The 71,391-nt window shown below is 48.5% G+C and overlaps 1 protein-coding gene, 1 long non-coding RNA gene and 1 pseudogene across 2 annotated transcripts; 1 reads left to right on the plus strand and 2 right to left on the minus strand.

Annotated features, from left to right (window-relative positions):
* Positions 1-22,572: 22,572 nt before the first annotated feature.
* Positions 22,573-52,028, minus strand: PXDC1 (PX domain containing 1). The gene is made up of 5 exons (XM_021672662.2): positions 51,773-52,028; positions 37,904-37,995; positions 36,958-37,075; positions 27,452-27,563; positions 22,573-23,686 (listed from the first exon to the last, which is right to left on the minus strand). Exons 1-5 carry the CDS (start codon positions 52,026-52,028, stop codon positions 23,569-23,571), a joined length of 696 nt encoding a protein of 231 aa, XP_021528337.2. The 3' UTR covers positions 22,573-23,568.
* A 2,614-nt stretch (positions 52,029-54,642) lies between these two features.
* Positions 54,643-55,374, plus strand: LOC135269276 (FUN14 domain-containing protein 1-like; annotated as a pseudogene).
* Positions 55,375-66,327: 10,953 nt separating this feature from the next.
* Positions 66,328-68,894, minus strand: LOC135269277 (uncharacterized). Its single transcript, XR_010337602.1, has 3 exons — positions 68,457-68,894; positions 67,129-67,250; positions 66,328-66,799 (listed from the first exon to the last, which is right to left on the minus strand). It is a non-coding gene; the product is annotated as an uncharacterized LOC135269277 (long non-coding RNA).
* Positions 68,895-71,391: the final 2,497 nt, after the last annotated feature.

Raw genomic sequence — 71,391 nt, forward strand, 5'->3', positions numbered from 1 at the left:
TGTACCCAGTGTTCCCAACACAAACATGAGAAACGTTTGAGGTGATGAATATTCCAATTACCCTGATTTAATCATTACACATTGTATGCACGTATCAAAAAAAAACGTTGCTGGGTGCAGTGGCTCATGGCTGTAATCCCAGCACTTTAGGAGGCTGAGGCAGGTGGATCACCTGAGGTCAGGAGTTTGAGACCAATATGGTGAAGCCCTGTCTCTACTAAAAGTACAAAAATTAGCTGGGCATGGCGGCAGGTGTCTGTGGTCCCAGCTACTCAGGAGGGCGAGGCAGGAGAATGGCTTGAACCCAGGAGGCAGAGGTTGCAGTGAGCCAAGATCGTGCCACTGACCTCCACCCTCCAGCCTGGGCAACAGAGCGAGACTCCATCTCAAAAAACAAACAAACCTTCATGTACCCCATAAATACATGCAACTATTATGCATCCATTTAAAAAACATTTTTTTAAGGGAGGCAGAGTTTGTGGTTATGAGGAAACTTCTGCTAATGCAAAAGCTAACCATGGGGCTTTAGCTGCTAGTTGGAGGACGCGCTGTGGCTGTGGGCTTCTCCTCCTGCAGCTGGCTGCCCAGGCAGAGGGGCGGTTTCTTCCTCCAGCAAGGGAACAAGGGTGAGGAGTTATAAAGAGAAGGGCATGCATTAATACAGGATGAATGAAAGAGCTGTGGGATTGAAAAGACTCATTTTAGGTGTTAAAACTGAACATGAAAATGTAGATGCATGATGAGGCTTCTGCAAATCCCACAATCTCCAATAGGCCAGACGAGGAGTGGGAGAGCAGAGAAGCAGGGCAGAAAGAAGCGGAGGGGGCACAGTTAGGAACACGCACGGCTACGTGATTCGAAAGAGCTCTTCAAGACTGGGGAAAGGAAAAGGGGCCAAAGGATACTTTGAGAAAGTACAATTCAACTCATCAGCAATTACTAAATTATAGATGATCAGGTAGAGTTTGTAAGGTAACTGTTTCTACTTTAGTGTTCAAATCTTTTAAAATGTTGCTCTAAATTGAATATTACATTTAAATATTTTTTAATTTGTTTCTTTATAGACATTTTTTAAATGTCCGTAGATAGCTGATTCTCCTTCTAACCTCAGCAAAATAGCGACCTCCCCTTATGATGGAGAGGGCCCAAAGAGAAAACAATCAAAGAATTCAAACAAGGACTCTCAAGTCACAGAAATGGCCTGTCTTTTTTCTCCGGAATAAAATAAGTAATTTTCTAAGCCCATGAAATGCAGACAGGCTTCTGATGATTGTGGAATGGAATCTTATGCAAAAAAAAAAAAAAGCCTTGCCCTGCAGCCAGCCAGTGTTCAGGCAGCACCAGCAGCACGCGCAGCACTGGGACAGCTGCCTTGGAGAATAGGCAGATGGCGAGTTTTGCTCACCAGAAATATCAAATAAGAACTTCTTGGAGAAAAGCTTTCAGTGCTAGTGAAGGCCTGCACACCCCAGGGAGCTTCCACCACAGAGCCAGCAGCCGAAGTCCTGGCATCCCCTCCAGGAGGGGAGAGGTAAACGGTGAGATGGAAGGGAATGAGGAGAGCAGGGAGGCAGTGGGATATCATGGGACGGGGAAGAGGGAGACAGGCAGGGGCTACCCCAGCCCCAGTGTGGAACTTTGGAGGAGAGTAACATCCAGAGAAGGTTCTGAGATGCTTACTCGGTGGGACACTATGGAAAACCCTGGGGTGATGACTTCATTTCTTTTTTTTTTTTTTCAGATGCAGTCTCACTCTGTCACCCAGGCTGGAGTGCAATGGTGCGATCTCAGTTCACTGCAACCTCCACCTCCCAGGTTCAAGTGATTCTCCTGCCTCAGCCTCCCAAGTAGCTGGGACTACAGGCACGTGCCATCACGCCTGGCTAATTTTTGTATTTTTGGTAGAGACAGGGTTTCACCGTGTTAGCCAGGATGGTCTCGAACTCCTGACTCAGTGATTCAAGTGCCTCAGCCTCCCAAAGTTCTGGGATTACAGGCGTAAGCCACCACACCTGGCCCTCATTTCTTAAAAAAACTATAGCATAGTTCTTCACTATCTTCTGGGCTTATGTTCTTTGAATTCCACTTCATGCAGAGACTGGACCTGAGGGACACTTGCAATTCATTGGGGTTACAAATAACAGCCTTTGAAGTTTCTTCCAAATCGAGTATGCTATGATCTTTGATTATTTCTAGACAACAAAGCCAGGGCCACAGAAGCAGATAAAGTGAAGAATCAGGACCTGTACCTGAACACTTAGAACTCCACATTCTGCTCTAGAAAGAGAGGGGAAGTACTGAGGGCTCTGAATTTGTCCAGTTACCCATTGCCATACAGGACATCAACATCCTCCCACTTCATGTTTTGCCATGAGCAGGGGATGATGGAAACATAAACCGGCCCTTTCAGGTGTTCATCAATTTCTTTTAGAGAGCTTGGATTCCTCCCCTCGAAGCCCTTCCTCTTTCCCTTCTCAGGTCTAGTGATGCTCAGTAGGACTAGGGCTTGTCTTCCTACTTCCTTATCTACTGGGCCCCAGCACTCTTTAACAAAAAAGCTTTTTAAGCACTTCTCAGACTGTTAAACATGAGAGAGACAAATCTTACCACATTTTGTATTTTTGGTCCTTTTCCCTCAACTTAGCAATGAGTTCACACCCCACTACTGCAGTTGAATGTTGAGTCATCCATTCCACTCATGCCCTTTTCCCAGACTTCAGAAGATTTGTGTTGCAGAGAAGCTTCCATGGAGCCGGAGCAGGCCTAGGTGATTCTACAAACCTTGCCAGCAATGCCTTCCCAGTAGTTACTGAGATGACGTGAGAGACATGCTGGAAACATTTAAGGCTACAGAGCGTGTAAAGCCTCCTACAATCTGTCCCAATATACCTTTCCAGTCTTTAATTTTCCCTACTGATAGAGCAGAAGCTCTGTCAAAGTATTACAAATGATACTGATTGCATGGGTTAGAGGAGGCAACCCATGTTGGTAAATTTTATTTATACACATTTTTAAAATGTCTATAGATAGCTGGCCCTCCTTCTAACCTCAGCAAAATAGGAACCTTCCCCAGGTGATGGAGAGAGGGCCCAAAAAGAAAACAAGCAACTCAAATGAGAACCCTCGATGAACAGAAATGGCCTTTTTTCTCTGGAATAAAATAAGTAATTTCATGGGCTCCTGAAATGCAGGCAGCTTTCGTGGTAGTAGACAAGCACCACCATTTTAAAGTTATCCTTGATCAAAAACCACCTAAAGCCAAAGGGCATCAGCCTAATGGCTAAGGTCAGCATGACCATAAACCACAAATGACATCTCCAACCAGAAACACTCCAACCTTAAGATGAGCCCCTCCCTGACCAGAGATACACCAGCCCTGAGATAACCTCCCCTCTGGCCAAAGAGATGTCAGCTCCAAGATAACCTCCCCTCTGACCAGAGATACTACAACCCACAATAAACTTCTCCACACAGAAACATTCCAAGCCTGTAATAAGCTCTCTCACCCTAAAATCAATAAATACTATTAGTCCGTAAGAGAGGGCGCTCCTGACCAAAATCGAACAGACAACTGTCTTTGACTGTTGAACTGCTTTTTGTGTTTCTTTTCTCTTTAAGTTTTAAACCCACTATTTGTATATTCTAATCAGATCTATCAATCAAAGGAAATTCTACTTGCCATGAATTGAGCTACATGGTAAGGTTACAGTGGAGCAAAAACAAAATCCCTTTCTTCTTGAAGCTTATAGTCTATTGGATAAATACATATTAAATATTTAACTCCAAAAGCAATATATTTCAGCCATGAAAAATGATATAAGAACTGTAATATAATTTAAAAAATATATAGTCTTTGTCCTCAGTTGGCAGAGAGCTTCAAAAAGCCTTGGAGTTTTCTGAATTATAGGGATGTCATTGTGATGCTAATGAAGTGACTCCCAGTGGACCCCCTACATAGCCTCAGGATGGGGGCTGGCCACCAGAAAGACTAACCATGTGATTATAGGGTTGCACTTTCAATTGCCCAATCTCCAGGGAATGGGGCCTCAAGACTGATTTCAACTATGTGGCCAATTATTCAACCGATCATGCTTACACAATGAAACACCAATAAAAACTCTGGACACCAAAGCTCATTGGAACTTTCTGGTTGGTGGAGATGTTATTGAATAAATGGGCTTGCTGCCTGACACATATAGAAGCCAATATGATGGCACTGACTTTTTGAGAAAAGAAAGGCTTTATTGCAAGACCAGTCAGCAAGGAGACAGGAGATGCAGTTCATATCTATCTCACTGATTTGGGTTCTGGGGCAAGTTTTAAGGGTTGTGGGGGGCAAGAGAAAGGATTTGGGAATGTTGGCTTGGCAGAGTCTTGGGAGGGCTTCCAGTGAACCATTTACAGTAAGGATTTTAGCCCCGGGTCTTCTGGGCCAATGGACCTCTCATTTTTGAGAGAGTTCCAGCATTCAAGTTCCAGTCATTTCCCAGCCTTTTGGTTCTCCAGGGAGGAATCCTTATTCCAGGTGTTGTTAAAGATTTCCTATTGCACATGCCTGGCCTACGTTACTTGAAGTTTTCACTCTGTTATGCCTACAAGGTGATTTTTCATCCTGTTATCAACAGAGTAAACCTCGTTTGGGCAGGTCCTGCAGTCACAAACACAGTAAATGTGCTGAGAGGAAGAAGCACCTGGACTCCCTGAGGAGAGGGTTTGGGTGCCCTGTGTCCTCCCCACCCCTTCTGATGCATCCTTATTTGGCTGTTCCCTTTTGTAATAAAACTATAAATATAAGCACAGGGCTTTCCTGATTTCTGTGAGTCACTGTAGGGAATTGTTGAGACTGAGTTGGGGATTGTGGGAACCCCCAAATTTGTAGCCAAGTCAGATAGAAGTGCAAGTAGCCTGGGAATCCCCAAAGTTTAGCTGTCATCTGAAATGGGTACAGTCTTATTGGGGCTGTGCCCTTTAATTTGGGGGCTCTGTGCTAACTGTAGATAGTATCAGATTTGAACTGAATTGCAGAACACCCAGCTGGTGTCAGAGCATTGGTGCCAGAATGCAAGCACATATAACAAGCGGATGTCCACATGGAGGAATCAGGGAAGGCTTGAGGAGTGGCATTTAAGCTGAGACCTACTAATGAGTTAGAGAGGATGATGAGTTAGAGGGAATACACCTCTCCTCCATCCCCTTCACACCTCTTCACACCTGGTCTTCCACTTGCAATTCCCCATGTCTCAGTCTACCTAACTTCTACCCATCCCTCCAGATCCAGCTAAAACTCACATTCCTATGCCTTCCCGGCCAAGGTTGACCCCAGGGTTCCCATCCTCACTTCTGCTGCCACGTCTTTTTTGTCTGCTTCACCCACTTTGTAACCCATTGGGTTGCTGTTCTTTTGCTGTATCCGTTTAATTCAAAAAGTAAGCAACTTGGATTCAAAGGCCATGACTTCCACACAGTAATAATAATGAAGTCATAATCACACACAGAGCAAGCAGCTACCATGCGGCTTAATTGCAGCAGGTCCTATCCTACACCCTTCTCACGGGTTGCCTCCTCTAACCCATGTGATAAATTCATGAGGTGGACATTATTATCCCCATTTCAGAGGTAAGGAAACTGAGGCCAGGAGAGGCTAAGTTACAGATTTCCATAGCTAGGGGAGAGAAAAGCCTAAATACTAGGGGGTTATTTGTATTTTTATGAGATGAGGGGCCCTGCAATTGTAAGCAGAGCTAACCCCTTTTTTCATCATTTTTGTAGCACTTTTCTGGATGATCAAAGTTGCATGAAGGCAATCCATGAAAATCTAAAACTTTTCTTTCCAAGTAACAGGTAACAAGAAAAGGAGCTATGAAATGTCAGTCCTTCTTCTTAGGGGTGAAGAAACCCTCTGAGCCCTTGTGCAGGTGTGAGTCAGCATGAACTGTGCCCAGGTGCAGGGGTGACGCACCTACACCCTGGCCACTCTTCATTCAACAACTATATGCATGAGGTGCTCTCTGGATGCTAGGGACAGGAGGCCCAGGCTGAATAAAACACAGCCTCTGCTGTTACAGAACTAACAGTCCTTAAAGAGAATGACAAGTAATGAGAGATTACAAATCCAGTGACAATCCCTTCAAAACAGCATGATGCCCATGCAGTGCCTTTGTGCAAATCAGGAAAAGGCACCTCCTCTGAGTGGGCCCAGAGCTAGACAAGCAGGACTCTCAGAGTGAAGAGGTGTGCCCCAACCCCTCAGTCCCCTTGGTCCCCACCTGCAGAGCACTGGTTTGGCAGAAGTGTGGGAGGCACCTGTGCCCCTAACCCAGATTGGCCAAGGTGGTCTGGGAAGGATGAGAGAGTGAGGAAGTTAAGAATGGAGCCCTGGAATCAGAATTGGACTCAGGCTCAAATCCTGCCATCCGCATGATCTGAAGCAAGTAAATTCACCACTGAGTTCAATTTCCTCATTTAAAAATGAAAAACTAGAAGAAGGTGATGATGATGTTGATGTTGCCCAACTCATGAGTTATTCTGAATATTAAATGAGAAAATGTGTGTAAAGTTCTTGGCACAGAGTATGCTCTTACTAAACATTAGTTCTTGTTGTTTTCAATAACCTGAGACCTGAAGGATCAATGACACAGGAAGCATGCTTGGGAAGAGAACGGGGCCCAAGTGTAAAGGGAGTCAGAGCTGCTAAGGTGGGTCCCCTTCCTGGCCCTGCCACCAGCCGCAGCTTGCCCTGACCAATTTCTACAAGTTCCTCTGCTGTACCCCAGGCCCTTCCAGTGTTACAGTAGGTAGCTAGCCAGGTATGAGCAAGGCAGGAGAGGGCTCCCCAACACACACCCTCCAGAAATGTCAGGCGACCATCAGGTGATGGTTTGGCAATTGCCATACTACCTCTCTAAAAATGAAAATTGGCAGACAGCACCAGGGAAAGGCAATTTCCTGATGGCTCACAGTTGTCACACTAAGGTGATAATTGGTTGCAGGCACCAGGGAGAGGCAATTTTCCAGTATATAAAAGCACTTGAAATTGGGAGTCAGGAGCTTCCAATAAAATCTCAGGAATCAGGCAAGTGAGCTTGGGATGCGCATTAAGAGACATGACCTTTGGGGGCATTCCAGCAGAAAGGGAAGAAAGTCTCAGATAAGCACGCATACAACTCTAGTCAACACACTGCGCATGCTCACCTCCCAAGCATCAGGAGGGTGCCACGCATGCAGGCAGCCCATATGGAAAAAACAAAAATGAAGAGAGGCCGGGTGCGGCGGCTCACGCCTGTAATCCCAGCATTTTGGGAGGCCGAGGCGGGCAGATCTCGAGGTCAAGAGATAGAGACCATCCTGGCCAACATGGTAAAACATGTCTCTACTAAAAATACAAAAATTAACCAGGTGTGGTGGTGAGTGCTTGTAGTCCCAGCTACTTGGGAGGCTGTGAATCACTTGAACCTGGGAGGCAGAGGTTGCAGTGAGCCTAGATCGTGCCACTGCATATTCCAGCCCGGCGAAAGAGCAATACTCCATATCAAAACACAAAAAAGAAAGAAAGAGACAAAGAAAGAAAAATGAAAAGAAAGCAAGATGCCAGAAGGGGAGATTACTGTCTAATGGTGTTTACTTTGGGCATCAGAACCTGTCCTTTAATCTTCAATCTCTAGTGGTGTTGACTCAGCCTTCGTCAATTAAACTTTATTGAATAAATGCAAGTCTCACTGGCTGGTGGGGATTGGCGTCTGCTATTTCTTTACCGCACTCCCCAGGAAGTCTGTAAGCAGCCACAAACACTCAGCCCACTCATTCACTGTATTCTGTGTGTGAGTGTAGTTTATTCATCTGTTGCTGAGTCAGGGTCTGCAGGACAGACCCCCGCATGTGGTGACCCCGACAGTGGCGCCCAATGTGGGGCATCCCCAACAGCTGGTTGAGTGGACCTGCAGCCCAGGGGCTCATTGGCCCTTCACATCAGCATCTTCTTGCTCCATCTTTGTCTCTCCTTCCACCTACATTGACAGGGAAACAGAAACCCAAGGAGCGTACGTCTTTTCAGATCAAGAAAATATGGGGTTGGAAGTACTTACGGAACTGCTGGTTAAAAACTCAGTTTCACTCTGATACAATAATCCATAAATTCCCAGTGAAGAAAAATCTGCTCTATTATAGTTTACGAGGCCACCTGGCCCCCACATCCCCAACCAGCCCTGTCACAGACTTCTGCTGGGATTCTGCCGTGGCCATGTTTTCCTTTTATGAAACACAGTGGGCTGACCAGTTTTCTGGGAGTAAATACATAGGCTATGTACCAACCCCACAGCTCACTTTAAAACACCTGAGAGACAATTCACCTTTCTGCAGACTTGCAGATTCATTGACTACATATTACATGATCAGGCCCTGTGCTAGATTCAGGAGAACAGCCATGAGCCCACATAGATACAGAACTGATATAATCACATGTAGATGTAACAGGTAAGCAGAAAAGGGACAAAGCAACAGATGTATAATTTCACATGTGGTCAACAGTATGATGGAAAATAAATAGCGCACTTTGAGAAAGACGAATGACGACACTTACCTGGTAGGGGAGATACCATGATCACGAGAAAGATGAATGAGGACCTACCTGACACTGTGCTGACAAGGAAGATGATATAGTTTGGATGTGTATATGTGTCCCCATCCAAATCTCTTTTTTTTTTTTTTTTTTTTTGAGATGAAGTCTCCCTCTGTTGCCCAGGCTGGAGTGCAGTGGCATTATCTAGGCTCAATGCAACCTCTGCCTCCCGGGTTCAAGCAGTTTTCCTGCCTCAGCCTTCTGAGTAGCTGGGATTACAGGTACACACCACTATGCCAAGCTAACTTTTACATTTGCAATAGAGATGGGGTTTCATCATGTTGGCCAGGCTGGTCTTGAACTCCTGACCTCAAGTGATCCACCCACCTTGGCCTCCCAAAGTGCTGGGATTACAGGCATGAGCCACTGCACCCAGCCTCCCATCCATATCTCATGTTGAAATGTAATCTCCAGTGTTGGAGGTGGGGCCTGGTGGGAGGTGACTGGATCATAGAGGCAGTTTCTCATGAATGGTTTGGCACCATCCCCTTGGTGCTGTCCAGCAGTGGAGGGTAAGTTCTTGTGAGATCTGATCATTTGAAAGTGCGTGGCGCTCCCCCCTCACTGCCTTGCTCCTGCTTTCACCATGTGACACACCTGCTGCCCTTTTGCCTTCCACCATTAGTAAAAGCTCCCGGAGACCTCCCCAGAAGCAGATGCTGTCATGCTTCCTGTACAGCCTGCAGAACTCTAGGCCACTTAAACCTCTCTTCCTTATAAATTACCAAGTCTCAAATATTTCTTTATAGTGATGCAAGAATGGACTAATACAGAAGACTTATCTGAAGACGTGAAGGATAAGGAATCAGGGAAGCCCCAGGATGGGGCGAGGGAAAGGGACAGTTTAGGTAGAGGAAATGTTTCATGCCAAGTCCCTGAGGCAGAACAGAGCTTGGTGAGTCTCCGAAGAACTAAGAGAAGGTCAGAGTTGCTGGAGAAAGAAGGAAGGAAGTGATGTTGGAAAACCTGGCAGCAGCCCAGTGAGGCTAGGAGAGGCTGGCCAGGTAGAGGAGTTTGGATTTCACTGCAGATGCAATGGGAAGTGATTACAGGATTTTCAGCAGGAGAATTACCTGATTCAGTTTTGGGTTTAGAAGATAACTGTAGCTACCGCTTGCAGAATGGAGATGGCAGTGACCAGAAGAGGAGGTGGCAGGTGGCAGTGGGGCTAGGAAAGTGCATGAACGTGAGATTGGATTTGGAGGTAGAATCCACAGGATATCCTGATGGCATGGATGGAGGGAGGGAGAGGAGAGAGTGTGAAGAAGGGCTCCCAAGGTTCCCGATGGAGAAAATTGGTGGATGAAGGTGCTGTTCACCAAGATGGATCATTAGGAGGAAGGAGGTTTAGAGAAGGAAAGAAAGGAAGAGATAAGCTACTTTGGACGTGCTAAGCCAGACAACATGGAATCAAGGAGAAGTCGTGTTAAGCCAGATGATGTGGGATCCAGGGTGGTGGTGATGGCAGTAAACGCTGCAGCCAGTAGATGAAGAGGCTAACGAGGATGAGACAGGAAACAGCAAAGGGAGGGAAAGTCTTTGAAGACTGAGGAGGAATGGATCAGGAGTTCCCTGTAGAGGGATTGTGGCAGAGAAATCCTAGCCCACCAAGAATGAGGAGCAGATGAAAGCAGATGAATGTAGGTCCATGGCTTGGTAGCAGGAGCTCCCACCAGAGGGCCTCTGTTTTTCCAATGGAGTATGAAGCAAGGTCATCCACCGAGAATAAATGTGGAAGGTTGAGATGTGGAAAACATGAAGAAAGTAAGAAATAATCATTTTTGGAGAGCGGAAAAGTCAGTCTACTAGAAAAACAGTAAGATTGTAGGCCAGTGCTGAGTATTCATTTGTGTTAATAATTATGAATTTATAAGGACTCTTGTCTTTCTTGTATTCTCCAGCAATATTTCAATGAATTAAGAGAACTGGATGAGTTTATTCATACAGAGTGCTTAGACCTGTGTCTGGTTCCTTACGATCACTTAACCTGTGTTAGTTGTTCTTATTACCCTAACAGCAACAGCAGCAGCAGTAATGGTAGTAGTCACACATTAGTTCAGGCAACAGAAGGCAGATGGTTGGAACCCAAGCTTGTTGATGAAAGAGCGGCAAGAAAGTTGAGACTGTTTCGCAAGAAAGCAGTGATAAGGATGGACCATGGAAGAGAATGTAAGAGGATTAATGGTAGAGAGAAATGAGTGAGATCAATGAATTGAAAGAATCCAGTAAGACAAAACATTTTGCACGTGGAAAACCTGATCTTAAAATTCATAAGGAATTTCAAGAGACCCTAAATAACCAAGGCAATTTTGGGGGGTAAAAATACTCAAAGGGAATGTCTTGGACTTTCTGATTGCCTACTACAAATCTCCATTAGGCAAAACAGTGAGGTACTGGCATAAAGACAGACATACAAACCAATGGACTAGAACAGAGTGCCCCAAAATAAACCCTCGCACACACAGCAAAATGATTGGCAACAAGGGTACCAGACCATTCAATGGGAAGAGGGCAGTCCTTTTACCAAACAATGCTGAGAAAACTGGATATTCTTACGCTGAAGAATAAAGTTGAACGCTTTCCTTACGTGATACACAAAAATTAACCCAAAATGGATCACAAACGTAAACATTAAAGCTAAAACTATAAAAATAAAAACTACAGGAAAACATAGGCGAAAAGCTTCACAACACTGGCTTTGGCAGTGATTTCTTGAGTATGACAACCAAAGTTCAAGTGGCAGAAGGAAAAATAGATCACCTGGACTTAAGCAAGATTAAAAACTGTTGTCTATCAAAGGACACAGTGGCCGGGCGCAGTGGCTCACGCCTGTAACCCTAGCACTTTGGGAGGCCGAGGCAGGCAAATCACCTGGTCAGGAGTTCGAGACCAGCCTGACAAATATGGTGAAGCCCTGACTCTACTAAAAATACAAAAATTAGCTGGGTGTGGTGGCAGTCGCCTGTAGTCCCAGCTGCTCGGGAGGCTGAGTCAGGAGAATCACTTGAACCCAGGAGGCAGAGGTTGTAGTGAGCCGAGATCGTGCCACTGCACTCTAGCCTGGGTGACAAAGTGAGACTCCATCACACACACACACAAAAGACACAGTGAAAAAGCATCCCATAGAAAGGAATAAAAAATTGCCAACCAAAAATATATGGAGTACTCCCACAATGCAACACAAAAAACCCAAACAACCCAATTCAAAAATGGGCAAAGGACTTGAAAAGACATTTCTCCTAATAAGACAGACAAACTGCCAATACGCACATGAAAAGAAGGGAAATGCAAATCAAAATGCAAGTCAAATCCGTAATAAGCTATCACTTTATACCCATTAGGGCGGCTATTATTTAAAAAGAAACAAACAAAATGGAAAATCACAGTGCTGGCGAGGATGTGGAGAAATTGGAACCCTTGCACATTACTAGTGGGAGTGGACAAGGATGCAGCTGCTGAGAGAAACAGTTTGGCAGTTCCTCAGAAGCTAAACAGAATTGCCATGTGAGCCAGCAATTCCACTTCTGGGTATACACCCAAAAGAACTGAAAGCCGGGGCTCAAATAGATACTTCGTTCGTAGCATCATTATTCACAACAGCTGAAAAGCGGAAACCCAAGTATTCATCAATGGAGGAGTAGACAAACAAAATGCAGGACATTCACACAATGGAATATGATTCAGTCTTAAAGAGGAAGGAAATGCCATCACAGGCCATGACACGAGGGAAACTTGAGGATGGTATGCTAAACAAGCCAGTCCCTGAAGAGACAAATACCGTGCGATTCCACTCACAGGAGGTACTCAGAGGAGTCAGACTCACAGAGACGGAAAATAGAAGGGGGATTACCAGGTGCTGGGGGAGGAGAATGGGGAGTTAGCATTTAAGGGGTGCAGAGTTTCAGGTTGGGAAGATGGAAAAGTTCCGGAAATGGATGGTAGAAATTGTTGCACAGTGTTGTAAATGTACGTAAATGCCACTGAACTATACACTTAAAAATGGTTTAAATGATTAATTTTATGTATATTTTACCACGATTATATGTACAAATGTATGCATGCCTCATACGTGTATACACACGCACAATACATGTGCACACATGCATCACACATGTGCACACATGCACCACACACGTGCATCATGCATGTACACATTGCATCATACATGTGCACACGTGTGCATTATGCATGTGTGCTCACATACACGTATCTGTGTATATACACTTTGTGTGTGTATGTGTGTACGTATATATGCACATGCATACATACACATACATACAAACACATACACATAGGCATTTGATTGCAGTTAGAATCAGTAAGACATTGAGCTACAAAGAGCAAGAGGTTGCAGCCAGAGTGGCAGGTTTGGTTTATTCTTTTACAGGTTGCATAGTTTCAGATCATTAGTCCAGCATGTGGCCGTGGGAGTGCATGCCTGAGGGCAGCAGAAGACAGTGTGGTTGGAGAGCTGGAGAGCAAGGGCTAAGGCTGCACTGTCAGCATGCCTGCAGGTGAGGGGGCACCATGAGGAACTATGAGGCCCTGGATGATGGAATGGAGCCTCAGAGATACTAGTGCTTGTGCAGGACAGAGCTTATGGCCTGCAACTGGTAATGCGCTAACCTTGGAGGACATGGAAAATTAGCAGCCTTCCCTGGAAGGGGTGAAAGGAAAGTGGGATCCCCAGAGAGAGGTGGGCTCTGCCAGGGTGAGGAGGTGACGTGGGGCAGCAGAAGCGCTCAGAGGCTCCAGAGAGGCTGCTCCCGCCATCCTGGGGGGACATCTCGAGGGAGTCCACATTTGTCGGGAGCCTGGGCTCCCAAATTTCATGCAGTCCCTGCTGGGATGAGAATTTTTGCCAAAGATCTGCTTCATGACCACTAGTGAACACATTTCACAGCAAGTGATCAAGAAGCAAACACAAAAGCAACCTTGGCAGAGCCATCATCAATTCAAGATCAACGTAGCCTGGCTCAGGAGCCCAGCCGCACCCCAGGGAGACAGGCCCTAGGAACACTTCTCTTCTGGTCCAGAAGGTGTTAGAGAAGTCACTCCTGAAACACACAGAGTGCAGCCTGGAAGTCAAGGGTAAGTCAGGACTGAAGAAACCCCTCTGCCCAGGCATGCATTAAATTAAATTCGGCAGAGCAGCAGGTCTTGTCTCTGCCAAACTAACTCTGTCCACACGGGCTCTTGTTTTACTGGTGAACCCACGTGCTGCACACCCTAATTCATCAGCTTGAATAAGTAATCCATCCATATGAATAATTAAGGCTCAGTGGAGACCTATCGCTGAGAAATCCTATAGTCATTTGGCTTATTCATGCGGTGTGAAGAAGAAACCAGTAATTTTTTGACAAAGGTAGGTAACAGTGGAAGACGCACATTCTTCTGGCCAATCCCACCAAGAACTGGTGGAGGCAGCAGCCATCTACCACCTACTCATTCGCTCAATAACACAATTTCACCTCTTTATCATTCACAGGCCAGTCCTGGGCCATGTGGGGCTTCTGGCTTCCTGGATCCCAATTGCTGCAAAATCATCTAAATTCCACTCTTCTTAAGAAAAGCAAAGTTCCAGAGGGCTTTAATAAGGAGGAGGTGGATATTCAAAGTCCTTGGACAAAAGAGAAGACCTACTATGAGCCACCCAATGAGGCACTTCGCACTCACTGTTCTTTTCAATGCACTTTTTTTGTTTTGTTTTGTTTTTTTAGACAGGGTCTCACACTGTCACCCAGACTGGAGTGCAGTGGTACAATGATAGCTCTTGGCATCCTTGACCTCCCAGGCTTGATCCTCCAGCCTCCTGAGTAGCGAGGACTATACATGTGTATCACTGTGCCTGGATACTTTTTAAAATGTTTTACAGAGATGGGGGTCCCACTATGTTGCCCAGGTTGGTCTCAAACTGCTGGCCTCAAGCCATCCCCTAGCCCTGGCATCCCAAAATACTGGGATTGCAGGCCTGAGCCACTGTGCCCAGCCTAACTCACTCTTCTTGAGCAATGCAGGGAAGTAGGTCGTAAACTGAAGTGAGACCACGCTTAGGCCAGGTTCCTCCTTGCCTCAGGCCCTTTGCACATGCTGTTCTTGCTCTGGCTGCCCTCCTCTATGTCACATCCCCTCACTTATCCTCCTTCTACATTTCAGCACTCAGTTAAGTCACTCACTCATGAAAGCCCCCGCAGATCCCCAGCCACGTCGGGTCTCTCCATGGTACATGCATTTACCCAGCCACAATCCCTGTTGTAACTAACCACTGCACTGCGTGTCATTCCAACTGGAATGTAAACCCCCTCAGGGTCAGGCCCCTCATCTGCCTTGTCTATAACCCCAGAGCCCATGCAGAGTAGCTGCCCTACACCTACTTGTGAGACCAGTGAGTGAATGCAGGCAGGATGGAGGATTTAAACCCATGTCTCTCAGACTTAAAGTCCAAATACTTTTAACCACACCAAATTCCAGTGGAAGGAAGACAGTGAAAGAAGATTCCAGGCCACATAACTCTTAACTCTCAAATCTGAGCTGGGAGTGCAGCGCATTCTCAGGAATGAACAGGCTGTGGATCCTGCCCACCCCTGCAACCAAGGGTGGATTTGAAGCTCAGACTCTCCGTGAGCTGATGCTGTCTGGAGGCCAACCAGAGGCTGAAACAGTCAGGGCCTCTTTCGACAATGGTGAAGAAAATCTTCCAGTGCCCCTCCAGGTAGTTGGTCTTTGACATACCTTCTCACTGCCCTCTTTTGCTGTAATTCCTTTTGTTTCTTCTCTTTTTCCTCCTTCCCTATCTGCGCCACCTTCTCCTCTTCCTTCTTGATACTATGTTTTTGTGGGATTGCTTACATGCTAGCGGATGTCTATTCAGGACTGAGAGAGCATGTTATGCGCCTCTGTATACACAGTGCCTTGTACAGTACTTGGGATACAGTAGGTGCTCAATAAAAGTCACTTCTCTTTCTCCTCCTCTTCCTGCCCTCTGTCAAGGGCTCTCCTTGGTTTCCCAGGCCTGCACGTGGGTGACAACATCACGTCACAGAAACACTCATGCCTCAGGGGTTGCACAGCCACTGTCACCTCTCCGCCCACACTCTCAGAAGACTAATTTCATGGATTTTATTATAGACTTTTCTCCCCAAAATAGCAGGCTCCTGGGCTGACTCAGTCAACTCAACTCCATTTATGAAATGAAAAATAGAAATTAGATGGGAACAAGGGTCAAGAAGACTATTTTCAATGAGTCAACATTTCACTTCAGTCATCTGACTGTCCCAGCGTGATTCTGAAAGCTCTGGCATGGATGTGGTCTGTTTCCACTGAAACACGTTAGCAGTTGAAATCAGCAGAGATCAAACCTGTCCTGCTGGGTTGTATGGAATGCCAGAGGGATACCTGGTCATTAAGCTCCCTTTGAGTGAAGGAAAACCGACTGCTTTGGAAAATAAAAATCTGCTTTTAAAGCCACGAAAGTGAGCCCCATTCCACATCCCACATAGTCCTGCACCCGGTATTCATGGCTCTGTCACCATCATGAGTGGTCTCTCACAGAAGGCAAGAGCTTCACTGTAAGGAAGTTCATACTCCAGAACTGAAACTGTTGTGATCGGTTGCTTCAAGGATCATTGCCACTTCTAGAACAGTCCCTTGCTTTATCAATAAAGGGACTAAAGTGATAACCCAAAATACTTAGGACAGAGAATTAAGATTAGGCCCTTGTGGACCGCCATGGATTGATCGCAGTAATGACCTTAATTTGCTCATGCTTCCCTGTATCCACAGCCTCGGGTAGTGTCTTACCACATGGACACTGGAAGTGACTCGCTTAAGCCAACGGGATAGTAGGAATGTGATGCAGAGGCTTGAAAAGCACTTGCATGAGAGCATTCGCGCTCTGACTACTCTTGAAGCATGAGTTGCCCTGTGAAAAAGCCTAGGCCATTGATGGAGGAGGCTGATTGATCACATGGAGCAGAAAGAAAAAAAAATACCCAGCTGAGTACTCCCACCCTAGCTGTTCCTCAGCAAGCCCAGCCAAGATCAGCCCAGCCCAGTCCCAAAGAGCAGAAGCACCCAGTTAATCCCAGCCCATATTGCAGGTCCAAAGAACCAGGAGCTGAATAAACAGCTGTTTAGCCACCCACTTTGGAGCTTGTCTCATACAGCAAAAGCTAACTGATACAAGGACTAATTTCCCTCACGTGGTAATGGGAAGAACCCCTGCAAATCAATCAGGATCTCTATTCTGCAAATATATCCTCATGGATAAGAAATTTTGCTTATTCAAGTGTATCCTTTGCTTCTTATTTTGCAATGGCAAAATACCTGAAATAATCTCACTTTCCATCAATCGAGGCTTAACTGTCTTCACATACGTTGCCGACGGGAACGCAAACTGGTATGACTCCTGTGGAAATTTGCAACATCGACCAAATTATGAATTAATCTAACCTTGGACCCAGAAAGCCACTTTGGAAGAATTGCCCTATAAATATACCCACACATGTATTGTGAAAAGGTCATTCACTGAAGAATTGTTTTTATAATCATCAATAAAACACTCGAAACAGCCCATATGTCTATTAACAGGGAACTGGTCAGGGTACATCCACAATGAACCATTGTACAGAAGCCAACCAAGAATGAGGAAGCTCTTTAAGAACAGATAGGTAAAGAGCCTCAGGATAGCTTAGGAAAAACAGCAAGGTATCCAGAAGTCTACATAGGATGCTAACTTTTGTATAAAAAAGTAAAGACTGAGAATATATATTTTCATGTATACTTACATTTGCATAAAAACTCTTGATGTGTAAATAAGAAATTAATAAAAGTGGTTCCCTGGGTTGGGATAGGGGTTCTGGGAAATGAGCAGATTATTGATAGGAGTGAGAAGGAGAATTTTTACTATACACCTTTTTATTCCAATCGTGTCTTTGCCGCCCTCGTCACTCCACTAAAATTGCTCTTGTGAAGGTCGACAGTGACTTCCACTGTGTTCAAATCCAGATCCTTTTCCCATGCTCATCGTATGTATAATAACTCTCTCTTATACACAGATCCTTGGCTGTTCCTTGAAACACTTTCTTCATTCGGCTTCCAGGACTCCACGTTCTCCTCACTTTTTTCATATTCCCTGGCCCGTCTCACTCTCCTTTTATTATTATTTTACTTACTGATTCATAGGGGTTCTTTGAATAAGAAAGAGGAGTAGGAGTTCTTTGCACGTGAAGGAAATTAGCCCTTGTATCAGTTAGTGTTTGCTGTGTAACACAAACTCACATGTGCCTCACTCTGCTTCCCTGGCATCTCTTAACGTTAGGGAGCTCCAGGGCTCAGTCCTCAGAACTATTTTCTATTTATTCTTGCTCTCATGGTGATCAAGCCCAGTCTCATGGCTTTACATAGTTCTTCTTTCATTATGATCCTCCCAAATCTCCACCTCCAGATCTGTTCTCCCTTCTCAGCCCTAGCATTTTGGGAGGCTGAGGCAGGAGGACTGCCTGAGGAGAAGCGTTTAATACCAGCATAGACAACATAGCAAGACCCTGTCTTTATTAAAATTTAAAAAAAAATAACCATGTATTGTGGCACACACCTGTAGTCCCAGCTACTTGAGAGGCTGAGGTAGGAGGTTCATTTGGGTCCAGGAGGTCGAGGCTTCAGTGAGCCATGATCACGTCACTGCACTCCAGCCTAGGTGACAGAGTGAGACCCTGACATTAAAAAAATACAATCATAATAAAAGACTGCTATTTGTACATTATGTTCCAAAACTGACACTTAATTGATTAGGATAAATGATAGGTGTGAATTCTTTTTGAATGGAAAGAATGGATCTTGAATCTTGGCTGTAAGACCTGTCTATATGTACCGAAGCGTCTAAGGAAGAATGTGTTGGAGGAAGGGCAGTCAGTCGCAGTAGCGCTGCAAAAGCAAACTTGTTCATCGCCCATCAAGCACCATCTGGTGGAGAGGAAATCTAGACCAGCCCAACCAACTTAGAGTGTCTAATCCAGCAGTCAGCCACAGTAGTTCCATCTCAGAGGGCACCGTTAGAGCATGGAAACATGAGTGCCCTGTCCTCTACCATCACACTCCTCCTGGAGAAATGTTTCCTTGGTGAGGTGGGACTCTTTAAGACTAGGAGGAGGGTCCTCCCTCCTAACCCACATCTGAACATTCCAGTCACAGCCGCCTATGGGCAAGGCCACTCTGACGTGAGAGATACTACGGCTTAGACTCCATGGGTGAATTCATTCCTGTTGTCTCTTCATTCAGCTCAGAGATTTCCAATAAACTCATTGCTCACGTCGAGTTTTCACTTGTCCACATGGGGGAAAAAAGCATGGTATAGTCACTTTTTAAAATTGCTTATTTATTGATTTTCTTTTTTTGGTGTGAAAATGCCCTCTGTGAAAACTCCAAAGTCTTGGTCCAATAGTATTTTCAGAGGCATTAATCTAATTAATTCCCTTCATTAAAGTTCCTGTACTGGCAGAGCAAGCTTTAGATCATTATTTGACTTTTGCTACTTGTGGGGAGTAAATACTCTGGCAGGACATGATTTCTAAGTATTCTGATTTGGGGGTCAGTTATTTCTATTGTAAATATATAAATGGGCAGCTATGTTGGTGTTAGGACATCTGCCTCAAACTGTTTAATATGAGTGCGCACAGGAGAGAAATTTGCTCTCAAGGTTACTATCTGTTAAGACCAAGAGAATCCCCTTGGCCTGCGGCAAATCCACCATCCTTGGGCACTTCCCCACCACCCCATTCTCACCTCCACCCCCAAAACAGACAGCAGCGAATAACAGAAAGTGTAATGCTTTGCCCAGAATTCTAATAAAATTACATTTATTTAAGATATGATGTGCTGCACATCAGCCAAGCCCTTTAGAAGCAAAACTTACCAAGTTTGAGTGGACCATCTATTTCCAAAGTGCTTCAGATAGATTAGATAGATAGACAGACAGACAAAGATACAGACATAGCTTCAAGCAACGTTGTTATTGACCATAAATGCTAAATTATGTAGACTCCAGAGGAATTCTTTCAGCTATTGTCTAAAAAGTGTATGCTTACATTTGTTTGGCATTTGCATGAAGAAATATTGGCAGGATACACCAGAAACTAATCAATTTTGGGAGGTAGAATAAGGACAGGAAGCAGAGTGATACTTTCTACAAAACCTTTCAAAGCTTTTAAATTTTTGGACCACAGGAATAGATCTCCCATTCAAATTTTAAAAAGCAACATTTCTATCTACATGGAGCCTTGTTCATGTTGGAAGATCTTTTGCATGAAGCATACAAGCATGCCGCGTTTGGTTTTCTCTGTGTTCCCACAAAAGATAAAATCAAATGCCTCCATCAACCAGGGACCCACAGGGATTGGTGTGTGTCATCACCATGGTTTCTGGTTTCTGTAATTGATGCTTTGACATCATGGGGCCATGCCGACCCTGGACTGCCCCTCCAGAATGATCCAGTTCCTAGAGATGATAAAGGACTCATCTGCTAGTTTGCTTGACACATGCAAACCAATCCATCCAGAGCCCACACCCAACCACCTCCCTTACTGGCTTCCAAACTCTGGGTCACCATCCACCTGCCCTAATCACCCCAAGACCAGGCACCAGACAACTAGGAACAGCCCCTATTTCCAGGAGGCTGCTGAAATTATCAAACTGGCCAATCTTTAAGCCTGCTTAGTCTGCCTCCCTATCTCCTCCCCACAGTAACCACAGTAAAGTCTCCTGCTACGTCTTCCCTTGATTCTTCTGCCTCTCGACCTATCCTGGTCCTTCCTCGCATGGTTCCCCAGGGCATATGTGCCCCCTCGACGTGGGATCTGCCTGTATAACAAACAATCTTTTCAAGGGCAGTCACTTATTCATCTGTTGGCCTTGCCATCCTGAACAATAATACAATCTGCATCTTAAGACCTTGGGCCTAGAGGAGAATACTGGTCTGCGGAAGGCACAGAGGACAGGGAATTTTAGTTGCAATAAAAAGAAAATTATAATTTTATAATTTATAACCTATAATTCCACAGAATGCTTCTTAAATGAAAGCCAAGAATGTCTTCTATCCCCAGCAGGAGAAACTGGTGAAGGTCAGGACACATTGCTCAGGGCAGTTTGGCTGCCAACACCCCCACGTGTACTTCTATTAATAAATGTTAGACCCATGAGAACTGTATGCTCACAAATGAGCCCACAGGCGGCTCTGTTACCGGGTAGCTTGTGCTCGTGTGCCTCCCCACAAGGAGGGAAGTGCTAAAGAGCATCGATTCTGCAGGAATCATCCTGCGGCGAGCCGAGGTGATGTTTACATTGTGCATTTGTCACTTTAAGCAGGCCTCGTACATGAAAATGAGCATTTATTACAAAACGGACAAAGAAGGGATGATTCCCCGGCCCATAAACCGCGTATGCCGAAAGCACTTTTCAAACAGGAAACTCGGTGACTTAAATGATTTAATTTGGCAACAGGAGTTTGTTTCGCTTGCGCACCACTTCACAGGAGCCTAAGGCAGTAAACGGAGTTTCTGACAGCAGCCTTCACGCAACTGTCAGTGACTGAGGGCAGTGTCCACGCCGCGGCTGCCACGGGTCTCTTGGTTGCCAGAGCAGCGCAAAGAGCATGAAAGTCAAATGAGGAGAAAAGCCAGTCCCTGGAGGATTGTGCGGGCAAGAGTGAAAACTCACGCATGAACCTGAACTGCTCTGGCATCGATTTTCTGAAATGACAGTTTAGAGGCTGAAAACTCACAATTCTTTCACTTGGTCAAGTTTCGAATCTATTTTTATTTTTTTGCCAACACTTTGAAATTGGGATATTTCACAAAGAAGAGTCAAATTTCTAGCTTTCATGGAAAAACTAGGAGGTCTAGCCATACCGGGCCCATGCTTCCAGGCAAAACCACCAGCTCAGCTGAGCAATGGTAGCTGCTCCCTGGCTGCGGGGCCTGAGCACTCCTGTTTGCCACAGTCCCCACCACTCCATACTGCTCCCAACAGGTCTGCTGAGTGCTACTGAGCACGTATCATTGCACTAAAGAAACACTTGTTTGTACTTAGGGTTCTTTCAAGTGTGGGAATATGAAAATTGGACTTAGAAGACTTAGGTTTTTCCAGAAAAAAAAAATGGAAGCCAGAGAATGAGCTGATGTGTTTAATAGGACAACAGATGTCCAGACATCCCAGCCCCACTTTCAAGACCTCACCGTACAAGGATTGGGAAGAGTAAAACTTCTTCAGTGAAGGCTGAGCCAGGGGATGGGGCTGGGGAGCCAAATTCAGGTCTTGGCAGAGGAACACAGCCTGAGCAAGGGGATGGCTGAGGAAGCTGCACTGCAGTGACTGCGTGGCTGGGGAGAAGCGCCTCTCAGACGGAGAATGAGACTAATCGGCGAATCAATCCTTGAAAGTCAGACGGGCAGTAAATGAACATGCTGATCAATTCTAACCTTAGCTACTAAGCAGGAAGCCCCATCCTTGCACAGAACTGAATTTGACTCGTCAAGAAAAAGGCAACTGGTCAACCCGAGTCTGCTGCCTACTAGTCTATTTGAAATCAAGATGCTTTAAACAACGCAGCTGGAAGGCAGAGGGAAATGAAAAACCCAAGGAAAGCCCGTGTGCTTTGCAGCTGGGTCATCAAAGAGATTTCCTGTGGCTGCCAAAAAGAAATATGGAAGAAGAGAAAAAACCCTAAGTCAACCCCCTTCTTCTTCCAAAATAAAACAAGCTGTGTGTTCATTTTCCAGCGTGCGCAGATCATTTCCCTAGGGTAAGATCATAACACACTTTCTAACTCACAGAATGTGACCGGAAGAGTGGGAGGGGCCAGGCCCGAGGAGTCGGGGTATTTGGTTTCCACCCCGTCCCAAGGCAGGGGACAAAAAGAACCACGCCTTTATACTTTATACACAAACATCTTGGACAGACCAAAGTAGAGCACAGATTTTATTTAATTAAAATAGATTAAAAACAGACTGTGTAAAAGAATTAGAATTCTCAATAATTTACTATTATTTACATTAGCAGATGTCGGTCGTTAGTAGAGAGTGCGAGCAGAGACGCTGGAAGAACGGGGATCCTCTCCTGTGGGCAAGGAGCCCGGCTTCCCTCCATTCCCGTCCTTTCAGGTTCACGATGGCAACTCTGTCAATGAGCGCACCGGGGTAGTGTGGCTGCAGCACCGGGACCCGCGCTGAAGGCCCTGAGACCTGGCAGGCCGGGAAGAAATTCCTTTCCTCTGGGAAGAACCATCAAGGCTCGCTCAGTTCAAGCTCACGGGGACGTCTGGTCAGAATGCCTTCCCCGCCCTGCAGCCAATACCCCACTGTGCTGGGCCTTCTGCGAACACTCCTAGGGTTGACCTAAACCCAGTTTCCAGATAAAAGGTAAAAAGCAACAACAAAAAGCCGCACATCCCAGTTCTCAGAGAAATCCTGGATTACTAAACATCCCCTGCCTGTGGCATCTGGAATGGGTGACTTGTCAAAATCTCCCTCAAGACGCTTTATGTGTTTGCCGTGGGAGGGAACAGTGGGAAGCCAGGGTGGCCGGGGGGACTAGGCCACTTGACCAAGCTGGATGCAGCTCCTAGGAAGCAGTCACAGTGAGAGCGAGCTCACAGGAGCTGTCCCGGCCCTGAAGTGCGCAGCCCTGCAAGCACCAAGCGGGGAGTGAAGACCCTCAGAACAAAGGCCTTGTGGCCTCCGGCCCGTGGGCTCGGATTGCTGGAGACTCTGCGGTCAGCCTGGACCACTAGGAGCCCCCGCTGCTCCACTCGCAGGACACCCCGGTCTCCTAGTGTCAGTGGGGCCTGGGTCGTCTAGGAGGTCCAGGGCTGGGGCAGCAGCTGTGGCCATGGGGGCCAGCACAGTGGACAGCACCAGAGCTGGCAGTGAAGGGCTGAGGCGGGGGAGGCCCGATGGAGAGCCTCAGTCCAAAATGTCTGTCTCGAAGGGGACCAGGTGGTAATACGACAGGTTGGTGACGTAAGCTGCCGGGTCGTCCCCATCCTCCAGCTCTGAGGGAAAGTCACTGCCGTTCTCAAATCTGAAATTAGAGAAAACAGACGTGAGGGCTGGCTCATTGCTGGATCACCACCAAACATCCACTGGGCCTGTGAGCACGGCTTTCAATGCCCACTAGGAAGTGTGCAAAAAACCAAGGCTACAAATTAACTGGTGAGCTGGCTCCTCCTCAGAGACTGCCAGAGCCTGTGGTTTCCACTGCCTTGGAGACTGCCATCTGTATTTGCTTAGACACTCCTTCGCGAGGCCTCCGTTCATGCCTTCATTCATGGAGTGCACATGTTCACCTCTTGTTCCATGCCCAGCAGGCTCTGGGATCAGCGGTGGACAAGGCAGGCCGGGTCTGTCCTCAGGGAAGAGGCACCTGCCTCGTGCTGAGCCCTGGGGACAGCATGGAGAGAATGGTCATGGGCTCACAGCCTGACCACAGCGGAGATGGCATATGTCCGCACAGGAGGCTGCAGGGGGAACAGGAGGCTGCGGAGGGGCTGGCGAGGCCTGTGGAGGTCACGTGGGGAGACACTTTCTAGCGGGGAGGCCTGTATGTGGGCGCGTGTTTCACTCGGGCTCCAGCGGATGAGAAACATCCAAATGTAGGGGGCTTACATGGGGTGTGGACTACTAAGGGAAGAATACAAACCCCAAACATAAGGGGACGTAAAAGCCCCCTAAACTGACTCCCCACGCGCTGGAACTGCTTCTACTCCCTCTCCAGTCCTGGCACGGCCTCTTAAGCTAGTAAAAGAGACTCCAAGTCCTAAAAAGGGCGTAACAAAGAGAAAAGCACGAGAAGAACATTCTCCCCAGGAACGGGGATGGAGCAGTGCTGCGTGTGCTGTTGCCATTTGCCTCAACCTACGAATCAGCCCAAACCAGGGAGGCCGCCCCACCCTCCTGGGAGCCACCTCAGGGTTGCCTCCTGCGCCGCTCCCAGTGCCTGGACGTGGCCCTGGCCTGTGGACAGCTGCAGGAACTCAGCCATATCTGGAAAGCTTTGCTGTGACCAGGAAGACTGTACAGTCTCGGGCCGGTGGCTGGACACAGAAGAAGGCAGGGCCAGCACATGTCCCCTATACCTAGTACGTTGTGCAAATTCCACTGACCTCAAAGGGGAAGACAGCTTTAAGGTGTTTGGATAGGAGAGGCTGAGGCCGCAGAGGTGGGCCTCCCCTCTGCCTCCACGGCCAGGCCTGGAGTGTGTGTGTTGGGGGAGGGGGGAGTCAGCCCCTGCCTCGGTTTCCCTGTGCTCACGATCCTGGCAGTGCAAGGCTGGGGCAGAGGCCGTAGCACAGAGAGCCCTAGCTGCGGGTGGGAGAGCTGTGTGAGCTCAGGGGGACAGAGCAGCTCTCTCACTTCATCCCAGGGAATGAAATCTCTTCCCCAAACCAGGGCTGAACGGAAACCCAGGGTTGGAAGGCTCAAGTCAGGTGAGGGATAGGTCCACAGCGCCTGCCCAAACAGTGTCCCACCACCTGCCTGTCCTCCCTGCCCAGATCACAAGACGATGCTGGGGACATGAGGACAGAGGGGGACTGGGATGCTCAGGGAAAATGAGTCACGGGACTGAAGCCCCCAGAGGTCCCCACAGAACTGCCCGGTGCCTTGGCCCTGGATGACCTCCCAGAAGTTGGGCAATCCCTTCACCAACTGAGACTGTCACCTACAGAGGCCCCGAAGTCCCCCCAGCCCCATCGCTATCAGATACATTCATTCCTTGAGTGCAGAGCACTGGTGCCCACGTACCCGCTGGGGCCAGATGGGGAGCAGCCTGCTAAGACTCTGCTATGGGGCCCTGCCATGGGCCTGGCAGCACTGGGCTCACAGGCTCAGGCCAGACAGTCAGCCTCAGGTGCCGGTGAGGACGGTCAGCCTTGGGTGCCGGCGAGGACAGCTGTGTGGGGAGGTGAGGCCTCCAGCTCTGCAAATGGCATCTCTCTGTGCCGTTGGTCGCTCTCAACCCCCACCCGCGACAGCCGGTGCAGTGTAGAAACAGATCGTCCCTGAGACACACTGCAGCTGGACCATCAACTCCACTGTGCTGCCCGAGATGGAGCGGCCAGAGAGAGGCCCAGGAGCTTGAGCCAGAACTCCCTCCAAATGCTCCCCTGAGCCCCACGGCAGGCGTTTCTCTGTTAGGCTTTCCTGGGATCATGGAGACTTTCCCGGCCCTCTCTCCCTGTGAGCCAGGCGTCCCGGCGCAGGTGGCCGCCTATTCAAGACCTGTCATTCCTGTCCACACACGGCCCGGGCAGCCGCAAGAGCCACGCCTCCTCCCAGCTTTCTTCCCTCTCTGTGTGTTTCTCCCCAGCTCCAGGCTGCTCACAGTTGAACCTGTCTCCTAAATCTGGCCTCATTCCAGGGTGCCGAGGGCCTCCTGGAGATAGAAAGGGGTGCCCTTGGAAACACTGCAGACTCAGGGCCTGCACAAATGGTGATGAGGAAGGGTCCCCATCTGCCTTCACCCCCACCCGTCCCTGGCCAGTCACTACCCCTGCCAAGCCAAAGGGCCTCTTTCTTTCATTCATGGTTAACTCCAGCCTCATACTTACACGGTGCCAGCCTGCAAGCATGGGGGACCCACAGGAAATGAGGGAGTTAGTTATGTACAGTGGGGTCAGGGCAAGGACGGCACAGCTCCTGCCACCAGCAGCTCATGACCCCTCCACTGGGAAAGATTCTCGAACCATCTACCTGAGAGTCACACTTAGAACTGAGAACGTGGGGTCTGTTAGCAGGTGCCAGTCCCACAAGCCTGACAGGGACCGCCCCTCCATGCTCAGTCACAGAGCAGGGGTCAGCAGAGGAGGCTCAGGCCACCAGCTGGAGCCCAGGCTCAGGCTGGGTTCACATCCCCGCAGCCCACAGGCCCGGATGTGGGGCTCAGCACACGTGGCTGGCCTAGTTCTAGTTTCAATCTGCTGCTGTGAGGGCTAGCAGATGGGTAGGGCTAGACCTGGGCCATCCCCAGCTTATGTCATTCTTGGGCCCACAGGGAGACTCTGCAGCCAGAGCTGCCTCTGTCGGGGTCTCAAGCGGGATGTTTTACACTCATCCTCTGTGGCCTTCAACATAACCCGGCAGAATGGTCCCGTGAAGGTAAGAGAAGCCAGGAGAGGTTAAGTAACTTTTTGAGCTCATACAGCCGAGAAGCAGCCTGGAGTTGGCTGTGTCAGCAAAGAGAGGCCAAGCTGTCTGGGGACCCTGGTGCCCCCATAATTCACCAAGAAGATGCCTGGAGGAGAGCCAAGGCTGAGGCTGCTGCGCCTCACAGTGCCCTCAGTGTTGGGCTCTCTAGAGCATGTGTTACAGTCAAATCAGAGACAGAAAGAGCGGAGAAGACGGTGTTGGCTTTGGCTGTCCAGCCTCAGTAATCAGACACAGCCTACACCCTCGGCACAGGGCTGCAGGCCAGGCTCCACCCCACGGCCAGCCGTGAGGCAAACATGTCCCCGTCCCAGGGAATCAGGACCGCTGTGTGTGAGGTATGTGGCCTTCCTGGCCCTGGAGACAACATCACACCCTTCAGGGCCCCACAAAAGCCAGGCCCCCAGCCCCAAAATGTCTCCTAAATGCCCCTCGTAGCCGGCAACTCCATCCTCCACAGATTCACTATCAACATCTCACCAGACTCTAGGGAAGGCAAACTTAAAATCAGTGTCCAAATGAACACAGGGACTGCTGGGTGGCTCTGGGTAGCCACTGCCTCCCATAAGAACGGTGAGCCCCATCCTGCAAGGCAAACGGCTTAGGACAGTCTATGAAACGATACTGAAACCAGCATACTTACAAATGCTCGGTCGGGTCCACACCCAGGTGCTGGTCTCTTCCGTTTGGTATACTGTGGTCAATTACTATTGTTTCGGTATTTGCTAAACAAAATCCATTGGACCTCATGATTTCTGAAAATCAAAGCAGCAAGGTGAGTCCTCCGGAGGGGTTGGTGCTTGAGGTTTTGGAGTTTGGGGCTAGACCCAATCCTCCTCCTTTCTCCACCTGTTCCCCACCTCTCTCTTCCACACCGTAAGAGAACGCTGTGCACCTGAGACCCATTCAGAGCCCCACTGCGCAAAGTCGGGGCCGAGGTCAACCCCCACGGGAGCCAGGCCTGCTGCGTGTCTCTCCCCAGACAAAGGTGCCCTGGCTGTCTGAGCACTCTCGCCATATGCCCTTCGCTGTGGGCTTAAAGCTGGAGCACAAAGCAGGAGTACCGGGCTCACATCTGTGAGTTTATGTGTGAGAGCGGATCTATGGCACAGTGATGCATGGCTCTGCCCAGGGTACTCCACCTTGCTGAGCTCTCCCCGTGGCTAAGACGGGAGTAACAATACCGACTGCCCTGGGTTGCTGTTCTGATTGAATGAGATCAGTGCGCATTTTAGTGTATTTTTATTTCAATCGCTTTTGGGGTACAGGTGGGTCTTGGTTACATGGATAAGCGCTGTAGTGGTGATTTCTGAGATTCTGGTGGATCCGTCACCCAAGCAGTGTACGCTCCCCCTGATGTGTAGTCTTAGCCTTTTATCCCTTCCCCCTCACCCTTCCCTGCAATTCCCCAAATCCCACATCATTCTTATGCCTTTGCATCCTCAAGCTTAGCTCCCACTGGTAAGTGAGAACACGTGATACTGGTTGTCCATTCCTGAGTTACTTCTCAGTGTATATTTTAAACCAAAGGGTGATTTTCACTGTTCTGCTTGATATAATTCTGCATGTAAATGAATTTTTTTTTTCCAAAAAAGCACAGATTTGGGTAATTTAGAAAAGCCAACAAAGAAAAATGACTTCCTATGTCCACACTGGCCTCATGCGTTAGCTAGAGAGGGTGGAAGTCTGCACTCGTCCTTGGCTGGAAAGGCTGGAATGGAGAATGAGAGCCAGGACGATGAGTTCCACGGCCTTGGGACTCAGTTTCCTCCACTGGAAAATTTCAAAGGTGTATTAATCTCTGAGGATCCTCCTCACTCTGAAATCCCATGAGCTCCTGGATCCCATCACACCATCTGGTCCATCTAAGCATAAAAAGCAAGGGTGGTGGACTCTCAGCTGTAGCGTTCATTTGTATTTTCTGAGGGACGGCGTTTCCGTCCCCTCGCTCAGCAGATGAGATCTGATAGCGATGGCCAGTTGTCGGCGCTGAAGTCCTCCAGCTGCTCACAAGGCTGCTCATCTCCCAGCCTCACTTCTACGACCAGGACCACCTTTGCCTGTTCTTTCGAATCAGAACCTCTATGCACCCCATCATAAAAGTCATGCCAAAAACAACTCCAAATTCCTGGTGCCTTCTCAAACCCAAGGGATTACCTTCTTCCCATTTGGGGCACAGCTCCAGCCCTCCCTCTCCCCTGGCACGCCACGCCCAACAGGAACACCGCTCACTGCCCCATCGGATGCCTTAGTTGCCTGTGCGACTGTTTTCCTTTATTATTTCTTACGCCTTACCACAATTCAGACTGGTTTATTCCGGTGTATGGATTTGCTTTTTTTGTAACTGAAATGGTCACTTTCTGTTTATTGTTAATCTTTCTAGGTATTTGGTTCTCAGTCCTGTGAACTTTCCATATGAAGAGAATTAGGGAAATTAACGCAAAAATGAGGAAAGAAAAACAGATTCTCCCTCGCCGCCCCCCATGATCAAAATGTCGATTCGTCAGTCAGATTCTTCAAGTCATCGCTAAAATTCGGCCTGTCTTTCTGGAGAAGGGGCTGCTGGCGTTTCGTAGGGCCATCAGTCCTCAGCTCTTCCCTGTCTCACCTGGTGGGGCTGCAGGTCCTGAGAAGGAGCTCTGCAAAGCAAAGAGGGGTCAGTGCCCCAACTCTGGGGTCAGCCACACTTCCAGGTACAAAAGGGGCAGAAAGATGCTTACCAAAGCCTCTCTGAACAGGCGGACTGTGAAAACTGCTAGATCTGAACAAGACAAACTAAGATTCTCTCGCCTCTCTATCCAAAATGGGTGGCAGCACAGAACCACTGCCTTTATTGTTTTCATTAACTCTGACCCAAATCTGTCTTTCTTGGGAAGCACATGAAACCTCAGAGCAACCTCCAGGCAGCCAGCTGACAGCTCCCTCCCCTTTCTCCAACCCCTTTGCAAAGGTTAATTTGGTTGGATGGTGGCCTACAAGTTAAAACAAATGTCACTGCTGCATATCACTTCTGAAGGAAATTCTGAAGGGTTATCTTGCATGCCTAATCTTTCTTAAATGTGAAATTTGGAGCTCTATAAAATGGAGTCTTTACCAGTCCCCCAAAAAATAGACTTGTAAGAAATAATTCCTTAACCTATGATAAGGAGCCGCATGCATATACATGTGGTTTAATTATTTGCAAGGCTGGCTGGGCCCTGGAAAACACTAAGGTATGTCTGATGCCTCCTGCATGGACCTTGCTGCCTCAGGCCTGGCCCAGAGAGGGGCCTCGCTTAGACCCTTGCCTTTCACTAAAGATGGTCCCTAAGAAGCTCCAGTTCCCTTCTAGATCCCACCTCTGCTCTCAGCCCAGGACCTCAAAAAACTTTGGGGCCAGCCAGGCTACACAGTTGGCAGGTGTGCAGCAGCCTCTGGAACATTCATTCCCAACTTGGGTTCAGAAAGGGACGGTTCACTGAAAAGCAAATTGTCTTAAAACCTAGAGAAATACGCACAGCTTTCATATGGCTGTGCTAGTTGAAAATGGAGCACAGATTCTGCAGCAGTTTATAGTTTTGTTTATTTGGCCACTTTAATAAAAAAGTCCTAGGAAAAGGTGTACAAATTAGTACAGGTCCACAGTTTTAAAAGAGAAGAAAAAGCACTTAGCTCTAGCAAGCCTCTAACTGTAGGGACCACTGATTTCGGGAGATGATCCTGCTAAGCCTGTAGCCTGTGCCCCGTTTCAACCACGGACAGCAGATATTTAAATGGGAGTTGCCCTCCTGGGTCAGTTTGCACAAGAGGATGGTGTAGACCATGAACTTGAACCTTCAAGCAAAAGGCTTCATTGAGATTCATGGCTACGGAACCAGGGAGCCTGACCTGTAACAAGGTCCACCGGTAACTTGCCATGTGCCTTCGGCCAGAGCCTTAGCAAGTATGGTGTGTCTGCAGTGTGGGATGCTGGCTCCTCAGGAGGCATGAGCAGGTTGGAGAGTATGGATTGTACAGCTGGGGACGCTCTGCTACTTATGCCTGGAGAGCAGGTTACCTCTCACTCAGTTTCTTCATCTGTACAATGGGAATAACGGTACCCATTCCCAAGTCCAGTGTGCAGACTGAGATGATGTATGTAAAGAATCCAGCAAATGCTGCAGGCTCAGTAAAGAGTCCTGAGTGATCCATCATGACTATTCAGTGCCCTTTCATTAACTGGCCAACTGGGCTACCCCTATATAGTAAAAGTAAGGTTGAGATTATACAGAAGCCACATTAATGAAAAACAATGTTCTATTTCCAGGCCCCTGAACCTGAACCGATCAGATTTTGTGGCTGAAATTGATGAGTTCAAGTGACTGTATCAAGGCTGAGATCTGCATTTCCTGACAGCTGTTAGGACCATTGTTGGTAATGCCCTTACATCTGTTATGATGTAAATAAAAAAGAAGGGAAGAAAATGTTGTCATTCAAGAAAAGTTACAGCATCTGGGCCTCTCTTCAAACATACAACGTGAATGTCTTAGAAGTCAGCTCGGTATCTATAGCAAGAATCTTCGACCAATGTAACCATTTTAATCGTATGCATGACTGATTCCATGAAATAATTCACTTTCAAGCTATTTTTTCACACTCATATTTTTCCACATGAAAAGAGCCCTGCTCTTCCATGAAAACTGACATTGGCACAATATGGTTAACTAAACAAAAGACCTCCTTCACTCGAATTTCAACAGTTTTTCCACCAATGTTCCTCTTTTCCGTGCTGGCCCTAATGCAGGACCCCCTGCTGCCATGAGCTCCTCTGTCTTGGTCTCCTATGACCTCTGATGGTTCCTCCATCTTCCTTGTCCCTCGTGACCATAACACTTTTAGAGAGCACTGAGCCATACTGGCAAATGTCCCTCCATTTGGGTTTGCTGGCAGTTTCAGAGTGCTTCGATCAAGGTGATGCATTTTTGGCAGGAATCCTACACCGTGAGGCTGCATGAGAGCTGGAGTGGCACATGGGGGTTGGGGGGGGTTGGAGTGCCTAGGTGAGGAGGCTTCTGCCAGCTGTCTCCACAGTGAAGCTACCACCTTTCCCTTTGTAATTATTCAGGGAGGATGCCTCAAGGCCATGCAAATCTTGTTTCTCCTCAAAGTTTCACCCCCAATCTTTGCCTCTATCAATCAATGGATCTTTTTTGCAACAATTACCAGTGTGCCTGTCTGCCTAACGGCAATTTTTCTGTCTTTTAAATGCAGCCACGTTTTCCTGCGCCCCACAAACGCTGCAACCCCTCACTTCGATAACTCTATTCCTTTTCTCAGCAGACACACGGTCTCAGCCGTGAAAGCATTCACACTCTAGCCTTCCTCCCTTTCGCCTCCTCTCTCCCGCTGTATTTCCAACGCACTCCAGCAGCAGAACAAAACCCAAAGCAGTGCCCTTTTATTATCTGGCTAACTGGGCTACCGCTACATAGTAAACATAAGGTTGAGATTGGCCAGAAGCCAGGTTAATGAAACATAAAATTGTGATTCATTTCCAGGCCTCTTAAACCTGAATGTTGAGATTTTGTGGCTGATACTGATGAGTTCAAGTCACCAGATCAAAACTGAGGTTTGCATTTCCTTCTACGTTGCACAGCTGCAGCCATGGAACAGAATGCTCCAGATTCCTGCTTTCTTACATTTGATAAGCATCGGGACAAAGAATGATGAAGGCTGCACTGGTTGGAGGCATTGCCAAGGGCTGCAGTCCATCCATCCTGACTGTCCTCGCCGTGGCCCCAGGATGTGGACACAGTTCCCGTGACTGCTAGCGCTGGGCGCCATCTAGTGGAGCCCCTGACAACTAAACTGTCCCAGAAAAGCCAAGGCACTCGGCACCTGCGGTCCCCCATACCCAGCCTGCATGAATGCAGAGAGGGTCAGTGCCCATCTCCCATGGCACCGCCTCCCTACACGTATGTCAGTGGCATAAGAAACGGAGGAGGAAGGTGGGTGTGGCGCTCGGCTATGAATCGATGGAATTAACCAGGTCAGGAGAGGACAGGCAGGTTTGCGTGAAGGATCCTGCAGGGCCACAGTACATGCAATGGCTGGCCAGTCCACTGCAGGAGGCCAAGGCTCTGGAGCGGAGGTGGCAAAATCAAGAGGCTAGCACGGGCCAGGCTCTGAATGCCCAGAATGGCCAAGGACTTGGCTTGATTGTGAGAGTGAACTTTTAAGACAATTAATGAGCCTCAGAGGTCAGAGTGTTGGGATTACTGGCTCAGTCCTCGGGTTCATGTCCTGGAGAAAGAGGAAGGCATGAGAGAAAGCCGTGTGTCTCAGGTGACGCCAGGGCTCTGCAGACCCCGAGCCTCAGCCTGGGGACCCACGGATCCAGAAACACATCAAATATGGGACCAAGATGGAGAATATGATGTGTCGATGTGTGAGCCCTTTTCTCAAAGGGATGTAGGGGCCATTGTCAATAGCAATTTCATGAAAAAGCATTCCTGATGGGAGGTACCTGGCATGGCGTGGGTGAGCACACCGCCTCGCCACCAGCCCACACAACCGCTCTAGCTTAGGAAATTCCCTTAGACACGGTGAGGGGCCAGCTAGATCGGGAGCAGAAATCAGAGGGGGTCTGGGGGGTTCAGAGGGAGAACATCTGACTCGGTGACTGACAGAGCAGAGGAAGCGGGGAGGTACCCAGAGCACTCGGGACCCTCAGCTCTGCAAGGCTTCGAGAGGCCGTACTGCCTGCCGCCTCCTGCAGTAAGACCTCCGGGCCCTCCCAGTCTTTGCAATGAGACTGTCAGCCACAGGCTGGTGCAGACTCCACGTTAGGCAGACCCAGATGGTAGAACGTGTTCTGTGCTGAGCCAAAGTCATCCACAGTTACTTCTACCCACAGGCCCTGTGCCAGCCCCTGCCTGGCCCCTTCCCATGGCAGCCCGCCAACATCGGAGGGTGGCATCCCTTCCTCACAGCTGCTCTTCCACATTTCCCCCTATTCTTCTGACCCCTGCCCACCAGACACCCTTCTCTGGATGGAATAATTCATCTTGCTGCATCCCAGGGACGGTTTTGACTTGCACAAGGAGGTCAGGACCTTTCCTAGACATGGACACTGCACACCCCATCATGCACGAAAGGCCACAGACAGCAGCGGCTGAAACCTGTCCTCAGCCCTTGCAAAAAGGCAAAAAGAACATATCCCAATTGCAACATGAGACTCTACGTTTCTCCCTGTTAAATTTCATCTCACTATGCTCACCCCTTAGTGTACACGTGGGCCATGTGTTCATAAAAATCACTGATGGAAACAGGAGGCCAGGGCGGGCTGGAGCACGTTCTGGGCACTGAGCCTCAGGAGCTTCTCCAACAGAGAGGCAGCTCGAGGCAGCTCTAATCTATCCCTCTCACTCTAATCTGTCACTCTGACTCAGGGGCCTCGAGGTCGGCTTGAAGCAGCGGCCCAGCCTCTCCCTCAAGGCAAGGCCCTAAGAGTTCTCAGCTGCTCCTTGCTCTCTCGGTTGCCCAAAACAGAGCAAAACAAAGCAAAACAGAGACACTGGTGCTAGGACTCTCCCCACTCAGACTAAAGAACGAGGCTTCCCCATGCTCCACACTACAAAATGCAAAACCCAGAGCAACAGACAATTAGGACTCCAGAGCCCTCTGTGAGCCCTGTGAGATGAGAATCTGTAGGCACTCAGCCAGGATGAAGGACCCAGCCATCTTCACTCCCCATAAAGGTTCTGGAGACCCAGTGCCAGCTAAGGAGGGGCTCCTGCACTCACTGCTCTTGTCTAAGGACACACAGGAAGCTATCTTATAGAGATATCAAAAGCAGCATACCACGCAAAGTGATCTACAGATTCAACGCCATCCCCATCAAAATATGAATGACATTCTTCACAGGAACAGAAAAAAAATCAATCCTAGGCTGGGCGCAGTGGCTAACGTCTACAATCCCAGCACTTTGGGAGGCCAAGACAGGTGGATCACTTGAGCTCAGGAGTTTAAGACCAGCTTGAGAAACATGGCAAAACCTCACCTCTACAAAAAATACAAAAATTAGCCTGGCATGGAGAGGTACACCTGTAGCCCCAGCTACTTGGGAGGCTGAGGCAGAAGGATTACTTGAGCTGTAACTGTGCCACTGCACTCCAGCCTGGGCAACAGAGGTTGACTCTGTCTCAAAACAAAACAAAACAAAACAAACAAAACAACAACAAAAATGAGAAAACAATCCTAAAATGTATATGGAACTACAAAAGATGCCAAATAACCAAACCAATCTTCAGCAAAGCTGGAGGCATCACACTACCCAACTTCAAAACATATGACAGAGCTACAGTAACCAAAACAGCATGGTACTGGCATTAAAAAACACACATAGACCAATAGAACATAATACAGAACACAGAAATAAATCCATATACTTACAGCCAACTGATTTTTGACAAAGGTGCCAACAACACACAATAGAAACCACCAAACTGTCCACCAACCAATGAACGAATAAAGGAAATGTGGTACATATGCACAATGGAATACTATTCAGCCATTAAAAAGAATGAAATGCTGTCATTTGCAGCAACATGACTAAGCCTGCAGGCATTATGTTAAGTGAAATAAGCCAGACACAGAAAGACAAATGTCACAAGATCTCACTCATACGTGGAGTCTGGAGAAGGGGAGATCACAGAAGCAGGAAGTAGAACAGCGGTTACCAGAGGCTGAGGAGGGGCCAGTGGCGGACAGAGAGAGGCTGGTCAGTGGGCAGAGAGTCACAGTGGGAGGAACAAGCTACTGCACAGCAGGGTGACTAGGGTTAACAACACTGCCTTGTGTATTCCAAAATAGTTAGAAGAGAGGATTTTGAATGTTCTCACCACAAAGGAAAGATGAATGTTTGAGATCACAAACATACTAAATATTTGATGTTTACACAATGTACACATGTATTGAAACATCACTCTTTACCCCTAAATAGGTACAATAATTATGTGTCAGTAAAAACAAAAAAGTAAAAAGCAAAACAAAGCAGCAGCCACAGACAGGGTCAGGAGTGCCACCAGCCTGCACACACACGATCCTATTAATATCTACAAACCCATCTTCCACCCAGGTTCCAGAACCTGCCCACCCCACCCAGTTCTCCCAAGCACACAATTCAGAATCCCACCTGTGCTGTGGCCCGTAATCAGCAAGGCCACGTTCACAGCCAACAGCATCCGTCACTCATCCCCATTGTCCTCTGGTCTCCCCAGTTCCTTCTGAGTCAGCCCTGGGCTCAGATCTCCCTCATCTGCTGTTCTTCCTTGACATCCTTCTGAGTCCTCCGCCCCTCCTTCTCTCTGCTTCCTCCTCCATTCAGAAACAGGCCCCTGCTCTCCTTCCTACAGATCACAGCGTCACGGAGGCGCTCTCCTTTGACCAAGCCGTGTCTCCTGAGATTCCCCTCCCTCTCTGTCCACCAGGCAGACCACGGCAAGATCGCATGCAACTGTCACCTCTTATGCCACAAGGCAACTGCCACTTGCTTGGGGAAACCCAGTCCTAGAGACTCCCAGGACAGAGCTCTTTTCCCTAGGAAATCCTCCTCAGCAGCCTTTGCCAAAATAGTGTGGCAAAAAACAAGTCTAGTGTTCTCATGACACCTGCAACCCAGATCTTAGTAAGTCACCACACTTGGACTGGCCAAGAAGCCCAGGCTTCTGCTTCCTTCCTTCCTGCGCCAGGAGACACAGTCCCACGTCCACACTAAGGAGACCTAAGCCTGTGCATCCCTTTTGTTATGGCTGCCCCTAAAAGTAATAACCAAGTTCAATGCCACGTGACATGGGCTGTCTCGCTTCAGCAGGCTGAACTGTGGATTCCAATAGTTCGCTTCAAACTATATCGTCAATGTGTTCATATGCCCCTGAGTTCCTATCTACATGCCAAACAAACCCCAGTGGACACAGCAGGAGTGAGAGCTGCAGAGGGAAATACGCCGCTCAGGGGAAATCAGGAAACGGCCCCTCTCCCTGTGTGTGCATTTCTCTTGGATTGCCTTTCTGGGAAAGTGTGGCCCAGCAGCACAGACAGCCAGCTGGGGAGGGTTTCTGTGAAGCCTCAGCCCCCACAGCCCCCACAGCAGTACCCCCCCCAACCCCATGCCTCCCCCGTGGCTCTTACCTGATATTTTGACTGGACTTTGAAAGCTGGGTTGAATTTTATGTACATTATCATTTTTTAACACCTGATCCAGAGGAGATCTTTCAAAGAAGGTGAGTACAACTTCCGATCTAGAATACTGGGGAGAAATACAGGGATTACTAAAAATGAACAGCCTCCACACACTGGCCCCGTCTATCAAGAGGTGGCCCACGTGATGCGAATGCCCCGTGAATGTCCGGATGCCCCACGGCTGACCACAGGGGCGAGGCTGCCCTCACTGCCCAGCCCTCAGGTGTTCACAACCCAGGCGGCAGGAATACAAGGCCTCAGCGACCTGGGCAGTGGAGGGAATCACGGCTCCGATCGATGTGCCAGTTTCGCTCACGCCTCCCTCCCTCTATGATAACCGTAGGCTGTGTCCACTCTCCCCATTTGCCAGGAAGAAACGGAAGCTGCCAGGAGCGAAGGAGGTCTGCCTGGCGCTCAAGTCCAGGTTCTTAACCGCCACTCATGACGAAGCCCACAGGCTGACGTGGAAAGGGAGCTGATGGTCAAATCCACGCAATGTGCCCCGCTGTGCTGACGCCAACGTTCCGCGCGGCTTCTACGTGTCTGTTCTAAAATCCCCTCCGCAAGACAGTGGATTCTGAGCCGAGGCAGAAAGCAAAGCCCTCTGCAGCCGAGAGGCCCCGTGCCCTTCCTGCTCACGTCTCCTTGTATCCCTCACTTTCACTCTGTCCCCAGGGAGGAAACACTGGGGCCATTGGAGCCCACAAAAGCCTTCTTTCCCTGATTATACCTGCACGCCTCCACCCCCATCCCTATCACCTGGTACTTCCAGGGAGGGAACAAACTGGCAAATGAGCCAGAGTGAGTCAACTCTCCGGGGGACGGACGCCTTTCATAGGTGGGAGGTGCCAGGCCTCCCACATCCCTGCCCAGCCCGGGGCATGACTGCACTCACTTTACAGGGCATGCTTATGATCGTCTTCAGCAGCTTCTCCACCTCATTGAGCCTGGTCTCTATGTCGTGGGCTTCCTTTATGGCAACCAGTCCTAGAATTGAGACAGAAATGCCCAAAGTCAGAAAAGCACACCAGGAAATGCGCTCCCAATTCAATCCACAACAGGCGCCCACAAACTGCCAGGGTGGTCCTCTGTAATGAATGAGACGTCAGGAACATTTGCTCAGCCTCACGCAGCTACAGCCCCATCCTGGAAGGCCTGCTCTAAGCTTCATTCGACGTTTCAGCTACCCAATGAACGATAAGTCTGTGATGGAGTTGGTACTGTCAATCTCAAAGGGGGATGACAGGCGTAAGATCCCTCCAAGTGGGGCAGCCTGGCAGACTCCATAATCACCCTGGTCATGGCCAGAGCTCAGCCCAGGGCGGCTCAGGCCCCATCAGCATGGTGGCTACAGCCAGGATGCTGGCCCAGGACCAGGCCACCCCCAATGACACAGGGAAGGACTCGCTCTGCTGGCCACAGCTGTTCAGATCGCAGACCCCTGGAAATGGAGCCCCTGTTTAGAACAGTCATTTACATGCCACATTCAGAAGGAAAAGAAGTCAGATGTCTGCCTGGAGAAAACCAAAGTGGACATGACTCATGCCACTTTCCAGGAATCTGAGCCTCTGTGCTTCTTACGGTCACCAAATGCCTGAGTGGCTCTTACAGTATTTTATTTTTATTTTATTTATTTATTTATTTATTTATTTTGAGACGGAGTTTCGCTCTTGTTACCCAGGCTGGAGTGCAATGGCGCGATCTCGGCTCACCGCAACCTCCGCCTCCTGGGTTCAGGCAATTCTCCTGCCTCGGCCTCCCGAGTAGCTGGGATTACAGGCACGTGCCACCATGCCCAGCTAATTTTTTGTATTTTTAGTAGAGACGGGGTTTCACCATGTTGACCAGGATGGTCTCGATCTCTTGACCTCGTGATCCACCCACCTCGGCCTCCCAAAGTGCTGGGATTACAGGCGTGAGCCACTGCGCCCTGCAGTATTTTATTTTTAAAACCCCACAGCTCAAGGCATGAAGACTCGGGTGCTTTTCTAGCTCCCCGTGAGAAATGCGGAGACAGCAGAAGTCTTCCCATCACAGCTGCTATCCCTCAGCTTCGCAGGGATGGGGAAGTAGGTTCCCAAGGATACTGGCCTCTCCCCTACACCGGTGTGACTGAGGCTGATGCAAACGTGCCTGTGAGCGGTGATGGAACCACAAAGCCTTAGGTTCTAGAACTATTAATGGCAAAAACTGTGATGACTGCCTTTAATTCTGCACCAACCTAGTATTACCAGTCACAGAGGCTAAGTTCTGGTCTGATTTTGTTTTACAGGGGAAAAGTCTGTTCAATTTTCAAGCAATTCATTGAATAGGTCTATAAAAAGAGATAAAACTGATTTCTGCTGGGCGTGGTGGCTCACACCTGTAATCCCAGCACTTTGGAAGGCCGAGGCTGGTGAATCACAAGGTCAAGAGATCGAGACCATCCTGGCTAACATGGTGAAACCCTGTTGCTACTAAAAATACAAAAAAAAAAAAAAAAAAATTAGCTGGGCATGGTGGCACACACCTGCAGCCCCAGCTACTCAGGAGGCTGAGGCAGGAGAATCGCTTGAACCCGGGAGGCGGAGGGTGCAATGAGCCGAGATCACTCCACTGCACTCCAGCCTGGGCGACGGAGTGAGACTCCACCTCATAAAAATAAAAATAAAAAATAAAAAATAAATTTCTTATACTTCCTGACTAAAGTTAAGAGGCCCCAGAGCACAGAGCCCATGGCAACTCCCGCCACGGCTCCCCAGACATAGATCAAAGGCACTCCTGGAAGCATGGGCTACCACAGGCGCATCCTTATAACTGGGGTCCACGGGGGTCAATGGAGGCCAGGAACCTGCTCCTCACTTCCTCAATCATGTGCCAGCTGCCCCTTGGCCTGGCTCAGCTGGTATCCTAGCAGGCATCCCTGCTTGGCAGTGTCTGACCTGCCCCCTCCACTGACCTCAGCCACACAGGCCCAGGCAGCCAGCTGTGCAGGGTATAAGGGTCCAAGAGGGGCAGGCTCTGTGGTCTGTGAGTCACCCACTAGTAAACCCCGGGGCCTCCATCCACGTGGCCTGTGCCTACACCCAAGCACAATGCCCTGGCCGTCACCAGAGGAAGGGACTGGACCACCCTCTGCCGTCTCCCCCAACCTCACCGCACCTCCCCGCATGCTGGGGCGAGCAGGGGAGAGAAGGAATAAAAACAGAAAACAACAAAAGTAAAGACTCTCTGGATGCCTCTTCCCCAAGCCCTGAATTCCTTGCATAGAATTTCAAATATTTACATACTGCAATTTACACAGAATTTCAAACATTTATATACTACAAGATGTATATATGCGCCACTCTTTCAACCAAACTGCTTTGATCCTCTGCTCGCTACAGGGAAGTCTACCAAGGAAAAGGAAGCCGATTCAAAATTCCGAAAAAGTTGTTTTTAAAGAAAAGACAACTATATAACTCATTCCCACAAAGTGCCTCTTTATTCAAAGACACGCAAAACTACTGTTCTATTTCAACTATTCTTACAGCTAGAATACTAGTTTTAAGTTGATCAAATGATGACACAGGAGTTGTATTCCGTTTACAAGATCGGCTTCTTGCACAGTCAATGCATCCGGCATATGTATACTCATTTCATAGGACAGAAAGCGCGATCTAACAGTTTGTATTACAGAGGTTCGTAACGCTTTTATCTTTTCTTGGCTGACGTCTCTTTGGCTACATTTTTTATCTGATTCATGTGCAGCTCTTGGTTGGCTTGCTAACCTCCAAGGGTAACACTAGGGAGATAAATACATTCTGTGGTACACTGGTCTCCTTTTAGTATGACCAAATTTAGCAAATAAAACACGGCATGCCTAATTAAATGTGAATTTCAGATAAACAATGAATAATGCAAAAGCAGGGACAGACTTACACTAAAAACATATTTGCTGCTTATTTGACATTCAGACCTAACTTTGGATCCTGTATTTTATCTGCCTACACTACCTTCTTTGTGACTCATCTTCCAGACTAAACTACAGAAAGGCAAGTGTACCTGCTCGGACCCCTGGAGACCCTGTTAATATTTTAGTTGAGCATGCAGACCCTTCTCGACCTGACCCCAGCCCACCTACCTCACCAACTCTGAGCCCTGAAAAACACACCCTCATGCCAACCCCGAGACACAGGCCCTCGCTGCCCAGCAGCCTCCAGGAGAGCTGTCCTCCGGCCTCCCCCACCTCGAGGCTCACAATGGGGCAAATCAACTCGGGCAAAAGCCACCTGCTCTGTGACGATGGGACTGGGTCCTCCCTGTGGGCCCAGAAAGCCCATCCCGCCCTCTACAGCCTCTCGCTCCTCTACGATGACTGTGCTTCACCTGCGGGTCTCCCCAGGGACTAGTGGGAGCCACAGGGCAGGAGGCGCCTCAGGCTCATCTCCCTGTGACCAGCAACCAGCACCGTGCCCGGCCCATGGAAGGGATGCGATGTTCGCTGGCTGTTTGCTGGCAGAATAAACTTGTATCAGACGAGGCAGGTGTTAGTAGACAGGTGTTAGTCACTCTCCTGTGTGGGTTCCAGCTGCCCTGTGGCAGCACCCCAGTCTCGGTCTTGTCATTACCCTCAGCCTGACCCCAGCAGGCTCTTAGGTCACCAGCCTCAAAGGAGAGTCTCAAGGGCCAAGTAGCAGTAAAACTGCTGAGCCATGCTGGTTTGATTTCATTTGCAGAAATGTGCAGAACCACATTGCCTCCTTTCACCTGTTTTTATGTTTCTGGATGGAAGCCAAATTGTGTTCCTTGAGTATGTAAACATGCTTACCAACCAAACAAAAGCAGCCTGGGAAAATTTAAATGGGGAAAGTGAAGAGCTGGAATCCCTCCCTGCAAGCACAGAAACGACCAGTGCTTACTCTTTAAGCTCTAGGCTTTTTAGTTAGGGCTACTTCTATTAATGAATTCCCTGTTCCGGCTGCTCGTGGTGACAAGCTGCCATCTGGATCAGCTTTCTCAGGACACTGTGGTCCCTTCTCCACGGAGATAGTCCACCTGAAAGACAAGTGCTGGTCCCTTCACCAGGAGGGGTCGCAGCTGATTCACGAAGTGATGAATTCTGCTAAACTTACTGAAACCCACCTGATTGACAGCAGCACAGAGCACAGCCACGAGAATGTGGTCAGGTGCTGCCCTGAGCAGCAAAGGCCTCCCCGCCCCCAATCAAGACGAGGCCCCCGCAAGAGGCTACAGACAGCCTGGCCTTCTTAAAATGCCAAAGTTCACATCTCCCTACTCCCCCCTTCAATTGTTTTTAAAATGTTTTAAATACATCAAACGGATGGGTGTATTTGATGCGGAAGGAAAATGCTTTAAAAAAAAAAATTGTGCCGCTGTCCACTGGGACCACAGTGCAGAAATGAAAGAAGTCTTCATTTTGCAATTTTGGATGGTTTTACTCTCTGTTTCACAGCTGAAAACCTCAAATGCCTGCTGCCACCACCCCAAATGACAACTACTCAAATTTATAAAGAAAAAGTTCTGAGCAGAATCCGCGTTTAAGACACTGCTTTATTTTCCAGGGACAGATGAGAACTGTGAGTTTAAGAGTACTGCTGCCCCCAGGGCAAACTATTGTGCATATCTGCGTTTCTTTCTATCCTACCTGGTGTACGCTTCCTTCGTAACTCAAGTGCTTCGGCTTCCAATGGCTAGTGGAACTTTTCCAAATGTCACCTTTTCCAAATATCATAAGCAACGATTTGAAAACTTGTTCTCAGCACTGCACTTAAATACAACTAAGATAATCTAAAACTTTTGCTTTTATATTCCAAATATTGTTAATGGCATGACAATTCTGTGCGGTTCTTGTCCGAGTTAGTTTTACCGTCTGAGATCACACAGATAAATACCGCAGGCAGGTAACAGGGGTGCCTATTCTCTAAGAGAGCCGTAAAACGGAAGCAGAGCCGCTTGAGTCGGCTTTCAGGAATGGCCAGAAGGGGGCGCGCGCACTCTGCAGAAAACGCAGGACGGCGTTCACTGCAACGCACGCTTAAGGACGTTTTAAACTCAGAGCGCACAGCCCGGAAACTGTTCTAATTTCTGATAAAGTATAATCACTAATATGACCTCAACTTTTAAAATGTCATCCTACACAATTTGTGACATGAGAATTTCATCCAGATGTAGCCAAACAGTTAAGAATTTGAAACCAAAAAACTGGTAACACAACCTTACATAAACACCAGCGGGCCGACTGGACACGCATTTGGGGGCTGAGTATCAGCAGGAGGCAGTGGTGTGACTTTTCTTTCTAAAGGAGTTTGGCCTGGGAAGTTGAAAACACAGCGTGGTATCTGTCAGTTTGGGATTCGCTGCTTTCTGCGAACACAAGCACCCGATTTGTTCTTGGAGACAGAACTGAACGCGCTGGAGTCAGCACAAGGATCTGACAGTGAGAGCCAACATAAACAACCCGGCTCCAGAATCGCACTTTTTTGGGAAGTGGAGGCTTTGGGCTCCACACTTGTGGTAACTGGCCCAGCTTCCTCAGGGAGGCCCTTGGCCATCGGACTCTAGCGGGAGGGTGTCCTGCTCCCGCAATTCTGAAACTCCAAGACGGACGCTGCTCGGGTGCGCTGGGAGGTCACGCATGAAGGAGCGTCCACTATCCAAAAACAGGCCTGTCTGAGCGCTCCGAGGACGCTTTCCCACACGCACACAACAGACAGCCCCGGGGAAATGCTCTTCGCAGTGAACTTTCAGACTAAATCATAAATTACATTTCCATTGTGTCCTTTCCATTTAACAAACGTGCCCATCAGCACACTACACAGACGCAGAAGTGGAGGGGGGATGGAGCCTCATCTCGTGTCTGCATAGGAGACAGACACTCTTTAAAGGTGGAGTATAATACACGTTTTGGAAAATAAATATCTAAAATGTTTCAGGAAAATCTTTAAAACTTCCTTAGTACCTGTTTTCTAAACAGGCAGTCAATACTTAGAAGCAGCCAGTTAAGAACGCACTAGCTGGTGATTAGATGGATAACTAAGCATCCCAAGGAAGTTCCAACTCCCCGGGAACCTGGGGCTGCTCTCTGCTCTCCGAGACTCATGCGCTTCCACCTGCGCCAGGACAGAAGGCCTCCCCCCAACACCTCCACCCTGCAATGCACCAGGGGCGCCCCGCAGCTGGTCCACTGCCACCCCTACTCCCCACCCTACATCTTTTCAGGAGTGAAGAGCTGAGCTGAGAACACAGGAGGAAGAGATGGAAGGGGTGGAGGAAACAGAGAACACCCGGAGGGCCCAAGCCGGGGCCTGAGGGAAGCCTCCCTGCCTTCCTCTGCAGCAGCTACTGCCTCCTGCACCTGGGACGAGGTCCTGGAGTGAGTGGAAAAGAAGTGTTTGACTTAACCTTACTGAGCTCTGCTCTTCCCCTAATCCTGCCTTCTCTAGGCCTTTTCATTTTTCTCCCCACTAAAAGTCAAATCCCCTGCCTAAATTTTACACTCAACATTCTCCAACAGCTATCCACTTAGCCAGTCGGGCTTGCAGCAACACAGGTACCCAGGGGGAGCGGCCCACCCAGGCGGGAAGGAAGCACTTGGCTCGCTCTACCCAAAGCACCACTGCTCCTCCTCCACCAGGCTGGGGATACCATGGCCAACAAGATGGACGAGAGCCCGGCCTCCTGGCACCTTCATGCTAGCCAGGAGGGCCAGAAGGAGGCAAATGCGGACCACAAAGTGTCCCCCACCTGGCAAATCCGGATGCCAGGAGGAGGTACAGCAGGGGATCCCCCCACTCCGGGGCAGGAGGCAGCCTGAAGGTTAAGCAGATATAAGGGTGAAAGCGGTTGGGGAAAAGGGGAGTGTGATGGGGAATGTGGAAGGCAGGAGTGGGGAGAGCTGAGACCAGTAAAGACAAGCAGGGTCTCACAAATCCTGTGAAAGGAGGTGACAGCTTCCCATGGAGGTTCTGGCCACAAGAACTCTGTGCACTTGGCAATCCTTATTTATTTTTATTTATTTTATTTAGAGACAAAGTCTTGCTCTCGTCACCCAGGCTGGAGTGCAGTGGCACAATCTCAGCTCACTGCAACCTCCAGGGTTCAAGCAATTCTCCAGCCTCAGCCTCCCGAGTAGCTGGGACTACACGCGTGTGCTACCACACCCAGCTAACTTTTGCATTTTTAGTAGAGATGGGGTTTCACCATGTTGGCCTGGCTGGTCTCGAATTCCTCACCTCAAGTGATCCGCCCGCCTCGGCCTCCCAAAGTGCTGGGATTACAGGCGTGAGTCACCACATCCAACAATTCTTTCTTAGGATCACAGGTACCCTGGCCCCAGGATTCCACGGTAATCCAAGCCTGGCCCACACCCAGCACCAGTTCTAGTTTCTGGACCAGCAAGGCCACAGGCCCAGTCCTAGGGATCCCACTGAAGTCGGTGATGACCCCCTTTGTGGGCTCTCCTCTCTCTCTTTAGCCAGGGCAAGGGTATTCTCCCAGGGAGGATGGGGGGCCACACCCAGAAGGGGGTAGGCACATGAGTGAGCTGGTCCTGCCAAGAGCCAGCCTCCAGCACTCTCCCACAGACCACTGTCATCAAGGGAATGCAGCACATGCCAGGGCAAAGGGCAGACGGTCCCAAAGCCAGCAGCCTGCACGCATCCAGCCTGGTGCTGGGCACTCTGTGGATACCATTGATTTTGGTGCTCACAACTGCCCTGCATGCAGATGTTATTATTGCTATAGCATCAACAACGCACCCGAGGCTTGAGGAAATGAGCCACTTGCCTGGAGTGAAATGTGGGTGGCAAGGCCAGCATCCAACCCCATCTGTCTGGGTCCAAAGCCAGTGCCTTCAGTCTGAGCCTGACCCCTCCTATGAAGGAAGGCCTGGCTGTGTCCCCAGGTGGGGGATCCCTGAACCTGACCCTTCTCACTGTTACCGAGCTGTGTCCTGGGTAGCTGAGCCACGGGCTGACCCCTCCCACCATGGCCCAGCTGTGTCCCAGGTGGGTCACCCAGAAATCTGGCAGGCCTCAATCTTCTGTGGTGAGACTGAGAGCTAGCACCAGTCAAAGTCTGAACTCCAAGCTCTGCCCTCCCCTTCTGCGCCCCGTCCAACGGCTGCCCACCTTGTGTTTTCCTCTGAGTCTAACACATAAGCAGTTTCTTAAAAATGGGAAGAAACCCTGCAGGTGTAAGTTGGCAAAAGAGCTGCATGTCCCCACTCCCTGTGGGGCAGGGCAAGAGGGGGCACGGCTAGAGGTGTCTGTCTGGAGAAGAATGTCACCACACGTGGTGTGCGCTCAGCTCCTCTCACCACCAAGCAGGAAGCTCAGATCGAGGTGCTCCTGAGCTGAGTCCCGGCTGCTCTGTGAGGAAGCTGCGGCTTTTCAGCACCGACCGCCACCGTGGAAGGCAGTAGCCCTGGAGGCAGGTCCGTCTGTGGAAGTTTCCGGTCTCCAGCTAGGAGGTGAGCTCAGGTGTCACCTGGGGTCCAGGAGCTCAATCTGAGATGTCAGGGGCCGCAAACCAAACACAGCCCAGTGGTCCTTTACAGAAAAGGAAGAGGATCCCAGGTACAGCAGGATAGGGGAAGCAGAGTGGAAGGCAGGATTTGGGCTTGGGAAAGAAGAGCCAGACAGAAGGAAGAGAGAGGAAGAGGAGGCTGCGTGAAGGTGGGTGGTCCCACGGGAGCCCCGGCAGGGCGCCCCCAGTGTGGTGACTTGGCCAGGTCAAAAGAGTCAAAAATAGGTCTGTGAGTCAGAAAAGAAGATCCAAGTCCCCTGAGAAGTGAAACTACCCCTGCTGGGTGGGGCCGAAGGACACAGGTGAAGTTCTGCATCGGGGCAGGGCTGTGGCTGGAGGCAAAGGGCAGGCTCACCCAGCACCCCACTTGCAAGGGCCCACCAACTGGGCCAGAGATGGCGCCTCTGTGCCCCTGCTCTGCTGCCTGGGACCAGTGTGGCCCATGATCATTTTTTAGCCACTGTCACTAAGAAAGGAAATTCTCTGGCTTTGCAGTTGGCCCCTCAGGTGGGAGTCTCCCTTGTGTTTCAGGGTAACACAGCGCTTCCCCCGTCATTGTCCACCTGAGAACAGCATGAGCAGGTTCAGGCCCTGGATCAAAGCACGCATCTTCCTAGAACTGTCACCGTTGTGGAACTCAGGCAGTCACACCTATGCCCAGCCCTTTTCTGATAATGTCCCGGATGCTAGTTCCCCGGTACTCAGCTCTCAAGTCTGAGAGTCTCCTAGCATGCGGGTAGATGAATATTCCTTGGTGATGAAGGTGAGCACAGGCAGGTACATTAGCACCACACGGGCTCATGATCACAGGCCTTATTAAGAAAAAATGCTAAAATGCCACCTCCCAAGCTGCCCTCCTGAGCCACCTTTCGCCTCATGCCAGCTCCTCCTGTAGACTCCTTCATGGCAATCCTGCCAGTCCTGCACCTCAGGCTGAAAACGCTGGGATCATCCACACACTCCTCTGCATCCCACGTCTGGCCTTGCAGTGCCCCCGTGTCTCTCCCTCAATGCAAATCAGCATTTGCCCACTTCTCCCACCTGCTCTGCTGCACCAGGCCCCAGCACCTGCCTTCCTTGGTCTTTCTCAGGACAGCAGCCCGAGTTTGAGTCAGGCCACATCACTTCTCTGCTCAGAGCCCTCTCTGAATCAAAGAGCCCAAATGTCACCACAACATGCCCCTCTCCCTCCCTTCCTGACCAACACTCTCCACACCAGCCATTGCACCTCCTCACTCCCCAACCCCACCAGGCACACGCCGGCCTCAGGGCCTTTGCACTGCTCTTCCCACTGCCTAGAATCCTCTTCTGAGGTACCCACTGGCTTGCTCCCTCCTTTCCTTCAGGTCTCTATTCAAAGGTCACTTGTCCCTGATCTCCCTGTCTAAATGCAAAACCCCTTCCCTGCTCCTGCAAGTCACAGCTCCTTTCTTTGCTTACTTTTTCCTTTTGAACATTATCAGTATCTCTTATATTTTGTTACTTATTTACCTTGTTTATTATTGGATTTCTCCCAACCAGAATGTAAGAATCATGAGGGCAGGGATGTTCTTGGTCTCTTGTTCACTGCTGTGCCACCCTCACCTAGACACGTGGTAGGCAGTGTGCAGACATTTGATGGAATGAATGAACGCAAAACCAAAATGTGGATTGTACAGCTGCTAAGAATCAAAGATCACCTGACTACTCGGGAATACAATTTGTTGCTGCAGGGGTGACCTGGTTGGCTCAGACATGACAAAGCCTGAAACTATGAAAACAATGACCAAAAAAGTCTAGGAGCCTCAAACTGCCAGTAAGGAAATCCAGCATGTTAATGTTTTAAAGCCTAAACCTTCCTACATGTGAGAGATGTAAGTAAGGGTAACCCTGAACCATGTTAGGTATCTCCACAGACGGCTTTTAAATGAAAGACTTGGGCCCACTGGTGTTGAGTTTGGAAAATGCAAGAATGGAACACCTTGGTAACCCAGCGATAATATCCCCAGTAAACAGTTAGCTCCCTCCCCTAGGGCTGGGAGACAAGAAAGGGAGACGGGGCATATCCGATCCAGATGGAGAAGGTCAGGTGGGAGAACGAGAGTGCGAGGTAAGGGGCTAGAAAACAGAAGCTGGGCAAGTCCTGCGGACAGCCTGGTACAACCTTACACAAACAGAAGGCCAGCAGGGTGCGCTAGTGAGCACTGCCTCCACTCCAGGCAAGGGTTGACTTATCCCAGCAGATGTGAAACATACAAGGCCCAAGGACAGCCTCCAAGCACCACTCCACAGTGTGTGTGCAGAGAGAGAAAAAGCACTTTCTTTCCCACTGCAATACTCAAGGGACCAAGAAAAGGGCTCAGCATCCATTTAATTGCTAGTAGATTCAAAGCTGCAAATGGGGCCAAGGTTCCTATACCCTCCAACGGTGTGCAGACACTTCCAAGAGCCAGCAGAAGCTCAGAAACCCAGATTTCCTCACAAAGCTCTTAAATGGAACTAGAGGACGCATATCTAACCCAGCCCAGAAACAGTTCAATACATGTAAACTGGGGAATCTGATAGGGAATTATGCAGAGAAAAGCTGGCATTGTCAATACAGCACAGCAGAGCACACACATCTGGCTGCCTTTTGTGTTTATAGTTCGTATATCCAGACAATCTTTTTATGCAAATAATAAATCTGCATAGAAATAAGGTGCAATCTGCTTTTACATTACTGGGATATATTTTACTTGGCAAATAATTTCCCTGGACTTAAAAGGATCAAAGAAAATGAAAGGACTTCCCTGGCGCTGCACAACAAAACCCACGTGGTGCTGGGCAGGGACCAGCTAACTGCCCAGAGGAAATCCAAGCACTAGAATGGAGGCAGGACTTATGGTTCCCGCTGTGCCCCCAGGCTACCTTCTTCACCCTCTCCAGGGGGTGCCAGACTGGCCCTTGCAGGTGTCTCCACCACCAGGACTCAACAGAGGCAGCAGCTTCAACAGTTCCATGGTGAGCTGTTAGAAAGCCCTTTTCTTGGGAGGCTGACACGGGCGGATCACGAGGTCAGGAGATCAAGATCATCCTGGCTAACATGACGAAACCCTGTCTCTACTAAAAATACAAAAAATTAGCCAGACATGGTGGCACGAGCCTGTAGTCCCAGCTACTCTGGAGGCTGAGGCAGGAGAATCACTTGAACCCAGGAAGAGGAGGTTGCAATGAGCCAAGATGGCACCACTGCACTCCAGCCTGGGCAATAGAGAGAAACTCCGTCCCAAAAGAAAAAAAAAAAAAAATCCTTTACACCCAGCTGCTGGGCCTCACACTTACCACCCACCAACCTTGCCACCATCCTCTGACCCCTATTTCTGATTCGCGTTCCCCTTGAGGTACTTGGAGGTAGCTCTCATAGCCCTTCCGAGTCTTTTCTCCATGGTGGTAATCATGCACGTCTTCAACCTTTCTTCACTCTTTGGAGACACTCTTGCATGTCCACACACCTGGTGACCACGTAAGGGACCCAGCACAATTCACAATTCACATGAGCGCAAAAGAGGTGGAGCCAGGGCGTGTGCAGGGCAAGTCTAGTTCCACACACGCCCTCCCTGCTGCTCCAGGTCAGGCATTTCTACCTGCGTGGAGGCGACTGAAACCACACCCTTTTTCCACCGTCTGGCCCAACCCCAGCGAGAAGCAGTTGATACGGGTGGTAAAATGACAACTGGCATGAAAGACCTGTTCTTGTCAGACCCTCCACCGTGTCTTTCAGTCCTCACAAATGTCAGAAGCCACAGGTACAAAGTTAACAGGGGAGGACTTGCAACCAGCCTGCCTAGGGTCACAGAGCTAGGACGCCTGACCACAGCCAGGCTCAGGATTCCATGTGTTTAAGCCTCGTTCCAGGAAAGGTCATTGAATAAACCGCTGTTCCTTCACGATGCTTTCCTAATTTGGGCATTCATTTGTTAAATTTAAAATATCATAACAAATAGCAAATCCAAGGAAAACTGCTTCGATGCTTGAAATAACACCAAACTGTCTGGAGAACAGCTATAAATGTGAGGCTCTGGGGAGCAGAGGGAGGCCTGAAAGGCGGGCCTTCTCACTCAGGGACTCAACTGGCTGGCTGTGGGAGCCCTTCCAAAGGATGCGTCATGAGAACCCAGCTAATTATCCACGCAATTCACACTGGGGTGGGGGCCATCGCCAGGGGAAAGCCGAGGCTATCTCAAGACCGCAGCCAGACAGGAGGCTGGGGAGACTTGCACGGGCCACCCTCTGCTTTAGTAACTTGGCCCCAAGCTTCCGGCGGGGGGTGGGGGCGGTGGTCTCTGCTTAGAGGAGGACTTCGAAAAGGAAGGCTACTGGGTCACTGTCCCAATGATCTGAGCTACAGGTGGTCACACACTGGAGAGTGGGGGGAGGCCCGGCTCGGAAGTCCTCTCGTCTTCCCACCCCTTCTCCCGTCCTGGCCCTCACAGGCAGCTCCTCTCCCCAGCCTCCCCCCTGCACCGTGCAATTCCTCCCGTCTCAACTCCAGCACCTCTCTCTTGCGTCCTCCCTGCCTCCAGCCCCCTCTCAGCTTGGCCTCCAAAAGGAAGTTCGGGCAGAGCCGTAGGAAAAGGGAAGCCACCACGATTTCTGAAAACAACAATTCCCGCGGGCCAGGACGGTCACAAGGTCGGGGAGGAAGCGGCGCAGCTGATCAAATGCGAGTGGGACTAGCCCCCTGGGGTGGGGTTGGGGGACCCTGGTTGTCTGCGGCAGCCGCTGGCGGGGCGGCCCCTCCGAAGAGGGACGGAAGGACTGCGTGGCACCCTCGCACTCAAAGAGCGGGGTCGCGCCCTCCGCGGGGAGATCTCGGGGGTGGCTGCTACACCCGACGCGACTCCTAGCTTCAAACCCCGCAGTTAACTGCTCCCGACGCTTTCCCAGAGCGCCCGCCGGCCTGCCCTTCCGAGGTACCCAGCAGGGGGCTGGGGCCCGGCCGACCCTGGGAGCCGCTCAGCACCGGGCGCCCCCGCCCTCCTCGGAAGTGACTCGTCCTCGGGACGGTCCGCCGCCCGCCCTGCCGGTCTCGACCCTTTCCCGACCCATTTCACTCCTCCGTCGGGGGCACCCCCAGGCTCAGCAGGCCCCCGTCCCCCTGCCCGCCGCCCAGGCACCCCTAGTCTGCGGACAGGAGGGAGAAGTCGCAATCTCGGGTGAAGTCTCTTCCCCGCCTCCTCCGTGCACTTCCAGGCGGCCTCCGCCCCGCGCCCTCGGCCCCGCGCCCCCGGCCCCACACCTTGCCGCAGCGGCCCCCGCGCCAGCTCGGGCCGATCCTCGGGGAAGGCGTCGCGCAGGCGCTGCCAGAGGCGGCCCAGGTCGGCGAGGCTGCGGTGCAGGTAGAGCACGCTGCGGTCCGACCACTCCGTGCGGATCTCGAAGAACTCCTCCTCGTCGCCGCGCCGGCTGACGATGAGCCTGCGGATGCCGTTCACCCAGCAGCCGCGCACGAACATGTTCACGAGCGACGTGCCCTCAAACACCGCCGAGGCCATGCCGCGCGCATGCCCCCACCAAGGGCGCCCCGGCCCCGCCGCCCGCCTGCCCGCTCGCCCGCAGGAGGCGCGCCCCGGCCGGGGTAGTCCCGGGTCGGGCTGGGGTCAGGATCGTCCGGGGCGTGTCCGGGGCGTGTCCGGGGCCGGGGTCTGGGTCGTCCGGAGTCAGTCCGGGCCGGAGTCGTCCCGGGTCGGTCCGGGGCCGAGGTCGTCCGAGGTCAGCCTGGCACTCCAGGAGGCTGCGTGCGGCCCGCGCTCGGGGCGGCGCGGCGGCAAGTGGCTCGGACCGGCCGGGCGCGGCTTTATAAGGCGCTTCCCATCGCGGGCGGCGCGGTCGTCGACGTCGAGGCCCGGCCGCGTCCGCCTCCCGCCCGCCTCCCGGGAAACGGGCGCCGCGGGCAGCCCTGGAAGGGAAGAGGTCTGGCCGGCCGCGCCCCCGCCGCCTCCGCAGGGTCCTTGCTGCTGCGGCCGCGGGAACCCCCGGAGCTGGGAGCGGGCCCGAACCCCGAGCGCTCGCCCACGCCTCGCGCTTAGCGCCCCCCGCGCCTCCTCCCTCGCAGCCCCGGAGCCGCAGGTCGGTGACTGGACTAGCCAGGAAGGGAGGCGGGGCGGGCCCTGCTCGCCAAGCGCTCGGCGCAGACTTTTTTCTCTTTCCGTTTCGCGATCCTCGGGACCTCCCAGGGCTGGGAGCTGCGCGCCCCACCCGGCCCGCGAGGGGATGGCAACTGCCCGAGGTCCGGAGGCGGGGCCGCGAATGTCGGGGCGGGGGGCGCGGGCCGGGCCGAGCGCCGCCCCCACCCGGCCCGAGGAGGGCCCAGCCTGCGGCCGGCCCTCGGTGCCTCTTCGTCCCCGCGCCCCTCGGTGCCCCGTGTCCCGTCCTTGCCCCGCGTCCCTGCCCTGCGTCCTCCCGCGCATTCCGCTCGTGCCTTAGCCGCGCCAAAGCCCGGGCTGCGGCCAGACAGACCGCTGGGCAGCCCTCGGAGAAGTGGGAAGAGAGGAGAAAACAGTGGCGAAAAGAAGCTCTCCTGGGAAAGAGCGCCCTGGGGAGCCGGACGCCGTGGGTGCGCTTGAGGGGCCTCGGGAGTGGACCTGGGGAAACGGCCCGCATTGAAAACGGACTCAGCGGCGCGTTACTGAGGCCGTTCCTACTGGGAAGAGAATTGATAGCGCTTGTTTAAGAATTACAAGTTAGCTCCAGAAATGACTCGGGTGACCTCACAGCGTGTAGGCAGGGGTGGGAGAGCCAGGGCGAGCCCCTCACCCCACCCCATCCCCGTTCCCGCCCCCGCCCACGCGGCGCTCTGAAAAGCCTTGAAAGCCCAGCGCAAGAAAAGTTGGAGGCCCAAGGCAGGTGGCCCGCCTGGAGTCACTCCCGACCCAGATGTCCCCCACCACCATGACCAGCTTTTGTTATGACTGCGCCAGTAACTTGCAGATAGCCTAGCTTCACAGTTCTTCACCTGGACTGGGGCGGTGAACAGGTCAAGATGGAGAGTGCCAGGAGAGACTTTTCCTTTGTCTATGTTCTTACATACAGTTGTTCGTTAAATAAACGCATATGTTTCCTGTGTCATTTTGTATATGGAAACAGGGGCCGTGGGAACTGGAAGTAAATAGCCAGTGTGCCAGCAGCACTTGACTCTAGGTGGTGGGGATAAGTGCTCTTTTAACGACGGGACTAGCCCAAATGGGCCTACTCTGTTTATAACAAAATGTTGAGTTACCCTACAGGTATAGCAGAGCCAAAAACTGTAAGTCACAAAGCCCTAGGCATGCACAATACAAAAAGATTTGACCTAACACCACCCGGCACCAACTATTCCTCTCCTTGGAACGAAGAAGATTGAGACAAGACTGGAACCCGAACATGCGAACTCTCAGAAGGGAAGGGTCTCTGGGCCCAGAAGATAGGGACTAAAATCCACCTCAACATACCTTACCATAAATGGCCAAATTTGAAGGCCTTCAAACAGACCCTGCCAAGCCAACATTCCGAAGTCCTTTCCTTTGCCCTCTGCTTCATTAAAACTTGCCCCAGGCCCCAAATCAGGGAGAAAGATTTGAACCTGCCTCCTGTCTCCTTGCCGGCTGGTCTTGCAGTAAAGCCTTTCTTTTCTCAAAAGCCAGGACCATGGTATTGGCTTCTGTGTATGTCGGGCAGTGAGCCTGAGGCAGGAAAATAGGGTTGGGAGGCCGGGAACATAAGACCAATTCACATTTCAACTATAACAGGAAATATCCTCTCCAAAGGGCATACGCTGTAAAAGACTTGACTTTATCCTATCCATTTACATAGGGTGTAAGTGAAGTAACCAATGGAATCCTCTCGGGGGTATTTAAACTCCCCAAAATTCTGTAACGGGGCCTTTGAGCCCCTGTGCTCAAGCTGCTCCCACACTGTGGAGTGTATTTTCATTTTCAATAAATCTCTTTCATTCCTTCCTTGCTTTGTGTGTTTTGTCCAATTCTTTGTTCAAGACTCTGAGAACCTGGACACCCTCCACTGGTGACAATCATATTTTCTTCTCAGTATTTTTTTGTTACTTATTTTCTGAAAGTGCCAGGAAGAGGAGGGCAGGCAGGGGCCACCCCAAAATAGGCCAACCGTGGTATCATGGTGACCTCTAACCCCAGTCCCCAAGAATTTGAAAGTGATGACGACTGTTAGGAAGTGTTGGATTTAACTAAGTATGCAAGAAGACATCAGCGGTAGAACTGAGTATTTGACCCCAGTTTGGGACCTATGGTGTTACAGAAAAATACTCAGTAGCGCCGGGCGAGGTGGCTCACACCTGTAATCCTAGCACTTTGGGAGACCGAGGTGGGTGGATCACGAAGTTAGGCGTTCGAGACCAGCCTGACCAACATGGTGAAAGCCCATCTCTACTAAAAATACAAAAATTAGCCGTGTGTGGTGGCGCAAGCCTGTAATCCCAGCTACTCAGGAGGCTGAGGCAGGATAATCGCTTGAACCCGGGAGGCAGAGGTTGCGGTGAGCCCAGATCGTGCCACTGCACTCCAGCCTGGACAACAGGAGGAGACTCCATCTCAGAAAAAAGAAAAATATTCAGTAGCTACCCAGATTGGAATGTGTGGTGTGACTGGCTGGTATGCAGGATTTTTGCTCCTGAAAAAGTTGGGAAGCTTGCAGCAACTGCAGTGACTTCCAAACTGACTGGAAGAGAATTAAAAAAGACATAAACAAAGCAAAAAGACCAAGAAATGAGCAAATGAAGCAGCACCTGAAATCAACCATACAATTGAAGGAGCAACAGAATGGATTAAACAGAACATTGTGATCTCCAGTGGATGTGTGGGAGGCTTTTTGCTAAGACTTGCATCTTAAGAACATGAATGGTCCACCACAGCAGACTCAGCTATGAGAAGTGGCGGCAACACGGTGTCCTCTCTCAATAGTACATGCTGCCGGAGCTCAGAAAAACAACTAGCTGGACACTAGTGAACTCACAACTTAGCATTTTGCCATCTGGAGCCTGGCAAACTGCTATCTGCTGTAAAACAACTTACATGTCGGTGAGCAGTAGTATTTCTGAACAAAACGTGGCTTTTATCATTAAAAAAGTGCTTCTCTTTAGAAATTAGCCTATAAAATATCATCATTGGTTGTAGATGTGGATAGATAAGAAATCTGCTGCATTTATTGCCCTGTGAAATATAAATCCCCTTTTTACTTAGATAAGATTTTATGGCCGGGCATGGTACTTTGGGAGGCCAAGGTGGGTAGATCACCTGAGGTCAGGAGTTCAAGACCAGCCTGGCCAAAATGGTGAAACCCTCTCTCTACTAAAACTACAAAAAAACGACCCGAGCGTGGTGGAGGGTGCCTGTAATCCCAGCTACTCAGGAGGCTGAGGCACGAGACTCTCTTGAACCCAGAAGGTGAAGGTTGCAATGAGCCGAGGTTGCGCCACTGTACTCCAGCCTGGGTGACAGAGTGAGACCCTGTCTCAAATAAATAAATAAATAAGATGTTCTTCATCATGCTTTACAGTATAATGCCAGAATTTTAAAATTTGTTTTATAGCCGGGCGTGGTGGCTCACACCTGTCATCCCAGCACTTTGGGAGGCCGAGGAGGGTGGATCACCTGAGGTCGGGAGTTCGAGACCAGCCTGACCAACATGGAGAATCCCTGTCTCTACTAAAAATACAGAATTAGCCGGGCATGGTGGCACATGCCTTTAATCCCAGATACTCAGGAGGCTGAGGCAGGAGAATCACTTGAACCTGGGAGGTGAAGGTTGTGGTGAGCCAAGATCGCACCCTTGCTCTCCAGCCTGGGCAACAAGACTGAAACTCTGTCTCAAAAAAAAAGAAAACAAAACAAAATAGAAAATTTGTATTATAGGTTCAATATAAGGGCCAACTTCTTTAAAAAAGATATGTTTGCAGTAAATTGAAGAACTCTAATGCCACTTTGTGGAAGAAAGCTTTAGAAATGATATAATTATTAAAGATATTAAATAGACAAAAATAATTTTCAAATAATGATGATGATGAAAGAATCTCTGAAGTGAGTATTAAAACTTCTGACTACTGCTATTGGTCCTACCCAGCCACTGATTAAGTCCAGTCGTGTAGTCTAAACTGCTCACTTGATGTGTCTTTGCCTCCATTTGCCTTTCCATGAAATGGGAATTTAAAACAAAAATGAAAAGCCCATGACTGTTGTGAGGATAAATAAAATGATACATGCTGAAAAGGTGCGGTGGACACCTTTGAGGACTTGTGTTATATAAACGTCAATAACAGATACAGAGGAGGCGGAGCGGTTTCAGGTTGTAAATCCAGCTGATCAGCTGGGACGTTACATAATAGAATCTGCAAATGGAGAACAAAGAGGAGCTCTCAGGGTCACCCGCCCATCTTCCAAGCCTGGTTTAGAATTACAAAGGTGTAGCCAAAGAGGAGCCCTGTTGTAGGTAAGAGCTTTGGAAACCAGATACTTCTATCCGATTAATACGAGTAAGTAATGAGAAGACTTCATGAAACTCAAGGCCTTTCTTCTGAGTGGGTGTTGGGTTGTCCTGTTTATTTTCTTCGGTGGTGGTTTTGTTTGGATTTAGATTTTCTTTTTTTAAGTTCTATCTGTTGTCCCTGGCCCTCAAAGTGGGATCCCTCCAGGTATCCCTCTGTGACCCATTCATCTGGCAGCTGACAACACAATAGGGGGCCCCGTGGTGCCCGGGGTCTGAAAAATAAGATTAACTTCTAGAGCCAGAAGTGAGCAGTGAGTGTAGGATGGGCGAGGAGATGCTGGCCCTGGGGTGCCCTAACCCCACAGGTTCCACTATATGTAACCCCCATTCCACCCCACCTACGTTACTTCTCCCAACCCCTGAAGGGAGAGCTAAAGAGGGTCTTTTTTTTTTTAATCACTATCTGTGTTTGCGAAGAGTTTGGAGCCTCATGTGATTGACAAGCTGATCACAAAAGCACCATGATTTGCATGTTCAGTTCTGCCTCACCGGTCAGTTGTTCTAGACACAGTTGTTCTAGACACGGTAAGATAGTTCAGTGAACATCCCGCAAAACTGCAGCTCTTAGCCTGGTGTGGTGGCTCACACCTGTAATCCCAGCACTTTGGAAGGCTGAGGCAGGCAGATCACAAGGTCAAGAGATCGAGATCATCCTGGCCAACATAGTGAAAACCCATGTTTCACCAAACAGAAAATACAAAAATTAGCTGGGCATGGTGACACGCACCTGTAGGCCTGTAGTCCCAGCTACTTGGGAGGATGAGACAGGAGAATCGCTCGAACCCAGGAGGCGGAGATTGCAGTGAGCCGGGATCGAGCCACTGCACTCCAACCTGGTGACAGAGTGAGGCTCTGGATCAAAAAACAGCAACAACAACAAAAACTGCAGCTCTTCTCTGTTTCTTTTCAAAACCAAAGGAATGGGACCTCAGAGTTGTGAATGTTTTCAGAGACAGTAACCAATTTGATCCTCACAACAGCCCAAGGGGTCAGGAAGAGATCCTGGTTCCTTAGCAATTGAGGACACAAGGCTCCTCCAAGAGGGTCTGGAGAGGCCCCGGGTGGCAGGCTAGCCGTACATGAAGACCCTGCTTGGCCCAGCTCCTGCAGATTCACCCCCTGATCTGGCCAGGGTTCCAGCACACTGGTGTTCACGGTCTCCAAAGGCCCTGTGCCTTCCCCAGGGGGTTCTGCTCACAGTCCCTCAGTGTGGAATGCCTCCCACCCTGCCTTAGACTGCTCATCCCTACTCTTGCTTTAGACCAGGGCTTTTCAAACCCTCCAGTGCCTGTGAATTTCCCCGGGAACTTGTTACAAAGTAAATTCTGATTCAGGAGGCCTGGGCGGAGCCTGGGATTCTGCATTTCTGCCAGGCTGCCAGAGCTCATGACCGTCTGCCGGCCACGCTGAGCAGCAAGGCTGATCCTAGCATAGGCCTCACTTGGTCTGGGATATGTCAAGAGACACTTTTGTACCATCTCCTGGTGGCCTGCCTTGGTTCATAATTATAATGAGTGTTTGTTGTGTTTTCCTGGCTGAAGCATAATCTCCACGAAGCCAGGGACTAGAACTCACTCATTCCTATTTGTATTCCCAGTGCCTAGCACAGTACCTGACACATGATAAATGCTCACTAAATAGCTATCAAGTGGATAAGTGAATGAAAGACAAGAGCCAACACTGGTTTTCCCACAGGAACAACGCTGTCCCTTGATCTTGTGAAGGGCCCAATAATGGGACATTGGGGAAAATTTCACAACCTATCATCAAGTCTAGGTTTTACTGGAGGCTCATTCATATCCCAGGCCGGAACCATCTTAAAAGGAGTCAAACTAAAATGTTCATGGTGATCATCTCTCAAGAGTGGGATTACTGACTTTTATTTTTCCTTGTGCATTTTTTGTGTTTTCCAAATTTAATGCAATGAACAAGCACTAGTGCAGTAATTTGAAAGTTCATCTGAGCAAATTATTCTTTGAATTATCTCCAAGGTCACTTCTCTTTTGTCACTGCAGATGTGGCCACGGCCCATCACTTGTACTCACCCTGTCTCTGTTCCTCAAATACAAAGAAATGGGGGCTACAGATGATCCACGAGACTCTCCGCAGTGTGAATTCTCTATGAATCTTTTATCTGTGTATTCCTTCTCAGCCTAGCTATTCCAAAGCAGTCCCAGCCTCATCCCTGACTATCTCATTTTTGCAAGTTTCTGCCAGTGAGAATTATGTTTCATGCTGCTGGCTTTCTAAGGATGGAATCTGTGACTCAAGGCCTAAGCTGCCACTGAGCTATTTGCTAAATTTAAGTTGCCATTTTTGAACACCCAGACTCCTAAGAATCAATGAAAACCCAAGATGATCAGCATTAGTCACCACTAAATAACCCTATGGATCGGGGGTGGAGTGGGGGCGGGGCACTGGAGTTTTATGCTTTTCACATACTGGCATTCCAGTAAACATTCCTAAAATAAATATATAAGCTGTGAGGTTGTTCAGGAAACAGCCTATGGACAGTTTGTATCTCCTCCACAACCCACTGTATTTTCCCTAATGGTGTGAATGCATTCATACGTTAAGTGATTTAACATTATTTTGGGAGTTGAAGCTAAACTTCTTTTTTTACATTTATTAGCTCATTGAGACATTCACTCAGCCTACTTTCTATAGCTAGCATGAGCAGAGTTAGTGAGCTTGTTTGTGGAAACTATGTAGGAAAAGTAAGGAAAGTTTGAAGTTCACATCTGAAATATTTTGAAATCAACATTGACCTGAGACACAGTGACATAATGTTTGCCCATAATATTTATGCTGGAACTATCCATTACATCACAACAAACATGGGATCTCTTTATATGGTTAGATTAAATAACAGATCATTGCTACACTTTGATTCAGCGTTTTCTTGTATTCTGAATAAAAATAAAATTTCTGTGCCTGAACTTTGTTCTGATATGTTTTGAGCAGACATCTGTCTTCATTATTAACCAGTAATATAAGCCCCGAACAAGTAATGTAACTTTTGAATTTTTACCACATGGATAGATAGAAACATAGATATAAATATGTAGATACAGATGTGTCTTATTTGATTCCACAAAAGATTTAAGATGACTTGCCAAAATATACATACAATAAAAAATGCATAAATTAGAATTTAAGGCCTGGGAAAACGTAGAAGACAAAAAGGAGCGGAGGAAAATTGGTCCACAGATAAGCAGGCCATCGAAGTCCATTCAGTTACTAAATGTGAGTTGCGAATGGCTTCCCTCTAATGCTTCGAAGTTAAACTCCGCAACCTTAGCCTGACCTGCAAGGCTTCTACATGGCCTGTGCTCACACTGTCCCCCAGCCTTTCATCGTATCCCTCACACTCCTGTATTCTCTAGTACATTCCTCCTAGATATGCCCCGCGGGTCCCTGGCATATCTAGCGCTTTGTGGTCGCTGCTGTGCCAGCCTGAAACTCTGCCCTGCGTCCTCCCAAATGGCTCCCTCCCTGATATTGGCTTGAATTCACCACCGACTCAGGGAGGCCCTTTTTGGCCACAGCTCACTCCCTCCCCTGCCCATCATTCTGTCTCAGTGTGTTTTGTGTTTCTTCAGAGTGTACGGCATGCAGGTATTATGACCTGTCTCCTCACTAGCCTGTAAATCCTGTGAGAGGAGGGCCCTTTTCTGTTCTGTAGACTGCTGTGTCCCGAGAGCAGCAAATGGTGAAGGTTGTGTTCTCTGCCCAGGGGCAGTGCAGGTATCCTGTCTTGTTGACTGAGGGTATACTCACAAGTTTTTTTTTTTTTTTTTTTTTTTTTTTTTTTTTTTTTTTCTAAAACGGAGTCTGGCTGGAGTGCAGTGGCGTGATCTCGGCTCACTGCAACTCTCCCCGGGTTCAAGCCGTTCTCCTGCCTCAGCCTCCCGAGTAGCTGGGACTATAGATGCCCGCCACCAGGCCCAGCTAATTTTTGTATTTTTAGTAGAGATGGGGTTTTACCATATTGGTCGGGCTGGTCTCGAACTCCTGACCTCAGGTGATCTGTCTGCCTCAGCTTCCCAAAGTGCTTGGATTACAGGTATGAGCCACCGCACCCGGCCTCCACGTGCTTTTAAAAGTAGATCTGAGCACTGGGATTGTAGGATGGACATCTTTTCATGTAAAAATTCTTATCTGGGTCTGATAAGCCTCACAGCAACATCTGAGGAACCTCTTAAGTCTATTTGGTGATGAGATGAGGAGACTCTGCAACTGAAATTTCCAGTAGACTGGGAGCTGTCCTAACGCATGAATAGTGGAACATCAAGACACCAGCCTCATCTGCTGTAAAGTGCTCCATGGTGATTTGGACCTGGGAAAATTTCAAAGTAACATTTGCTGATTGTCGGCTACATAGCTATACATATAGACAGTTCACCAACATAGATTTCTAGTGATCCTGCCAGGTAAACTTTGTTCTTAGATTAAAATGCCTCCAAGTAACTGGTTTTCGGGGTGCATTTACCAACATGCTAATCTCAGTATTAGATTAGCCTCTCAAGTACTGCTGACTTCAGAGTAAAGCCAACTGTCAATTAAGTCACTCCCAGTATATAAAAATGAAACTATATCATAAGCACAGAGAATAATTCTTAGACCACTAGGAAAACTTAAATATAAACAGGATGCAAATGATATTTCAGAAGTTTTGTTTATTTTTTTTTCTTTCCGGACACAGGGTTTCACCATGTTGGCCAGACTGGTCTCGAACTCCTGACCTCAGGTGATCCACCTGCCTCGGCCTCCCAAAGTGCTGAGATTAGAGGCGTGAGCCGTCGCACCTGGCCTTTGTTTTCTTAAGCGCAATTAACAGTATTTTGCAATGGCAACGTTCTTGTTTTTAGGTTTTGCATGTTGAAGTTCTCAGTAACGAAGTGTAGTGATTGTAAGGTTTGTTCTCGCCAAGTTTAAAACGAAGAAAAGAAGATCCAATGCAGTGTTTATTCAGGATCCCAGATGAGGTTCCGCAGCCCGACAGAACAACCCAGAGAAGTTGCACAGACTCCTCTCAGGCATGGGTTTTTATAGGGAGTGAAGGAGCTCGATTGGTTGTGGGAGAGCAGGGTGTGGAGAAGCAGGACTACTATTGGGTAAGGTTACAAGCCTTTGTTTGAATACAGGACTTGGCTGCTATTGGTTAGAATTACTTGGCTGCTATTGGCTAGAAAGACTTGGCTGCTATTGGCTAGAAAGACTTGGCTGCTATTGGCTAGAATTACAAGATGTCGTTTGCATACTGGGCTCTTTAAGGGAAGGCCAGGCTGTGTGAGAAGGGAACATACCGGAACACGTCCGAGCTTGCCCGAGCTTTTGGAAAAAAGAGGTGGGGGTGTGCGTCCGAGCTCCCAGTGAGGCAACTGGCCTTACAGTGATGCTAAAAACTGTCTTTCAACTGGCTTCACAATAAATAAGTAAATAATTCAGTAGGTAAATTTAGGAAGCATATATAGCAAAACGTGAATAACTGTTGTATCTAACAGAGAGGATTTAGGCCTTTATTATACTGTTCTATTGACTTTTCTGAATATTTGAAAATTTTCCCAAGAAAAGGTTGGAGAGGGAGAATAATATTTATATTTCTACTCCTTTTAATATACAGATAATCTAAACATGGTTTCAAGGACCAGTTGTCTGCCTTGAGAAACCATTTATTTCTACTGACATTCTCGTTTGTTTTGTTTTGGTTTTTTTTTTAGACAGAGTCTCGCTCTGTCACCCAGGCTGGAGTGCAGTGGTGTGATCTTGGCTCTCTGTAACCTCCGCCTCCCGAGTTCAAGCGTTTCTCCTGCCTCAGCCTTCCAAGTAGCTGGGATTATAGGCACACAGCACCATAGCTGGGATTACAGGTGTGCGGGACCACACCCGGCTCATTTTTATATTTTTAGTAGAGACAGGGTTTCCCCATGTTGGTCAGGCTGGTCTTGAACTCCTGACCTCGTGATTCACCTGCCTCGGACTCCCAAAGTGCTAGGATTACAGATGTGAGCCACCATGCCCGGCTTATTTCTACTGACATTCTCACAGTGATATTAAGGCTCAGATACTATTTAAGCATTCATGGCTATGATTTTTTTATCAAGCACATTAAAATTAGTCCCAAACTGGTTATTATTCACTGAGTCAAAGGTCAAGAAAAAGAACCAAAATCAATCAACACTGTGTCTTGTATGTAATAGGAATTCATAGAGCCATGAACTTGTAATACAGCTTCATAGACGTATCCACAGGGTGATGACGAATGTGGCAGCAGCTGTTTTTAAAGCCCCCTTATTCCTGAGAAACCCTGGCTTGTCACACGCCACTCACCAAAACACACAACAGCCCCCCCCCCCCGGGCAAATTAAGTCCAGAATATTGAATTTTACACCCAAATGCCCCGAGATAAATATTCAACTAAACTTTAATAGCATCATTTAACATTCTAGCTGAAGAGGACTTTAGCGAAAAGGACTTTTGTGATCATTTAACTATAGTGAATGTTGGTTGTAAAATCATTAATGCCCTGCAGGGCAGAGATGTTGTCCTGACTATTTGCATGAGTAGTATCATATAACATAGAGACTTTCTAGACTGGTACCCAGTCATGCTTTTGTTCTATGAGGGAGTAAAAAGGGGATTGAGATCCTTCAGTCTCATTCAAGGAGTTGTGGAGGGGGTTTGGGGTCGAGTCTACCTCATTTGGTATCTGCTCATATCTATGTGTCCAGCATTTTGTTCATTTTGTGCAGCCTCAATCTAATCACACGGTCATCCACTTAGGACTAGGTGAGCAAGGGCTCTTGGTTCAGAAAACCAAGGCTCAATTCCATTGTCCCTTACCTGATGGAGTAGACAGGCTCCTGGAAAGATATAGTTTGACTAAATGTCTATACATTTATTTGAATGGACGTGAATTTGTAGCAGGTGGCATATTTCACCACTTAGCTTCACCCATGTAACAGGCTTGGATTTGTCCCCCACAGCATCTCTGAATAGCAAGGACCCATGCTGTTTTGGGGGGAATTGTATGGTTTGGGTCATTCAAGGAAGGTAACACGAGGGGGCTTATCGAGGTGTTTGGGCAGGGATGGGCAGGTGGGTACTCTTGGAGGCCCTGGCCCAATGAGGACAGGACAAGCAGCTTCTCACCACTTGCAATGCACAATTCACAGACATGGCTTGGCTTCCATGAGGTGGTGGTGTATGCTGGCTGCCATTCCGATGTCCGCCCCTGCCTGCCACCATGTTCCCGTCCACACCCTCCAGGTGACTTTAGGCTCTTCCTGTCCTCTCTTTCCAGGCAAACTTCTTGTCTCCTCCCTCCTGTGGCCTTCCTGTTAGAATCTCAAGAGCATTACTGTGATATACAAGACAAGAAGTTTTCCCATACAGGATGGGAAACCCTGGTTTATTTCTCTTTGTGTCACTGACACGATTTTAATTCTTCTTGAAGGCTAGTCTAAGTAAGTGGGGGAAAGTTTACATCAAGATGATGTTTGAAGAGATCTTACTACAAGCCAAGAGAACATTAGAGTCCCACGTCACCCTCCTTTCTAAAACAAATAATCACATCCTGATTCCCTTTTGGCTTTTTTGTGTATTTATATATTCCCCCAGGTTTGCTGAATACAGACAAGGGTATTTCAACGAAAGCCTCTATTTTACCCTTCTCTCATTCTCTCTAGTTGGCCAGAATATTTGCTTCCAAGTGCAGCCCAAATACTTACCTTAGTTGTCTGCACCTCCCAAGTATTTTAGCTAATTGTCTAATTTCTGCTACTCATTGTCTTACGACTGTGTATACCTCACCCACGGGGCTTAAATTCTGCCCAAGCAAAAAGGGTTTGCTGAACTGAAACCAGAAAGAAGCTCAAGGCAATGGAACAAATGCCCAGGTCTCGACTCAAGGAGCAACTTTTACAGAATTACGTGCATTCGTAGCAGCTGTTAGGATGAATTGTTCTGACACTCATCCACACAGAAAAATAATTGAAGTTTCTTTTCCCAGGGGTTCTCTAACTCAGACACTCAAAACGACCTGACCTCAGTTAGCCCAGAGCAGAAGTCACAAGGCCAAGATTAAAAAAACAAGTATCTGTATCTGTTCATCCACTGACAGACCCTGACGTCGATCCCACACCTTGGCTGCTGTGAATAGTACTGCAGTAAACAAAGGAGTGCCAAGGCTCTTTGACACACGGATTTTTTTTCCTTTGGGTACATACATAGTAGTTAGATTGCTGGATTAAATCACAGTTCTATCTAAAATAAATAAATAAATAAAAATAAAAAAATAAGTAAATACATGTATAAGGAGATATAAATTGCTTTCCAAAACATCTAATTTAGGCCAATGATTGAAGAACTAAGAATAACTGGAACATTCTCTTTTTACTTATTTTACAAATAATTAAAGTTACTGATAATGCTTATATTATCTGAGCAAGGAGTGTGTGTGTGTGTGTGTGTGTGTGTGTAAGTTTATGCTTGAGGATCTTTACGCTGTTCCTACTCCTATACCCCTGCGTATATTCTAGAAACGAGTGCTAAGTCTGATGAGCAACTTTAGGCTAAGCCACAGCCATAGTTTAGAAGCTATGCAATTGCAGACTACTCTGCAGCTTTTGCTTTTTGTTAATAACCTATTTTAAAGTTCAGCAGACTGGCATCATCTCTTTTGATGCTGATTATACTCCTTCTAGAACTCCACTCCAAGTTCAGCGTCAGCAAATCCCCGTCTGAGAGTAAGTTAGATTTCTCAGTTTGCCAGCGCGCTGCCTTTCAGAGGCAGGCTCAACCCCAAAGTCGCTGCCGTGGCAGAGCCCACGCCACGCCTTTCAGACCACAGTGACAGATGGTTTTGCTTAAAGGCAATCCCTGTGAGATAGCTCGGCTACCCAGGCGGCCGTGTGGGCATGCTTCGGGCATGCAGCCAGCAATCACATGCTATTCACGTATTTCACATCCATAACCACACCCGCATGTAGCTGAAGCACTGTCTGGTCTTCAGAGGCCTTTTTGTAACTTTATATTCAATGAAAACAGCCTTTGGTGATTAATTTTGCTGCTTCTGGCCTCTTTCAGGAAAACAGGTTTGACACATAGTCTATATTTTTCAAAATGAGAGAAAATGGAATTGAAAAGAGTATTTTCTAATGAATTAATGACAATGATTTTTGAGTCCAACATTAGAAGAAATGTAATTCCTCCTACAATGCAACTGCACACATACTGCTCAATTATGTATAATAACTATTTCTATTCCAAAAAGGATTTGAAGTGGCTTCCAAAAAAATGAATGACATTAACAACTAAGGATATTGGGCAGAAACTGGGCATAGCCGATGGATTTCACTTCCCTATGGCTGTGGCTGTCCATTTTCCCTCATGAGGTATAAGAAAAGAGGAAGGGTGACTGGCCAGGGGAAAATGACACCGAATCTGGGAATACCCTGCTTCAAATCACAGACCTACAGGGAAACAGACAGGGCACCACACGTTGTTCAGGCCGTTCTCAAACGTTTAACTGTTTCACATAAATATCAAGTTAAACACATTTTAGTAAGGCGGGTAAACATATCTGCCCATATCGCAAATTACACCAAATCAGATTCTCCACTGTACAGGAAGCGGACAGTGTCTTCCACCACCACCTGCTTCACAAGGTTTATTCCTTAATAGCGGGACTCATCCTCTGTTCTTGGCTCTGAGCAGTGAGGCACAGTCAGTGTTTTCAAACAAAAGGCATTTCCAGGAACTCTTCTGTCTGAGGAATGATGAACATATGTTTCTCTTAGTTGGGGAGCGTGGGAAGGAGGGAGGCAAAGGTGTGGGGGACTTTGGTATCCTCTCTTCTCAACCCAGTACTTGGTGGGTATTCTCCCAGGCTGTTCAGTGGAACAACAAAATGACCAGAAAACAACACTTTAACAAAGTTTCTGGCTGGGTGCCATGGCTCACGCCTGTAATCCCAACACTTTGGGAGGCCAAGGCAGGCGAATCACGAGGTCAGGAGTTCAAGACCAGCCTGGCCAATATGGTGAAACCCCATCTCAACTAAAATAACAAAAATTAGCCGGGTGTTGTGGCACATACCTGTAATCCCAGCTACTCAGGAGGCTGAGGCAGGAGAATCGCTTGAATCCAGGAGGCAGAGGTTGTAGTGTGCTGAAATCATGCCACTGCACTGCAGCCTGGGCGACAGAGCGAGACTCTTGCTGAGAAGAAAAAAAAAATTTCTATGACAACATGTTATCAACAAGCAAGCACACTTCCTAAGGAAATGAAACTCCTAAATGCATTGGTAATTTTACTGGTGATCTGGAAGTTGTCTTTTTTTTTTTTCAGTTTGCTAATTATAAATCCAGATGCAAAACCTATGACTACCCAATTAAGCAGTTGTTTTTTACATATTTTTTTTAATTTTTAAAAAATATATTTATCCAACTGTAATAAAAATATATTCTGTAACTGTAACAAAAATGTATTCTTTCCCTGTAAAAGTTCCTCTTTGCCCACATTTTTCCATTCTTTCACCACTCATTCCTTCAACATATTTTTATTACCAGGTAGCAAATAGAGTAAGAGCAGCATCAATATGAGCAGAGAATTCTGCTGTACTCTGTTTCTTAAATAAAGATAAACAGGCCAGGTGTGGTGGCTCATGCCTGTAATCCCAGCTCTTTGAGAAGCCAAAGAGAGCGGATCACCTGAGGTCAGGAGTTCAAGACCAGCTGGCCAACATGGTGAGACCCCCATCTCTACTAAAAATACAAAAATTAGCTGGGGGTGGTGGCGGGCACCTAGAATCCCAGCTACTCGGGAGGCTGAGGCAGGAGAATTGCTTGAACCCAGGAGGCAGAGGTTGCAGTGAGCCAAGATCATGTCAACATGCTCCAGCCTGGGTGACAGAGCAAGACTCCATCTCAAAAAAAAAAAAAAAAAAAAGATAAACAAGTACTCTGTGCTTTGGGAAGTAACTAAGTGGTCAGGGTTTCTATTATCTTTTTCAAATTTAGATTTATTAGTCTAAGAGATCATTAATCATCAGTCTTTTAGAGACTTCAAAAAAGGAAACATGATATTCTAGAAACTGATTGTAAGGCTGGTTGCCTCGCCGGGAGCATGGACGCATACCCCCGGCTTCTCTTTCCGAAACCTCGGACATGCCCGGGCAGGCTCGGGCGTGTTCTTTTCTCGCACAGCCTTCCCTTAAAGAGCCCAGTATGCAAACAAGAACTTGTAACCTTAGCATCTTGCTAACCAATAGCAGCCAAGTCTTATTGACCAATAGCAGTTAAGTCTTAATAGCCAATAGCAGTTGAATCTTAACAACCAATAGCAGCCAAGCCTTTCCAGCCAATAGCAGCTGAGTAATTCCAACCAACAACAAGCCAAGTCCTAGGTAAAGGCTTGTAACTTACCCAATAGCAGTCCTGCTCTCCCACAACCAATCGAGCTCCCTCACTCCGTATAAAACCCCACATCTGAGCGCAGTTTGTGCAACTTCTCCAGCGTCTCGTGTCGGACCGCAGAACCTCAACCGGGAGTCTGAATAAATTCTTTTGCATTGGATTTTTTCGTGCTGGCCTCAGTTTCTTCTTTTTAAACTCGGCGGGAACAGACCTTACACTGATCATCTAGTACTGTTGATAAGTTCTCACATCAATTTTTAATTCCACCACAGTTTTATTTCCAAGTAGTAGACATTTGTATAGGTTGGTGCCAAAGAAACCTATATAGTTACTGAGGTCTGCACAGTGTCGCCTAACACATAGTAAGTGGCCGTGGTCTCTATCCCTTCTAGAGAATGCTACCTGGAAAATAAGGTTTGGGGTCACACCTAGACATCAGACCATTTATTTTCCCCATTTTCTCACCTTTTTTTTTTTTTTTTTTCAATCTTGCCCTGACACCCAGGCTGGAATGCAGTGGCATGATATCGGCTCACTGCAACTTCCGCCTCCCAGGTTCAAGCGATTCTCATGCCTCAGCCTCCCAACTAGTTGGGATTACAGGCATGCACCACCATGCCTGACTAATTTTTGTATTTTTAGTAGAGTCGGGGTTTCATCGTGTTGGCCAGGCTGCTCTCAAACTCCCAACCTCCAGTGATCCGTGTGCCTCAGCCTCCCAAAGTACTGGGATTACAGGCATGAGCCACTGCTCCCTGCCTCACCCATTTAAAGGGAAACTTTCTCCATGGTAATGAGCTTACTTACAGATTGAGTTCATAATATTAAAAACATTTTTTTAAAGATAAGGTGTCCCTGTGTTACCCAGACTGGAGTGTGATGGTCATTTCCAGACATGTTGAGAGTGCACTGTGGCCTCAAACACCTGGCCTCAAACAATCCTCTCTCCTCAGCCTCCTGAGTAACTGGGACCACAGACTTGCACCACGAAACCCAGGTGAGTTCGCAATTTGAAAGGCACTGGCTTTAGACCTTTCTAGTAAATTTTAAATGGCACATTGGATTTGCTATAGCAGATGATTCATGTTCTTATAAAATTCACTTACACCTTTCTTGTGCTGGATTTTAGTCAGACTATAGACTGAGAGAAAAAAATCATCAAGGAGAGAACCTATGGGTATGTAACTTTATGGACAGGAATGTCCCAAACTCCCAATTTCATTCTGCTGATACAAAGAATTATCACCATGCGGCATAATTCTGCTGTAGGAACTGCTGCTGGAATATGCTAATCATTTTAAGCAGCGATGAGCATTGTGTCTGAAAGGCAAGCAGAGACAGGGAAACACAATCAAGTCTAACAATAGATTGAGAGGAACCATGTCTAACCACAAGGGATAAAGATGAAAATCGCCATTTCATTCTTTCCCCTGCTTTTGACTTTATTGCTGCAGTTCAGTTTGCATCTTGAGCACCCTGGTTGCCCAGCAGCCAGGCGGGGTTCATTTGCATGTGTCTTCCCAGGCCTTCCCCTTCAGCCTCTGCAAAGCCAGCCACAAGGAGAGGAGGCAGAGGTGGCCTTGCAGGGGAGCAATTCAGAAACAGCCACATCTCTTTAAGGAAAAGGGAGGTTTCAAGATTACTTTCTATTTTTCATCACTTCTCTAATATATGCACACTGTATTTGCATAACATCTATTTGCACTGAGAGCCCATCTCTGGCTTCCTGAAAGATACAGGAGGGTATTTGAATATGTATTTTATTCCCTGTGATGTCTGAGAGTTCAGCCTGTAATCTCATTACCAGCTAGTGAGTTACTCTATGGTCTTTAGAATTGTACCTCCAATTTGTAAGCCTAACAATTATATTTTCATTGTGGAAAGATGTTAAATAAAAGATTGCTTTCAGTGAGAATTAAATCAAAGCTCTCAGCATGTGCAGCTCCCAACCCCCAACCTAGCTTCTTTGCTCACTTCATAGAGGTTGGCAACATAAAACCCCCTTTCTCTAGAGCACTCATCTTCACCCAGAAAATCTTGCAGAAACTATGTGAAAAACACAGCATTGTCTGGCCTTATTCACTAAATGCTCTAACTTAACCACCTCAAAGAATAATAATTTCCAGGTTGGAGAGAATGTTTAATTAATGAATGACCAGCTGAGTAAAATGACATGGGATCCCAGACTGGTGGGATTTATGAAGAAATTGTTCATCCCTAAAAGAATAGGAAAGTTTCACAAAATATAATAATTTCACTAAGGCAGGTCAAAGACAGCCAAAATCACTCTTCAGAACCATTCTCAGCCTCTTTGGGTTCTCAGTTAATGTTTAGTTGCTTTGGGTTTAAATGCTTTGCCTAGATGATTTTATTTAATCCTTATGGCAATCTGAGAACATTGATTTTTTTAAAAATCCCCATTATAAAGACAAGGAACCTGAGGTCAGTAACTTTCCCAAGGTTACATAACAGGAGGCACATCAGAGATAAGTATTTGGGTCTACCGCGTTCATCCCTTTTGGCTCTTCCTGCCTTTACCCCAGCTTTCTAGGATCTTCCAGGGCAGGACTACACTCAGATCTGGCCTCCTTCTACCCAGCCCGTTCCTTCCCCTGCCAGCAAGCATGATATTCTGGCTTCTTTCTGCCCCGGGGACCTGCTTTCTAACAAGATGGGTGTTTCCCACATCAGGTTCATCATCAGAATCATCTGGGGTGCTTATTAAAAACAGAGGGGACCTGGCATTTCTCTTGGATGCTCTGTTTTCTGGGTTTGGATGGGAATCCAAAGTCTCTGTTTAACAAGTTACTGTGTGAGTCCAATAACCGAGTTAAAGAAAAGAAGCTGTTAGGAGGCTGAGGCAGGTGGATCATGAGGTCAGGAATGCGAGACCAGCCTGGCCAACATGGTGAAACCCCATCTCTACTAAAAATGCAAAAGTTAG

The sequence above is a fragment of the Aotus nancymaae genome, unplaced genomic scaffold, assembly GCF_030222135.1.
Source record: "Aotus nancymaae isolate 86718 unplaced genomic scaffold, 86718_ANA_hifiasm-v0.15.2.pri h1tg000051l, whole genome shotgun sequence".
NCBI classification, from domain to species: Eukaryota; Metazoa; Chordata; class Mammalia; order Primates; family Aotidae; genus Aotus; species Aotus nancymaae.

Bases quoted from the DNA above. Each gene is read 5' to 3' on its own strand.
- PXDC1 (XM_021672662.2), bottom strand. From the start codon at position 52,028: ATGGCCTCGGCGGTGTTTGAGGGCACGTCGCTCGTGAACATGTTCGTG. The intron at 37,076-37,903 runs GTGAGTGCAGTC...ATTTCTCCCCAG, and splicing joins TCATAAGCATGCCCTGTAAA to TATTCTAGATCGGAAGTTGT. The intron at 23,687-27,451 runs GTAAGTATGCTG...CTCTAATTTCAG, and splicing joins GTGGACCCGACCGAGCATTT to ATTTGAGAACGGCAGTGACT.